The sequence below is a fragment of the Salmo salar genome, chromosome ssa15 (assembly GCF_905237065.1).
Source record: "Salmo salar chromosome ssa15, Ssal_v3.1, whole genome shotgun sequence".
Classification (NCBI taxonomy): domain Eukaryota; kingdom Metazoa; phylum Chordata; class Actinopteri; order Salmoniformes; family Salmonidae; genus Salmo; species Salmo salar.
This window is the reverse complement of record NC_059456.1, coordinates 99,146,753-99,218,841: the sequence shown is the minus strand read 5'-3', so window position 1 is coordinate 99,218,841 and position 72,089 is coordinate 99,146,753. Positions and strand designations below refer to the sequence as shown.

General features: G+C 42.0%; 2 protein-coding genes and 1 long non-coding RNA gene across 4 annotated transcripts; all 3 read right to left on the bottom strand.

Annotated features, from left to right (window-relative positions):
- Positions 1 to 20,275: 20,275 nt before the first annotated feature.
- LOC123723894 (tumor necrosis factor receptor superfamily member 14-like) lies at positions 20,276 to 31,484 on the bottom strand. Of its 2 annotated transcripts, none has more exons than XM_045696406.1 (9): positions 30,005 to 30,190; positions 29,493 to 29,622; positions 22,316 to 22,424; positions 21,942 to 22,223; positions 21,743 to 21,830; positions 21,425 to 21,612; positions 20,663 to 20,697; positions 20,465 to 20,513; positions 20,276 to 20,370 (listed from the first exon to the last, which is right to left on the bottom strand). In XM_045696406.1, exons 2-9 carry the CDS (start codon positions 29,520 to 29,522, stop codon positions 20,330 to 20,332), a joined length of 822 nt encoding a protein of 273 aa, XP_045552362.1. In that variant the 5' UTR covers positions 29,523 to 29,622; positions 30,005 to 30,190; the 3' UTR covers positions 20,276 to 20,329. The 2 variants fall into 2 exon arrangements, with proteins under 2 accessions (XP_045552362.1, XP_045552361.1); XM_045696405.1 differs by adding an exon at positions 31,443 to 31,484 and having other exon boundaries at positions 20,284 to 20,513; positions 30,005 to 30,055.
- A 2,992-nt stretch (positions 31,485 to 34,476) lies between these two features.
- Positions 34,477 to 35,710, bottom strand: LOC106578883 (uncharacterized). Its single transcript, XR_006759335.1, has 4 exons — positions 35,662 to 35,710; positions 35,471 to 35,562; positions 35,096 to 35,206; positions 34,477 to 34,813 (listed from the first exon to the last, which is right to left on the bottom strand). It is a non-coding gene; the product is annotated as an uncharacterized lncRNA (long non-coding RNA).
- Positions 35,711 to 49,122: 13,412 nt separating this feature from the next.
- LOC123727354 (tumor necrosis factor receptor superfamily member 14-like) lies at positions 49,123 to 53,728 on the bottom strand. The gene is made up of 9 exons (XM_045696407.1): positions 53,598 to 53,728; positions 53,207 to 53,306; positions 52,814 to 52,942; positions 51,809 to 51,964; positions 51,572 to 51,659; positions 51,287 to 51,474; positions 51,091 to 51,110; positions 50,807 to 50,855; positions 49,123 to 50,582 (listed from the first exon to the last, which is right to left on the bottom strand). Exons 1-8 carry the CDS (start codon positions 53,637 to 53,639, stop codon positions 50,811 to 50,813), a joined length of 768 nt encoding a protein of 255 aa, XP_045552363.1. The 5' UTR covers positions 53,640 to 53,728; the 3' UTR covers positions 49,123 to 50,582; positions 50,807 to 50,810.
- Positions 53,729 to 72,089: the final 18,361 nt, after the last annotated feature.

The following is a 72,089-nucleotide window of genomic DNA, read 5'->3' as shown; positions in this document are numbered from 1 at the left end:
TTACCTATAAGTACAAACATAGTTATGTTTTGGGGTTATTATACACAGCACATGACCAAAGGTATATGGACACCTCATCGAACATCTCATTCCAAAATCATGGGCATTAATATGGATACAAAGACATTCTAGACAATTCTGTGTTTCCAACTTCATAGCAACAGTTTGGGGAAGGCCCTTTCCTGTTTCAGCATGACAATGCCCCCAAGCAAGGTCTGTACAGAAATGGTTTGTCGAGTTCGGTGTGGAAGAACTTGACTGGCCTGCAGAGCCCTGACCTCAACCCCATCGGACACCTTTGGGATGAATTGGAACACCGACTGCGAGCCAGGCCTAATCGCCCAACCTCACTAATCCTCGTGGCCTAATGGAAGCAAGTCCCTGCAGCAATGTTCCAACATCTAGTGGAAAGCCTTCCCAGAAGAGTGGAGGCTGTCATAGCAGCAAAGGGGGGACCAATTCCATATTAACGCCCATGATTTTGGAATAAGTTGTTCGACGAGCAGTTGTCCACATAGATTACTTCACAGCGGTTTAAATGGTACAATGACTCTCTACAGCAGGGGTTCCCAAACTGTTTGACTCAGGCCCCTCTTCCAGCATTGGGGAACATCCCGCTCCCCCCACGTCTACTTCTATGGACACAAGCACTGTTCATGACACACACTGTTCACACCCCTCTTGTTGGTGGAGAGAATTTAGCAGGTTTAAACATATTTCCTGCAATTGTACACATTTTGTCATGGGGTGCAGAGAACAGTTTTGCTGTTTTAAAAAGGTAATGTTCTTGCAATTATATACACTTTGCCATGTCTAATGTGTATTCATGTGATCTTTGAGTGGATCAAACGTTACAACAACATCTATGGCTACAAAACCTAGCTAAAAAATGTATGCTGACATGGCTGGTTGATCTGGACATTTCTGACAAGTTGTAAATTGTTCTGTTATGCAATGCCTGAGAAGAGAAACTGAAAGACGCCCTACCCAATTTCGAAATTATCATCAGAGATAAGCAATAACTCAATGTAAAAGTGAGATGTCACCTTGCTTTGGGAGATCTGATGTGTATACTAATGCAAAGTCATTTGTTACATGTTGTTACGGTTATGCTACTTAATTTTACCCTTTAAACCCGTATCTAGCTAAAACAACGCTGACCAGCCTCCTTGTGTTTGCCTTTTACTGTCTTGGCTGGACAGATGACATTTTATGACTCTCCTTTTCACACAGTGTAAAAAAAGTTCCCAGTTTGCTTTGTCAATGCACCAATTTCAAACCAGTTCCCTTTTCTGAAAACATATGTTAAGATCTATTTAGCACATGACTGGGAAGTGATCACTGTCTATTGTGGATTATATCGTCACATCCCACTCACATATACCAGCAATGGAGGAGGAATCCAATGCAAGATATGACCATGACGATGTACCTCTATTCACATTTACCCGTGTCCCCCAACAATCATTTATACAAACTATTCCCCTCTGCTCCATAAACTCTTCAACCACTAAAACCATTGGCATCTGTGCTATTGCTGCCCACAAGCTGTTATGCGCATTAAGCTCCACACCATATCTCCTTATCACACCATATCACCTTTTGTTTGAGGGACTTCCATGGTACTGCTATCTGGAATCCTTGGGACTTTACTACCCTCAACCAAAACTTTCACTTTTGTTTGAGGGACGTTCCATGGTAATGCTATCTGGTATCCTTGGGACGTCCCTAGCCCCAACCTTACCAAACCTTAAAAGCTGCAATGTGTAACTTTTTGTGAGACCAGACCAAATTCGCATAGAAATTTGAGTTATAGCTCTGTCACTCTCATTTAAAGCAAGTCTGTAATACAGTATGTTCACTATTTCTATGCTTCCATTGCTTTAGTAAATATTTTGCGTCTTTTACTTTAGCTTTTATACATCCCCGTCTGTGCGCGCGACCGAGGTAAAAACAGTTTCAGGTTGGATATTCGACGGATATTCGACTGTAGTTTTCCTTCAGTGGACCAACCGCAGTTAGGGATGTCAACTTAGTGACAAATCTATTTTTTCAAATTTCAATAGCTCTTTAACCATTAATCCTAAAACGTTCAAAACTGGTTCTAGCTAACCTGATGGCATAGACACACATTGCACACACATTATTTGGTTGATTTACATCTCGCACTATTTTAAATTATTTATTTACATATTTGAATTCAAATAGCTCATTGGTCATATGACCTACTGACTTCAAATAAGGTTTAGAATGTACACTCAGTGGGCCTACACATTGCACACCCTTTAGTTTGTCCATTTTCATCTCACACATGTTTACATGAATTTTTCCAAATGTAAAATTTCAAACGCTCCTTGGTCATGTGACCTACTGACCTCAGACAAGGTTCAGAATGTCCACTGACTAAGTCTTCATATCGCACACTCTGTTTGTCTACTTTCATCTCATGCTATTAGACTTAAATCTATAAGCCTGAGACCCAGTGGGTGTGGACATTGCAGTACAGTGGACACCCACACTCAGAAGTCATTTGGAGAAAAAGAGAGTATCTGACTGATAGAGTAGTTAACAGTGATTACTATTATCTGTCTGACTCCCTTGTACCCTCAAACCCTTCCAGGACATTACAATCTCACAATGCAGGATATTCCATGGTCCCTAGACTCCTTTCTAACAGTCCTCAAGCTTCAATAGGATAGTCAATGACTGTGTAACTGTTGCAATTCAGAGTCAATGTTTTCATTTTAGTAAGTCTTATGGTCGGGCATAAAATGTTATTTCCAGTTTCTTGCTTTCTCAGGTCCTGCTGAGTGGACGGTATTGATGCCTTTTCAGTCTAGCTCCAGTTAGGTGTCATTATGTTATAAGCACCACGCCACCCCACTCCCGTTTCATAACACCCTCAAACCTTCTACCATTTGTCTACACTCCAAGAACCATGAGAGCCCCCAGATCCATGACAACCATATCCATAGCCTTCTTAGCTTGTAGGTCTAAAAGCGTTTTTGTCCTTACTATGTTGAAATATCAAAGACTAAGCTTTTTGTGTGACTCTGGCAAGTCATTTCAAGTCAAAGCCTTGTTTTCCCTGGTACATAAACATATACTACTAACTAGTTCTGTTTATTTTGACTTTGCAGCATAGAAATCTTGTTGTTGGGAGCTGTAAAACACTTCCACAGCTGTATGTTAATAAAGAAATAGTACAGCTCAGTGCCATGGTAAATGTTAAGTCAGCTGTGGGATATGGACAGTAGAGGGGGATGCTGTTGTAGTGACAGTTGAGTCATCACTATTTTCAGGGCTTTTCTTTTGATGAGGGTCACAGCACTGGAGAATAACCTGGTTCTGGTCCAGATGTACTGGACTCATTTGCCTGAGGGTGGCCTCTAAAATAGTAAATTAAGTTATGTTTGCTTGTACACTGGTCATCCTTATGCACTCCATGCAATACTTGCTGTTGTTTGTAATAGTTATTGTCATGTTTTTGTCCACATTTGTTTGGAAATATGTGTAACTGTTCTTTGTCGTTGGCATACAGCTGCATGGTACTGTGACATTAGTTGTCATGTTGCCCACTAAGCTGGTTGTTGTTAGTCTAAAGCATACTTTTGCAAGTTTGTTTCATATTTGCATTTGTCCCCCAGCTCTTTGCCTCAAGAGTCCAGTCTTCCTTTCACAGCCCTTATTGCAAAGACAACATTGTAAAATCCTTTTTCCAAAATTGATTTAGGTACATTTTTTGTGAAGGGGTATGAGGGTTGTGATATGGGTCATTTAATAGTAAAATCATTTAAGGGATCAATACATTTCTACATTGCTTCCCCAGTATCTGCATGAACAATCATGCCAAGTGTTTTTGGTTGACCCTGCTGGACAGAAAGAGAAGGAGGAATTGGAACACGCTGGTCTTAGATATTCCATTGTACTGGATCTAATACATATTAGCATTTTACATACATTCATAAGTGTAATAATTTTTTATGACATACTGTGAAAAACTCTCTTGGCTGCTGACTCTGTCACTTTCAGACATGCGCAGAGCAGACTGAAAGGGGAAGGGTAGCTCTTGACTTGAACCACAGGGGTTCTCTGTAAAGAGAGAGTAATCCAAAAGGCACAGACACACACCTTGACTTTCTATTGGCACCGTTGACCTGTATGTATTCTCTCCTGATTGGCTCTGTGGTGCGCAGTCTGGCAGTCTGACTAAAGTGCCAGAGGTATGAGGAGAGACATCCTCCTTTGTATTTATGGGAACAAATATTTCCTAACACTTTGGATCCCATTCTTGGACAGTTATGCATCAATGCAAAACAATAAAAATAAAAAATACAAGGTGGAGGTTACTGTCCATGTGTAACCTCAACCTTGTGGGTCTGTGGGTGTTTGGGCCAATAAAATGCCAACTCAATTCTACCACTGACTAGTCTCTCATGCCCCTATGAACGGGGACACAGGGCAATAGTTTTTCATCTAAACCAGCCCTTTTTTACTGGAGTACACTAACCCCTAATTGGGGCTATTTTCTTGACACACAGTAGCAGTTTACCAGATAAGAAGTCAAGAAGATCAAAAAGTAGATTGTTGTAAGGGTGTATTACGTCCTGTGCTGGCCCCATTGTCATATCCAATCTGGATTCTGAGTGGTGAAATCATAGCTGAAAAATACCTCTATGTATGTGTCTACTGTATGTGGGAATGTCGTATGTCCATCCTACATGTAGTGTTAGTACATGGAATATTCCTCAACTGCATATATCATAAATTGCTATTGCAAATAGAAGTATTATGTTCAACAACTGACATTTTCAGATATTATTTTGACAAACACTCTTTGGTGCTTACAATTCATTCTCTATTGTCATAGAGTTGGTGGACACTGTCATCTGTGATCTTTATGATATGACTTTCTTTAAGCACGTACTGATGAAACTGTCACTTAATGTTTTTCTTAAAGTCTACAAACACTCTACATTTATCACTCTGTGATAGGGTTGGATCCTATATGCTACTTTTATTATTGTCCTGTAAATGGTTCAGTGCCTATAATTTAGGCTGTGTAGAATGGGGCATAAAGGAAATTACTTCTACTAATAAATTACCTCTAGATTATAGTGATAAGGAAAACAGCATACAAATTTGGCTCGTGTATTCATTTGCCTATAACTAATCATAATTCCATTATTTTTACATAAAGAGAATACTTCAAAATGAGAAGATCCTGCCATGGAAAAGACGACTGGGTGGACATAAAGTGGAAAGGAGGGGAAATAACTCACACCATGCAGCAGGACACCTTCAGCTGCGGGGTTTTTGTAATGCAGGTTTGATAGTTATATTTTCAATAATGAATGGTTAGCTGTTATGTGACAATTAGGTAAAAAACTCTATTTTATTTTGTTGGTGTAGATGGCCAAGGAAGTTGCACAGAACTTCCAACATCCTTTCCCAAATTGATATGGAACTTTCAAAAACACATGGAGCAACTGCGAAAAGAAATGGCTGAGTATATACAAAAAATGTCTGGTATGTAATGACATTTAATTCATGTTCATTGTTCATAGATGAGAGCACCCCTCCAGCTAGGATGGAGTCTGTCACTCCTAAGCAGGCCAGGCTTGGTCCTGTTTGTGGGTGAGTCCCAGAAAGAGGGCCAATTATTTACAAATTCTATCTTTTGGGAGGGGCAGAAAACAGTTTTCAACCAGCAATTGAGTTGTGAGACACTGCTGTAGAAGCTCATCACTCCCCCTAACTGGGAGGGGGCCAGAGACAATTACTTGATGCCGACACATCTTTCTAGCTGATTTACACGCTGAAGCTATGTTGAGCTTGGTGACCTCTGACTGTTTCATCCTAACATCGTTGGTGCCGACGTGGATAACAATATCTCTCTACTCTCGTCAGTTTTAGCCTTAGCCAGCACCATCTTCAGATTAGCCTGAACGTTGGTAGCCCTGCCCCCATGTAAACAGTGTATGATCGCTGGATGATTTATTTTTAAGTCTACCACTACGGGTAATGGAGTCGCCAATGACTAGGGTGTTCAATTTGTCAGAGCTAATGGTGGGAGGCTTCGGCGTCTCAGACCCCGTAACGGGTGGAGGAGAAACCAGAGAAGACTCGGATTCTGACTCGTTGCTTAATACCGAGGAAGTTGGATATTCTACGGATATTCGCGCTTTCAAACCTCAATAGCTTACAAATCATTTGAGCCACGACTACAAATAAGTATCATTATGTTGGAGAAATTGCGCACAACATTGCACTGTTCTTATTTTCACGTTTGGACATTAATTCGCTTTCCAAAGCTAATAAACATGTGGAAATGTGAGCAGCATTTTGTATTCCTAGTTGAATTAGTTAGGGAGCATAAACAAAGTACAAACTTTTTTTACATTAGAATTTCAATAGCTCCTTGGTCATGTGGAGCCATCATCGACTCAGTGGGTTTTGTCCACCATGCCTCCGGACCTACTCACTCCCACAGTCATACTCTGAACCTGAACCTAGTTTTGTCTTGTGGAATAAATATTGTGGATCTTAATGTTTTTCCTCCTAATCCTGGACTATCGGACCACCATTTTTATTACATTTGCAATCGCAACAAATAATCTGCTCAGACCTCAACCAAGGATCATCAAAAGCCGTGCTATAAATTCTCGGACAACCCAAAGATTCCAAGATGCCGTTCCAGACTCCCTCCACCTACCCAAGGACGTCAGAGTACAAAAATCAGTTAACCACCTAACTGAGAAACTAAATTTAACCTTGCGTAATACCCTAGATGCAGCCGCACCCCTAAAAATAAAAATCATTTCTCATAAGAATCTAGCTCCCTGGTATACAGAAAATACCCGAGCCCTGAAGCAAGCTTCCAGAAAATTGGAATGGAAATGGCGCTACACCAAACTGGAAGTCTTGCGACTGGCTTGGAAAGACCGTACCATGCAGTATCAAAGAGCCCTCACTGCTGCTCGATCATCCTATTTTTCCAAGTTAATTGAGGAGATAAGAACAATCCAAAATGTATTTTTGATACTGTCGCAAAGCTAACTAAAAAGCAGCATTCCCCAAGAGAGGATGGCTTTCACTTCAGCAGTGATAAATTCATGCCATCCCTAGGAGGGGTGCGTCACTTGAGTGGGTTGAGTCACAGACGTCATCTTCCTGTCCGGGTTGATCTCCCCACGAAGATCGTTGGGGAGATCTTCGTGTCCTGTACTCGGGCTTGTCTCAGGGTAGTAGGTTGGTGGTTGAAGATATCCCTCTAGTGGTGTGGGGACTGTGCTTTGGCAAAGTGGGTGTGGTTATATCCTGCCTATTTGGCCCTGTCCGGGGGCATCGTCGGACAGGGCCACAGTGTCTCCCGACCCCTCTTGTCTCAGCCTCCAGTATTTATGCTGCAATAGTTTGTGTCGGGGGGTTAGGGTCAGTCTGTTATATCTGGAGTATTTCTCCTGTCTCATCCGGTGTCCTGTGTGAATTTAAGTATGCTCCCTCTAATTCTCTCTCTCTCTTTCTCTCTTTCTCTTCTCTCGGAGGACCTGAGCCCTAGGACCATGCCTCAGGACTACCTGGCCTGATGACTCCTTGCTGTACCCAGTCCACCTGGTCATGCTGCTGCTCCAGTTTGAACTGTTCTGCCTGCGGCTATGGAACCCTGACCTGTTCACTGGACATGCTACCTTGTCCCGGACCTGCTGTTTTGGACCCTCTCTCTACCGCACCTGCTGTCTCTAACTCTGAATGTTCAGCTATGAAAAGCCAACTGACATTTACTCCTGAGGTGCTGACCTGTTGCACCCTCTACAACCACTGTGATTATTATTATCTGACCCTGCAGGTCATCTATGAACATTTGAACATCTTGGCCATATTCTGTTATAATCTCCACCTGGCACAGCCAGAAGAGGACTAGCCACCCCTTAGAGCCTGGTTCCGCTCTAGGTTTCTTCCTAGGTTCTGGCCTTTCTAGGGAGTTTTTCCTAGACACCGTGCTTCTACATCTGCATTGCTTGCTGTTTGGGGTTTTAGGCTGGGTTTCTGTACAACACTTTGTGACATCGGCTGATGTAAAAAGGGCTTTATAAATACGATTGATTGATTGAGTGATTGCAGTAGTGTAGGGCCCTGGGCAAATTTTACATTCACTTTACGATCAGCGTAACACTAAAAAAGTAATTTCGGCAATTTTCGAAATAAAAGTTTCCAACCTAATAATAGAAACGTTTCAATAACCTTTTTTTATTCATGATATGAGAAATAATTGTGCTATTTTTTTCATATTTAAGTGACATTTGCAACAAATATGGATTTTAAAACATGTTTCAAGGTCAAATAAATGCCCCCAGTGCAAATCACTGTATTGAAATAGATATTGGCTTTTAAAGTAAAAACTATGCTAGGTGCCGAAGTAAAATTATTGTAGGAAATACTCAGTAGGGTCTGTAGAATGTATATTAAGTGATAATGCCCGAGAAGCCGGTGTTTGGAGGATGTATTGCATGGGTGTTGTAGTGATGCCTCTAGCACAGAGATGCAGTGCCTTAAACACGCTGACCAGGTCACCAGGTGTACGGTGTTTCCTCCAACACATTGGTGCGGCTGGCGTCCGGGTTGGATGTTCGGCTTGGTTGGGTTGTGTTTCAAAAGACGCATGGCTCTCGACCTTCGCCTCTCCCGAGTCCGTACGGGAGTTGCAGCGATGAGACAAGACTGGAAGTGAAGGACAGGTTTGCCTAGCTACAGATCATATCCAGGAAGGTAGTGAAGGACAGGTTGGTCCAGCGACAAACCATATCCAGGAAGGTAGTGAAGGACAGGTTTTCCCAGCTACAGGCCATGTCCAGGAAGGTATGAAGGACAGGTTTGCCCAGCTACAGGCCATGTCCAGGAAGGTAGTGAAGGACAGGTTTGCCCAGCTACAGGCCATGTCCAGGAAGGTATGAAGAACAGGTTTGCCCAGCTACAGGCCATGTCCAGGAAGGTAGTGAAGGACAGGTTTGCCCAGCTACAGGCCATGTCCAGGAAGGTAGTGAAGGACAGGTTTGCCCAGCTACAGGCCATGTCCAGGAAGGTAGTGAAGGATAGGTTTGCCCAGCTACAGGCCATGTCCATGAAGGTAGTGAAGGACAGGTTTGCCCAGCTACAGGCCATGTCCAGGAAGGTAGTGAAGGACAGGTTTGCCCAGCTACAGGCCATGTCCAGGAAGGTAGTGAAGGACAGGTTTGCCCAGCTACAGGCCATGTCCAGGAAGGTAGTGAAGGACAGGTTTGCCCAGCTACAGGCCATGTCCAGGAAGGTAGTGAAGGACAGGTTTGCCCAGCTACAGGCCATGTCCATGAAGGTACAGTATGAACAGTAGGATCATGCATTGAGGGGGTAGATTTGTAGATGAGGCTATATGTGTGAATCAAACCTAGGTCATATATCTTTAAATACTACAGCTGCTCATGATTTAGCTTAACCGGCAGGTAGAGTTTGCACTTTTGGGACTATTCAGTTGTTTCCATTGTGTCTAAATATAGTACACACACTTTATTTTCAGTTCACCTGTTTATATGACGGTATGAGGAACTAACTCATGTTGATGGAGGAGGAGAATGACACCCTGATGCAGGTTGCGACACACCTTTCCTGTTACTTCATCAGATAACTTTGTTTATACGCTACACTTCCTCTTAAAGAGACAAAGTTAGAAAGCCTGGCTCACGGTTAGGAAGCCTAAGTACTTGTGTATTTGTAATGTACACTAGAATAGAATACAGCATATCTACCATGTGTGCTGTTGGAAACTTGCTGTGTTTGTGACTTACAATAAGAGCAAGCTGAAAGTGAAAGTTGAAGTCAAACTTGAAAAACCATCCTCTTTTTAACCACAGTGTTCCAACCCCTGCATCTCCAGTCTGAAACATGGTTACACCTCTTTCTGCTTGAGCCAGGTTTTTTGTGGTTCTTAGTGAAAAGCCTTGCAAAACACTTAATGATACCAAAATACATTATAGTGTGATGTAACTTTTGCTCATGGATGTCTAAGAAAATAGACTAGGGAAAGTGCATTGATGTCAAATAATGCTTCAATGAGAAACCTCAAAGATTGGCAAGTAATGTAAAATAAAGGGTTTAGATAATGTATCTCCAGCAACACAGGGCTTACATCCGGTCACAAGATAGGTTGTACTGACCTCTAGTGTCAGTAGTATTAACAGACATGAACAAAGTCTAATGTCAAGCCAATATCAATATAAACCTATTTCTCATTGATCCATTGACTCTGCCACCTCCCAGGCTTTTTGTCTTTGTGAGAAGTCTTACACAGAAAGGGTGTAGATCGCAGGAGGTTGGTGGAACCTTAATTGGGGGAAATGGGCTCATGGTAACACCTGGAGTTGAATGAGTGGAATGGTATCAAATACAACACGTGGTTTCTATTTGTTTGATGCCATTCCATTTGCTCCGTTCCAGTCATTATTATGAGCCGTCCTCCCCTCAGCAGACTTCACTGGTGTAGATCATGTATCTCCAGCAACACAGGTCTGTCTGTAACTCTGAATCATTCAGTGATCATCATCAAAATGAAATATGATTTGATCGTTAGATCTTGTAGATGTTTGGAGGCTCAGAATCCCTGCTTCCACAGGAACAGTACCTACTGGGGATCATAATAAACGTATCTTCAATGAGAGATCCTGAAAGTGGTTGAGTCAAGTGAAGCGAGTCATAACAATCTTCCAACTGATCCTTTATTCTGACTGATGCCACAAAACGCTTGCTACAGCTCCAATCATATTATTTTCCAGAACCACAAGAGGATTGTCACAAATATAATCATATTATCAGTTGACTTTGTCCATGTCTTTATCACCATGTCATCATGTGCTGGAATATAATATATCTGTTTTGGTGAGTCTGCACGCTAGTGAGTCCATTGTAGCAAAGTACATGTTTATTATTTAGAAAAAGCAAACATCCGGTCACTGGCTAGGTTGTACTGACCTCTAGTGTCAGTAGCATTAACAGATATTAACTAAGACTAAACAGGAAGCAGCTGAGTTCAATGTAAAAGAAAGGGTTTAGATAATGTATCTCCAGCAACACAGGGCTTACATACGGTCACTGGATAGGTTGTACTGACCTCTAGTATCAGTAGCATTAACAGATATGAACTGTCTAATGTCAAGCCAATATCAATACAAATAAATTGTCATTGATCCACTGATTGTGATCCTCCAGGTTGTAGTCCAGCTGCCTGAGGAAGTGTCCCAGAGGAAACAGGAAGTAGCTGAGGTTAAAGGTCAGACTAGGCAGCTCAACCGGGCACTGAAGGTAGAGAGAGAAGCCCATGTCTGCCAGGAGACCATTGACTCTCTGAACCTGCAGAGCAACAGCAGCCTAGTGGCCCTGGAGTAGATACATACCAGGGTATGACTGACCTCTCTCCTCATTTATAGTAATCTGGAGTAGATACAGACCAGGGTATGACTGACCTCTCCTCATTCATAGTAATCTGGAGAAGATACAGACCAGGGTATGACTGACCTCTCTCCTCATTCATAGTAATCTGGAGTAGATACAGACCAGGGTATGACTGACCTCTCTCCTCATTCATAGTAATCTGGAGTAGATACAGACCAGGGTATGACTGACCTCTCTCCTCATTCATAGTAATCTGGAGTAGATACAGACCAGGGTATGACTGACCTCTCTCCTCATTCATAGTAATCTGGAGTAGATACAGACCAGGGTATGACTGACCTCTCTCCTCATTCATAGTAATCTGGAGTACAGACCAGGGTATGACTGACCTCTCTCCTCATTCATAGTAATCTGGAGTAGATACAGACCAGGGTATGACTGACCTCTCTCCTCATTCATAGTCCTCCTTATCATGCTGTCACCGTAAGCAATGATGTAGTAACCAATGATGTGGTCACCAATGATGTAGTCACCAATGATGTGGTCACCAATGATGTAGTAACCAGTGATGTGGTGGTCACCAGTGATGTGGTGGTCACCAGTGATGTGGTGGTCACCAGTGATGTGGTGGTCACCAGTGATGTAGTTATAAAAAGAACAGAAAGGCCTGGACACTGTATATGCTCCTTACTACCACCTTTAATGACAACGGTTCAATCCTTTTTCATCTATACTTTATTAGGCCAGCACCTACAGTACCAGTCCAAAGTTTGAACACACCTACTCATTCATGGGTTTTTCTTTATATTTACTATTTTCTACATTGTAGAATAATAGTGAAGACATCCAAACTATGAAATAACACATAAATCCAAATATATTTTATATTTGAGATTCTTCAAAGTAGGCACCCTTCGCCTTGATGACAGCTTTGCACACTCTTGGCATTCTATGATTCCAACTGAGGGAAGTGAGGTTCCTCTGCATTCTGAATCCAACAAAGGAGTTCCTGGATTAATTTTCTCCAGTCCCAAAGATTCACATCTATGTTAAAGACATAAATACAGGTATGTTTTCATAAAGGTCCAATGCAGCTGTTTTTGTCTCAATATCAAATCATTACTGAGTAACAAGTACCTTACTGTGATTGCTTTCAATTAAAATGGTAAAAAATAAAAAGAGCAGTTTTGCTAAGACTGTCTGGGAGTGGTTTTAATGGTGATGGGAAAACTGAAAACGAGCTGTTACTGGCAGAAAGGTTTGGAACTCTCTTTCTTATTGGACTATTGACTAATTTACCGCATGGTGATGTCACCATGGAAGGCCGAAATGTCAGGTGGTCTTTTCAAACAGCTCTTACACTAAAAGGGAATTATCATAATTTTCACAATTTCACATTATTATTTCAACCTCAGTTTGGAAATATATATACACACAACACAGGAAAATCTGTTGACTGCACTGGGCCTTTAATGACTGTATTTTTATATCTTCAGGGGAATAACCATTTGAACTAACTAATAATGTCCACACTTACTCTGTATGTGGTTGACAAGATGTTAATGATCCATCTGAATAAGTTTTACCAGGGCAGTCAGCACACACACTATCTGTAGATGTTGTTCCTGCATAAATAAATACATGTTGAAATATTAATGAAAAATTTATTTGTCACCCTGTTTATTTAATTTCAATAACTAATGATTATTCACACTGAAGTTACCAACTTGACTAAATTGAATTATGACAACATAATTAGCATTATGAGTGAGACAGAAGACCTGTGTGACTGATGTATTGACCAGGTTTACAGCTGCTGTGTCTCTGGGCTGCTCTACAACCATCCTTAGTTGGGTCTAGACAGTAGAACCCCTCCAGTGTCCCACAGACAGTGTCTGATAAAGGTCTACATGGCTGCTTTACCTTCAAACCCAAACCTATAGAGAACATGACACTTGTTATCTGAAGCTAAATGTAAAGCCTGTTGTATTTCATTAAAACAACAGCTGATATAGTAAAGTAGCTCAGTGTTTATGCCCAGAACACAGAATTCTCACCTGGATCACATGTGGTACAGTTGTTGCATGTTGTTTTACCACTGGGCTCATCAAGGAAGGTGGAGTCAATACAGGGCACACAGGAAGGTGTATGTTTAAATATAGTACAATGACTATGTACACGATATCCTGTTGAAAAGAAAACCAGAAAATAATTATGTTTTGGTATTATTATTATCATAATTATTATTGTTGTTATTATTATAATTAACCCTTCATAAAAATACACAAGGTCCTTACCAGGCCTACACATTATGCAATCTCTATCACCTATTTTATAGATGGCTGGATCATATGTGGAACAGTGATCAATGTTTAGAGGTATAAAGTTATATGTTGGTGTTGATGATGTATTAACATCTGGTGATTCATATGATGTAAAGAGAGGGTCCTTACCTGGTGAACACATGGGACAACATTCATCCCCTATTCTGTACTCAGCTCTACCACATGCAATACAGGATCCAACGCTTTCAAGCACCAATATAACAGGTATCTGGAAATAGAGAATAAATAAAACATCACCATCCCCATACATTACATTTAAAGATGTGACACCAAACCCAACATAACCTGTTATCTGAAAATTCAGTCAATAAATGTACTTCTCTCCTCCATGTTTTTTCTACGAGGTTTCAGTCAAATTGAAACTAAGACTATATAGTAGGCTAATAATAACTCTGATTCAAATGTCATAAAGGAAATATTTACATTGGTAATTTGTTTTTTAAACATGCCAAGCCACAAAATGTGGAAAATCAGAAATGTTTCACTTACAGTCCATATGAAGCTTTCAAACTGTGCCATAGTTCCTCAATCCTCTCCAACTCACTGGAAGACCCACACACTGGATTTGTGACATTCTTAGGAGTTTTGAAGTATTGAGATGAATTGACCTGTAGACTTAATGTATTTTAGTACGTGTACTGCATAGTAAGAATAGCTCAATTATATTCTTCTTAAATATTGCATACACTGCCCACCCCGCTGATCCTCAACACTGGGGTCCCACAAGGGTGCGTTCTCAGCCCTCTCCTGTACTCCCTGTTCACCCACGACTGCGTGGCCATGCACGCCTCCAACTCAATCATCAAGTTTGCAGACGACACTACAGTGGTAGGCTTGATTACCAACAACGACGAGACGGCCTACAGGGAGGAGGTGAGGGCCCTCGGAGTGTGGTGTCAGGAAAATAACCTCACACTCAATGTCAACAAAACAAAGGAGATGATCGTGGACTTCAGGAAACAGCAGAGGGAGCAGCCCCCTATCTACATTGACGGGACAGTAGTGGAGAGGGTGGAGAGTTTTAAGTTCCTCGGCGTACACATCACAGACAAACTGAAATTGTCCACCCATAGAGACAGCGTGGTGAAGAAGGCGCAGCAGCGCCTGTTCAACCTCAGGAGGCTGAAGAAATTCGGCTTGTCACCAAAAACACTCACAAACTTTTACAGATGCACAATCGAGAGCATCCTGTTGGGCTGTATCACCGCCTGGTACGGCAACTGCTCCGCCCATAACCAGAAGGCTCTCCAGAGGGTAGTGAGGTCTGCACAATGCATCACCGGGTGCAAACTACCTGCCCTCGAGGACACCTACACCACCCGATGTCACAGGAAGGCCAAAAAGATCATCAAGGACAACAACCACCCGAGCCACTGCCTGTTGACCCCGCTATCATCCAGAAGGCGAGGTCAATACAGGTGCATCAAAGTGGGGACCGAGAGACTGAAAAACAGCTTCTATCTCAAGGCCATCAGACTGTTAAACAGCCATCACTAACATTGAGTGGCTGCTGCCATCATAATGACTCAACTCCAGCCACTTTAATAATGGAACAATTTATGTAATCAATTTATCACTAGCCACTTTATATTATATAATAATGTTTACTTACCCTACATTACTCATCTCATATGTATATACTGTACACTATACCATCTACTGCATCTTGATGTAATTAAATGTATCACTAGCCACTTTAAACAATGCCACTTCATATAATGTTTTCATACCCTACACTACTCATCTCATATGTATATACTGTACTCTATACCATCTACTGCATCTTGCCATCCTGATGTAATGTATCACTAGTCACTTTAAACAATGCAGCTTTACATGTTTTCATACCCTACATTACTCATCTCATATGTATATACTGTACAATACCATTGTCATGACGTTGGCCTCTTTTGGTACAGGGAGGACAGTTGACCCCTCCCTTTTGCACACAATCCACCCTGTGTGTAAAGGGTCGTAAAAACTCTAAAATTCCAGGAGAGTCTCTGGCCACATGGCCCATAGAGAGACACAGGAAATTCTTCCAACTCATAGAATTGGAGAGCCAAGCGACATTTTGTGTGTGCTGGAGAAAGTATGGAAGATTGGTGAAGAATCCAGCTACGAACTGATCCACTTGGTACAATTTTGTGATACTCAGAAGAGACAATATAGCCATATTACCATAAAACTGTTTATATAATAGACTCAGCTTAAGACTTGCATCATATGGGTGCATGGAATGTATTAATAAGGATAAAGCTTTTGTAAGACATTGAGATGCTATTGTACTGATGTAATGTGATAGAATTGTATTTCTGTAACCAAATCTAACTCAGTCATAGGCACGCCCCAGGGACCCATACAGGACCAGGCGTCATTTGACCAGCCTGTTCGATGGGCACTATAAAACACTCCCTGATTTACATTTCTCCAGACCAGGCCTACACTCTATGGCCAGAGGTTCTACCATCTAATTCCTCTACTGAAAGTGAACCATACCACGTGGTTAACTTTTAGACTATTGATACTGACAGAATAAGAAGAAGTCTTTGATATTAATTATTAGTCTGCAGCTAAGTAAATTATATCATCGAACGCGAAGACCAACGAAACAACCATTCTATGACGACATTAATGAATGTCGCTCTGAAAGATCCATTCTAACCGAGAGAGAGAACGCGGACAAAACTCCCCAACAGAACTACTCTCCAACAAGAATCAGAACGACACACTGAGCGTAAATATATATTGATTGCAATTGTTCCCGAATGAGTGAGCCTTCAATTGTCTATTGTTAATATTAATGAACCCTGTGTAACTTCTCAGCCGACCATTTATGATCCATTGTTCAACAGGCCGACCTGCCTGTTTAGCCAGTAGGGCACATTCCGATACCAATCCTTTGTTGACGATAATGACTGTTTGTATGTTTTTCTGTTAATTACTTAGTGTCGTAAATAAATGATTTTAAGACAATTGATGTATGGATGATTTTAGTAAAGACTGGGTTCGTGCAGATACAACAATTTACGACGTTTGGTATGAGACTGGACTAGAGGTAAAATACACCAATTAAACTAGAAAATAATCTGCCTATACTATAATAGAATATAATATTATAGTACAGGAAAGTTATATTAGGAAAATTATAGCTTTGTAATCTGAATATTCTCCTTGGTGCCCCGATCTCCTAGTTAATTACAATTAAACGATTAATCAGTTTAATCGCGTGATAATAATTACAGGGAGCTAATTGATAAACATATCTTCCGTTTAATGGTACCCCAAAGACACAACACCATCTACTGCATCTTGCCTACGCCGTTCGGCCATCACTCATTTACATATTTTTATGTACATATTCGTATTCATTCCTTTACACTTGTGTGTATAAGGTAGTTGTTGTGAAATTGTTAGGTTATATTACTTGTTAGATATTACTGCATGGTCAGAACTAGAAGCAGAACTAGAACATAGAACTAGAAGCACAAGCACTTTGCTACACTTGCATTAACACCTGCTAACCATGTGTATGTGACAAATACATTTGATTTGAAATTTGATTTGATAAACATAATATAGTAATGTACGTTGGCTGGCCACCATTGAGTTCAGTCACAATCATCAATGTGAATAAAACCGAACTGAATCATAATAAAATATAACCTTTCAGTTTGTAAATGATGATATCTTGCTGAATTGAATGACTGAAAAATAACTGTAATAAGCTAATTATCAACTGAGAAATTGGTAAATAGTTAGAATGGTTCCCTCTTGTGTTGAAGTAGCCTTGTACATGGAGCAATGTCCTTTCTACCAAAGACAGTACAGAATGAAGACAGACTAAAACTGCTACGCCAATAGAAATCCTCGATCACACTTGTAGGTGACGTCATGGCGACTCATGCGTAGAAACACGTAATCGGATCTGTCGTCTCGAGACGATCGGTCTAACTGTCGATCTGCGCATGTGCAAGCTGTCAAATCAAAGACACTTTCGATATAAAGTCGTTTTTGAAAAAAATATAAACGTGTCAGTTTATCGCTTTCACTAGGTTGGAGTAATAACAACAAAAGTTTCAAGGTTTTACTTTCATTTTTGTTTCTTTTGAAATTGAGTCAACCATGAGTGTTTTAAGGCAGAGGGATAGATCCCACTGTTAAAGTTAGAGCACTACTGTGGTAATCAGTATATGTCTGTATACCCATTAAACTTTATCAAATGAACAAAGGTCACAACTTGTTGTTCAGTACACGTATGAGTACATGATTATTGTACACGCTCATAGCACTCAAATATACACCGAGTGTACAGAACAGCCTCAATTCGTCAGGGCATGGACGCTACAAGGTGTCGAAAGTATTCCACAGGGCTGCTGGCCCATGTTGACTCCATTACTTCCCACAGTTGTGTCAAGTTGGCTGGATGTCCTTTGGGTGATGGACCATTTTTTTATATACAGGGAAACTATTGTGTAAAAAACCCAGCAGCGTTGCAGTTCTTGACACAAAACGGCGCCTGACACCTACTACCATACCCCGTTCAAAGGCACTTAAACATGGTCATTCGGTTGAAAAACATTTCTTAAACAGCAGCTAACAGAACAAAACAGGGATAAACATTCTTGAATTTGTCCAATAGAAACTCGTTTGCAGTTGTTTGGACTATTGATTACACCCTATATCAGCTAGATGCAGACAAGAGTGTGGAAGGCCGTATTGAATGTGCACCTACTTTGTAAACTTTTAATCGTAGGCTAGATTGTAGCAATCTCATGATGGGTATAGGGATAATTAGAGTATTATGTAGTAGCCTAAACCTAGCCTAGCCTGTTACATTGAGCTGGGTGAATGGAATATGAATGACAGTCATCCAATCTGCTGTAATAGAAATAAGGACATGCTCATAAAAAGAAAGAAATCGTCCTCCCTAATCTTAAACGGCACTTACCGCCACTGCCTTCCATCCTTCCTTGAGGTATAAATGACAGGTGAAACCCATGTGGAGCAAATTCACCTGTCCAATCAGTGAGTTTCCAAGGAAGGATGCACTTTTTAAAGGAATGTCAACATAATCCTTCTCGTTTGGAATCTCTGAAGAAATGAAGAATTGTTTTGGAATTTAGTCAATAATACACGTCTGAAATATCAGGATGTTCATTATACAGATTAACTAAACAGACCTACTCACACCCTTGCAGTTTTCACATTTTGCTTTATTCAATAGCATTTTTACAATGTAGCTAATGTCATTGGGACACTTGAACATAAGAAAGTTAGCTGGCTTAATTGTATTGCAGATCCTCTATTTATTAATCCCAAGAGGGGACATTAGTCACCAGCAATACACTTACAGCAACAATAGGCTGAGCACTGATGGCTGGTGAAACAAGCATACAGAGAAGCAAATGGATTCAATAGAATAGACTGTAAACCCATGGAATCAAAAACATCAATACATTATTAATACAATGAATAATGGAATTGAATAATGTGCAACGTATAATACAATATCTACAAAATACACATAAAACGCAAAGCTACAATACAAATAACTGTAAAATCAAGGTGAAATCTGTCGATGTGTCCTTGAGCAAGGCACTTAACCCTAATTTACTCCAGGGGCAGAGTACTACTAGGAATGACCCTGTAAAACAACACATTTCACAGCACGTATCCCAGTGTGACAAAATATATATTTTAGGAGGATTGTAAGAATAGAACTGTATACAGAACATTTGTCCCATTCCTATGCATCAGGGCTCCCCAGTGGTGCAGGTCTAAGGCACTGCATCTCAGTGCAAGAGGAGTCACTACAGTCCCTGGTTCTAATCCAGGCTGTATCACATCCAGCTGTGAATGGGAGTCGCATAAGGCGGTGAACAATTGGCCCAGCATCGTCCAGGGTAGGCCGTCATTCTAAATAAGAATTTGTTCTTACCTGACTTGCCTAGTTAAATAAAAGTTTAACAAAATAAATGGGTCACACTGGACATAGCCTGCACCATTGCCTCTTGATGTTTACTCTGTGGGATTATACAAATCCATGGTCACTCAACAAGTGGAGTCCATTTTCCCCCATACCAGTCCAGGAAAACTCATTGATGTCCTTTGCACAGTTTGTGTCAACAGAATCTACAGTACATCATCACAAGTTCCATAAGGATATTGTGGGATCATCTGAAGATTTCTACAGTTCAAGGGCAATTGCTCAATATATCTGGCACCAGTATCCAAAGACCAGGTGGAGTGTCCTACAAAATCTCATTTGTGTTTTATTCCAATTACCGTCAACTGACTTGGACTGACCAATTGAAATCATGGACACACCTGACCTTTCCCAGAACACAACAGATCGGGCTCCTACTAAGGTTTCCTTCATCCCCAGTATTGGAAGACAGGCTGTCTATCAAGGTCATGGCCTTTTTAATCTGTACACCACAAAACAAATGTGCCAGCCTCCAACTTTTATTTAAAAACAGAGTCTAGATCACATTCACCATGTAGTGGACAGAAATTGGGCCCTACTGCCGAGTCTACTTTTCAAGCCAATGAACCACACATTAGACTGGATTGTTCTGATGAATGTCCTGGAGGCTTGAATCTGTATAATATTCATAAGACACATTTTAGCAAAAATCTGTCTGAAATCCATGAACAAGCATACTGTACCATTCTGATGTTATAGGCCACCTTACCTGTTCTTGTTCCCACAAACAGCATTGATGTTCCCTCTGTGTCTGAAACCTAGTAAAAGGAAACCTCAACTCAATAAAACAAAAAAGTGCTACCCTCGGGGTAATACAAATTCCTGTCAGCCATCTCCTTACCACATTGAGTATGATAGAAAATACTGCTGTATAAAGTGGGTATTGGGGGATTATTCATTAACATACCTCTGTACGGCTTTGTGTCTCTGGGAAAGTCCTCTCTGGAAAAGTACAAGAATCAACATTGAGACAAAAACTAATTTAGAACTCGATAACATACTGTCTGACAGGAGCATTGTCATGATTTTCAGAACATTATTGTGCATTTCATTTTCTTCATCTTGTACTGGTACTTCCTGTATGTAGCACTATTCTTGTGTGATCTGGTACTGGTACTTCCTGTATGTAGCGCTATTATTGTGTATTTAATTGTATTCATCTTGTACTGGTACTTCCTGTATGTAGCACTATTCTTGTGTGATCTGGTACTGGTACTTCCTGTATGTAGCTCTATTCTTGTGTATTTAATTGTACTCATCTTGTGTGCTTTAGTATTTATTTTAAGAATTTAGCAGACACTCTTTTCCAGAGCTACTTACACAGTACTGAGTGCCTACATTTTCCATACTGTTCCCCCATGGGAATTGAACCCACAACCCTAGCATTGCAAGCACCATGCTCTACCAACTGAGCAACACGGGAACTGTACTGGTACTCCCTGTATATAGCTACATTCTTGTGTATTTGATTTGAATCCTCTTGTTACTATTTTGTATTTATTTTTTAACTGCATCGTTTGGAAGGGCTCGTAAGCAAGCATTTCACGGTAAAGTCCGTTGTATTCGGTGCATGTGACAAATAAAATGTGATTTGATTCAGTGTTGGATGTTTCTCACTTGTTCATCTGGGCAATTAAAACAAGTGTACAATTCCCCCAAATAATCTCACCAGATATAGGACCTTTATTTTTTCTTCTAATAGCTACTGCCGTCACTGCTGATATCACAGCTAGTACCACCACCACCACCACCACAGCAGATATTATTACAGCCATGGAAAGGGAGGTCTGTGGTCCACATTCAGAGTCTGACTGATGAGTTCCAGGTTTAATTTGCTGAAGCTTCAAGGTATCACATCTATAATAAGAGAAATAGACCACTGGTAAATCAACAATTTAGTCATCTAACTTTCAGTTTTACATTATGAAAACTGTTCTCATATTGCAGTATTTGAAGGAAATAACCATTATACATGAGCCATACTTACTGTGTGTGTGTCTGGCAGGATGTAAATGATCCATCTGAATAGGTATCACCAGTACAGTCAGAACACACAGTATCTGTAGATGTTGTTCCTGCACCAACACAGGGTGAAACTCATTAAGGATCCTAACTTCAGATGTGCTTAACTCACGACTGCATAAATCATGTACTGATGTCAATGGAAGATTTGCATGAAGACATACCTGTGTGGCTGATGTATTGACCAGGTTTACAGCTGCTGTGTCTCTGGGCTGCTCTACAACCATCCTTAGTTGGGTCTAGACAGTAGAACCCCTCCAGTGTCCCACAGACAGTGTCTGATGAAGGTGTACATGACTGCTTTACCTTCAAACCAAATCCAGGGTCACAGTTTGTACACGGTACGCATGCCGTAAGACCATTGGGTTCATCAAGGAAAGTGGAGTCGGTACAGGGGACACAGGAAGTACTTGTAAATTCTGTACAGTGTTTATGTACCCGGTTTCCTGTGGGATAGAAGGTCAGTGTCATGGATTGATTGATATTGGAATTTATTTTCTTCATAATAATCCATATAGTATACAGAGCTGGTCCTTACCTGGAGAACACATAGGACAGCATTCAACACCTGTTCTGTACTCTGCTCTACCACATGCAATAGAGAGCTGAATGTTTAGAAGAAGTGTCAAAATGATAGCTAGGTTCATCTGTAAATAGAGAAAATGAACACATTACCACTGTTAAAAAATAGGGGGGGGGGGTCACAATTGATGAAGCAGGGTTGAAGAGAGTTTGGGGTTAAAGTAGAGATAAGACTGGAGGAGAGTTGCGATTGAGAGAAAGCATAGTTAAAGATTTCCATGTTTTGATTAATAAATGTTAGTGTAATTTACTTACTCAGATTATTATATTTCCTATTTGAAAAAATCAATTAGCCTTTGCAAGGCCATGTCCCCTGTTGGAAGATTTGACAATGTTCAAAGACCAAACAATTTTCAAAACAAGAATTTGACACAAATGTATAAACCCAGGATGACAATTGAGAACCAAGCAGCCATTTTGGTAAAGATTTAGGAAGTTATAGAAATGCATGTCTTAATGTCTACATTAGTTTTTGATAAGTAGCCTATATTCCATTAGACAAAATAATGAATAAGTATGCATTAATGTATGTGAATTAGCATGGACTTTTAACCTATGCGTTAAAGTCTTTTTTTGTTGTTGTACTAATTAGGGATGTGCGATATGTCGGCGAACATATTGGAATCGGCAGATATTAGCTGAAAATGCCAACATCGGTATTGGCTGATGTCTAGTTTAACGCCGATGTGCAAAACCGTCGTCAAAGCTGACGTGCATACCTATATAACGTAGGTACATGCCGTAATGACGCCACGTAACATTTTGCGCTACACGTGCAACACAGCATTCCTAACCTAGCCCACAATGTCTGCTGTGTAGATTGAGCAGTCAACAAGTCGTGCAGTCATTTGAAAGAGCAAGAATTTCAGCGAGACAACTCAAAAGGCGAATTCCATTAAAGCCAAGATAATGGAATTCATTGCACTTGGCAAGCAATCCGTTGTCTGTCGTGGGTGATGTTGGCTTTCGCCGACTGGTCGAGCACCGGTACACACTACCAAGTGCGCTATTTTTCAGATGTTGCCCTACCGGATTTAGACAGTAATAGCTTCGATACATACATACATACATACTATGGAATGCCTTTAGCACTGTCAACTCTGTACAAAAAAGTCTGCAAACAAGCAAACACCGGCCACGAACTATGTGTTTACAATACCGCGTAGGTAATAAAGCATCATTTGTTCGACTGCAACTTCTGGGGTAGCTAGCTTTAGCTTGGTACCTAGCTAGCACCAATACAACCAGGCTGAAAACAATGACCAGTAGAAACTGCAGTCATTTTCATTATTCTTAGCAATGATTTTCAGAATCTTTTTGAGTAAGTATTAGCTAGGTTGCCACTTGTTGTTCGACTATTGAATAGCTAGCCAGCTACTTAACCCTGTTGCCCAAAGCGAACGTTATAAGCAGCCAGCTAGCTTCATCTGGCTAGTGAGGCTCGACCGGACCAGGTTATGTGTTGTGTAGCTAGCCACAATAAGCATTAGGCACGATAGTGGAATTTGCGTTTTGCTTAAATAAAAGTATGTAATTGACAGTGATGAAAATGAATACAAATAGTAGAATTATGCCATACTTTTATTTTGAAGGCAAACCGCAAAGTCCACTATTGTGGCTAGCTTCACATGGATGGATCTGACCACCATTAATCAAATACAAACTGTGTTATAAATTAGGGTTATTTTAGATGACACCTAGCAGCTATATACACTGCTCAAAAAAATAAAGGGAACACTTAAACTACACAATGTAACTCCAAGTCAATCACACTTCTGTGAAATCAAACTGTCCACTTAGGAAGCAACACTGATTGACAATACATGTCACATGCTGTTGTGCAAATGGAATAGACAACAGGTGGAAATTATAGGCAATTAGCAAGACACCCCCAATAAAGGAGTGGTTCTGCAGGTGGTGACCACAGACCACTTCTCAGTTCCTATGCTTCCTGGCTGATGTTTTGGTCACTTTTGAATGCTGCCGGTGCTTTCACTCTACTGGTAGCATGAGACGGAGCCTTCAACCCACACAAGTGGCTCAGGTAGTGCAGCTCATCCAGGATGGCACATCAATGCGAGCTGTGGCAAGAAGGTTTGCTGTGTCTGTCAGTGTAGTGTCCAGAGCATGGAGGCGCTACCAGGAGACAGGCCAGTACATCAGGAGACGTGGAGGAGGCCGTAGGAGGGCAACAACCCAGCAGCAGGACCGCTACCTCCGCCTTTGTGCAAGGAGGAGCAGGAGGAGCACTGCCAGAGCCCTGCAAAATGACCTCCAGCAGGCCACAAATGTGCATGTGTCTGCTCAAACGGTCAGAAACAGACTCCATGAGGGTGGTATGAGGGCCCGACGTCCACAGGTGGGGGTTGTGCTTACAGCCCAACACCGTGCAGGACGTTTGGCATTTGCCAGAGAACACCAAGATTGGCAAATTCGCCACTGGCGCCCTGTGCTCTTCACAGATGAAAGCAGGTTCACACTGAGCACGTGACAGACGTGACAGAGTCTGGAGACGCCGTGGAGAATGTTCTGCTGCCTGCAACATCCTCCAGCATGACCGGTTTGGCAGTGGGTCAGTCATGGTGTGGGGTGGCATTTCTTTGGGGGGCCGCACAGCCCTCCATGTGCTCGCCAGATGTAGCCTGACTGCCATTAGGTACCGAGATGAGATCCTCAGACCCCTTGTGAGACCATATGCTGGTGCGGTTGGCCCTGGGTTCCTCCTAATGCAAGACAATGCTAGACCTCATGTGGCTGGAGTGTCAGCAGTTCCTGCAAGAGGAAGGCATTGATGCTATGGACTGGCCCGCCCGTTCCCCAGACCTGAATCCAATTGAGCACATCTGGGACATCATGTCTCGCTCCATCCACCAACGCCACGTTGCACCACAGACTGTCCAGGAGTTGGCGGATGCTTTAGTCCAGGTCTGGGAGGAGATCCCTCAGGAGACCATCCGCCACCTCATCAGGAGCATGCCCAGGCGTTGTAGGGAGGTTATACAGGCACGTGGAGGCCACACACACTACTGAGCCTCATTTTGACTTGTTTTAAGGACATTACATCAAAGTTGGATCAGCCTGTAGTGTGGTTTTCCACTTTAAGTTTGAGTGTGACTCCAAATCCAGACCTCCATGGGTTGATAAATTGGATTTCTATTGATTCATTTTGTGTGATTTTGTTGTCAGCACATTCAACTATGTAAAGAAAAAAGTATTTAATAAGATTATTTATTTCATTCAGATCTAGGATGTGTTATTTTAGTGTTCCCTTTATTTTTTTGAGCAGTGTAGTTAGCTAGCTATTGAAACAGATGTCGTTTTGCTATGTTTTTGGGGAAGAACATTGTTTGCTTCCTTGAGCTAGCTAGCTTTTATTTTTTTTGACCAGCACTTCTGGTGCGCGAAACAACTTCACCAGCATCATAGCATACGCATCTATGAATCGTTGTGACATGAAATACAAGTGATAGTGTAATCAAATCGTTATCTACTGGTCATTGTTTTATTTTTTGACACGCAAAGACCCAAACGGTGTTCCATAGAATTCCTGGTTGAGAATGAAACGACTGAACAAATGAACAACAAAACAGTACAGCAAGTAAGTGAAAGAAATAGGTTTTGATTATGTTTTACTGGTAATGGGGACATCGTAAACGCCAACAAAATAACCTTTTGGTCAGTCTGGTGTGTGTAACCTTTCTTCAACTAGGCAAGTCAGTTAAGAAGAAATTCTTATTTACAATGACTGTCTACCCCGGCCAACGCTGGGCCAATTGTGCGCCGCCTTATGGGACTCCCACTCACGGTTGAACCAGGGACTGTGGTGACGCCTCTTGCACTGAGATGCAGTGCCTGAGACCGCTGCGTCCGTGTGTGTTAACTATTTAACTGTATTAGAATGCTTATTAGGCCACAATTTATTTTTTTATAAATCGGTATCAGGTTATTTGGCAAGGAAAATATCGGATATCGGTCAAAAATGTCATATCGGTGCATCACTAGTACTGTCACTGTCCACACTTCAACAAAGAAATACTAAAATACAAGTCATTTCATACTTTGAAACATTTTATTGAATGTAAATATCCATTAATTCCTATGCAGGACTGCTTCCAATATACAGTGCATTCAGAAAGTATTCAAACCCCTTGACTTTTTCCTCATTTTGCTATGTTACAGCTAGTGATGCACCGATATGACATTTTTGGCTGATACTGATATCCAATATTTTTCTTGACAAAAAATAATACCGATAACTGCTATTTAACATTTTTGGGCCTTTTAAGCATTCTAGTACAGTTAAATTGTTACACATGGATGTAGCGGTCTGTGTTGTAAGGCACTGCATTTCAGTGCCAGAAGTGTCACTACAGTCCCTGGTTTGAATCCAGCATGCATCAAATCCGGCCGTGATTGGGAGTCCCATAGGGTGGAGCACAATTGGCCAAGCATCGTCCAGGCCGTCATAGTAAATAAGAATTTGTTCTTAACCGACTTACCTAGTTAAAGAAAGGTTACACACACCAGACTGACCAAAAAGTTATTTTGTTGGCGTTTACGATGTCCCCATTACCAGTAAAACATAATCAAAACGTATTTATTTCACTTACTTGCTGTACTGTTTTGTTGTTCATTTGTTCAGTCGTTTCATTCTCAACCAGGAATTCTATGGAACGCCGCTTGGGTTTTTGCGTGTCAAAAAAGAAACATGTCAAATAACACGACAATCTGTTTCTGTAGCTATAGTTAGCTAGGTGTCATTTAAAATAACCCTAATTTATAAGACAGTTCTTATTTGATTAATGGTCGGACCCATCTGTGAAGCTAGCCACAATAAGGATTAGCCACAATACTGGATGTTGCGGTTAGCCTTCAAAATAAAAGTATGGCATAATTCTACTATTTGTATTAATTTGCATCACTGTCAATTACATACTTTTATTTAAGGCAAAACTGCAAATTGCACTATTGTGCCTAATCCTTATTGTGGCTAGCTTCACAACACATAACCTGGTCCGGTCGAGCCTCACTAGCCAGATGAAGCTAGCTGGCTGCTTATAACATTAGCTTTGGGCAACAGGGTTAAGTAGCTGGCTAGCTATTTATTTTCATGAACTGAAGTTCAATTTCAATAATCGAACAACAAGTGGCAACCTAGCTAATACACACTTGGTAATGTATACCGGTGCTCGACCAGTCGGCGAAAGCCAACATCACCCACGACCGAGAACGGCTGATTGTCAAGGGCAATGAATTCCATTATCTTGGCTTCAATGGAATTCGCTTTTGAGTTGTCTCGCTGAAATTATCTTATGCTTTCAAAATGACTGTTCGACTTGTTGACTGCTCGATCCACACAGCAGACATTGTGGGCTAGGTTAGGAATGCTGTGTAAAATGTTGTGCAACGTGGCGTCATTACGTCATGTACCTACGTTATATAGGTATGCACGGTAGCTTTGATATCGGTTTTTAACGTCGGCGTTAAACTTGACATCAGGCTTATACCGATGTTGGCATTTTTAGCTAATATCGGTCGATTCCGATATGTTCACCGATATATCGTGCATCTCTAGTTACAGCCTTATTCCAAAAAATATTAAATAGTTTTTTTCACCACTCATCAATCTACACACACACAACACAACACCCCACAATGAGAAAGCAATAACAGGTTAGAATTTTTGCACATTTATAAAAAATAAAAATAATTATTACATTTACCTAAGTATTAAGACCCTTTACTCAGTTCTTTGTTGAAGCACCTTTGGCAGTGATTACAGCCTTGAGTCTTCTTGGGTATGATGCTGCAAGCTTGGCACACCTGCATTTGGGGAGGTTCTCCCATTCTTCTCTGCAGATCCTCTGAAGCTCTGTAAGGTTGGATGGGGAGCGTTGCTGCACAGCTATTTTCAGGTCTCTCCAGAGATGTTTGATCGGGTTCAAGTCCGGGCTCTGGCTGGGCCACTCAAGGATATTCAGAGACTTGTCCCAAAGCCACTCCTGCATTGTCTTAGCTGTGTGCTTAGGGTTGTTGTCCTGTTGGAAGGTGAACCTTCGCCCCAGTCTGAGGTCTTGAGTGCTCCGGAGCAGGTTTTCATCAAGGATCTCTCTATACTTTGCACTGTTCATCTCTGCCTCGATCCTGACAAGTCTCCCAGTCCCTGAAAAATATCCCCACAGCATGATGCTTGACATTCAGGCCAAAGAGTTCAATCTTGGTTACATCAGACCAGAGTCCTTCAGGTGCCTTTTGGCAAACTCCAAGCGGGCTGTCATGTGACTTTTACTGAGGCGTGGCTTCCGTCTGGCCACTCTACCATAAAGGCGTGATTGGTGGAGTCCTGCAGAGGTGGTTGTCCTTCTGGAAGGTTCTCCCATCTCCACAGAGGAACTCTGTCATCGGATTCTTGGTCACCTCCCTGACAAAGGCCCTTCTCCCCCGATGGCTCAGTTTGGCCGGGTGGCCAGCTCTAGGAAGAGTCTAGGTGTTTCCAAACTTCTTCCATTAAAGAATGATGGAGGCCACTGTGTTCTTGGGGATCTTCAATGCTGCAGACATTTTTGGGTACCCTTCCCCAGATCTGTGCCTTGACACAATCCTGTCTCTGAGCTCTACGGACAATTCCTTTGAACTCATGGCTTGGTTTTTGCACTGACATGCACTGTCAACTGTGGGAACTTATATACACAGGTGTGAGCCTTTCCAAATCGGGTCCAATCAATTGAATTTATCACAGGTGGACTCCAATCAAGTTGTATAAACATTTCAAGGATGATCAATGGAAACAGGATGCACCTAAGCTCAATTTTGAGTCTCATAGCAAAGGGTCTGAATACTTATGTAAATAAGATATTTCAGTTTTTATAAATGTGAAAACATTTATAAAAACCTGTTTTTGCTTTGTCATTATGGGGTATTGTGTGTAGATTGATGAGGAAAAACATTGATTTAATCAATTTTAGAATAAGGCTGTAACGTAACAAAATGTGGAAAAGGTGAAGGTCTGAACTTTCCGAATGCACTGTACATCATTGGTGTATACTCTGAGCATACTATCTGGTGCCATTTACTGCTGCAGTGTGAAATGATGCCAAGCTACTAAGCTTACAAAACCCAAACGTTTAACTTACTATCCATATCAAGCTTTGAAACTGCGCCATGGTTCTCCAATCCTCAACATCTCAGTGGAAGAAGGTCCACCACCCTGGAATCTTAGTTTTGAGCTAAGAACATCCCTGTTGTCCTCACCCTCATGTAGAACTTGAGTCACACACACACACACACACACACACACACACACACACACACACACACACACACACACACACACACACACAATTATTGGAAAAGTGTAATACCATACAATTTCAAAATATTTGCCATACAATATTTAACAAACATTAAATTAGAATGGATTATTTTTGGTTCAATGGAATTTTATAGTATATGGCAATTTTATTTTTCAGTGTTATGCGAACCAACATACTAAAACCTAAAGATGCTGTTCTCCAATTGCCAAGCAACCAAAATGCCTTCATCACACAGTGATTTGTAGTACAATGGGGGTGTCATGCTGGATGCTGATTACCGACTAAATGTATATTCTTCTGTTAAAGGGTAGGAAGCATGAGTTTTTACTCACCAATGTAACACAGTGTGGTCAAAGACTTAGTTGTAGTCACGATCTAGTTACCTATAAGTACAAACATAGTTATGTTTTGGGGTTATTATACACAGCACATGACCAAAGGTATATGGACACCTCATCGAACATCTCATTCCAAAATCATGGGCATTAATATGGATACAAAGACATTCTAGACAATTCTGTGTTTCCAACTTCATAGCAACAGTTTGGGGAAGGCGCTTTCCTGTTTCAGCATGACAATGCCCCCAAGCGAGGTCCGTACAGAAATGGTTTGTCGAGTTCGGTGTGGAAGAACTTGACTGGCCTGCAGATCCCTGACCTCAACCCCATCGGACACCTTTGGGATGAATTAGAACACCGACTGCGAGCCAGGCCTAATCGCCCAACCTCACTAATCCTCGTGGCTTAATGGAAGCAAGTCCCTGCAGCAATGTTCCAACATCTAGTGGAAAGCCTTCCCAGAAGAGTGGAGGCTGTTATAGCAGCAAAGGGGGGACCAACTCCATATTAATGCCCATGAGTTTGAAACAAGATGTTCGACAAACAGGTGTCCACATAATTTTGGTCATGTAGAGCATGTCACAGTGGTTTAAATGGTACAATGACTCTCAACAGCAGGGGTTCCCAAACTGTTTGACTCAGGCCCCCCTTCCAACATTGGGGAACATCCCGCGCCCCCCCATGTCTATTTCTATGGACACAAGCACTGTTCATGACACACACTGTTCACACCCCTCTTGTTGGTGGAGAGAATTTAGCAGGTTTAAAGCATATTTCCTGCAATTGTACAGATTTTGACACGGGGTGCAGAGAACAGTTTTGCTGTTTTTTAAAAAGGTAATGTTCTTGCAATTATATACACTTTGTCATGTCTAATGTGTATTCATGTGATCTTTGAGTGGATCAAACGTTACAACAACATCTATGGCTACAAAACCTAGCTAAAAAATGTATGCTGACATGGCTGGTTGATCTGGACATTTCTGACAAGTTGTAAATTGCTCTAAGTTAAGCAATGCCTGACAAGAGAAACTGAAGACGCCCCACCCAATTTCGAAATTGCACCTTCGGGATTATCATCGGATTTAAGTAATAACTCAATGTAAAAGTGAGATGTCACCTTGCTTTGGGAGATCTGATGTGTATACTAATGCAAAGTCATTTGTTACATGTTGTTACGGTTATGCTACTTAATGTTACCCTTTAAGCCCGTATCTAGCTAAAACATCGCTGACCAGCCTCCTTGTGTTTGCCTTTTCCTGTCTTGGCTGGACAGCGTCGTGTCCTTCAGGGCTAGCACTAACTAACGTAAAATAACACTTTAGCTAACAGTTCATTTTCGTGTTCGAAATTATATTTCAAAATACGATATTACACATATTTAATCGATAATGAATACACTTTTCCTACACATGTAACAGAGCAGTCTTACCTGTTAGATTAAGTCGGACTAGTTTATACTTTCCAGCGTTACTGCTATCTGGGATCCTTGGGACGTCCCTAACCCTTAAAGCTGCAGTATGAACCTTTTGGTCGACCAGAGCAAATGTGCATAGAAATTTGAGTTATAGATCTGTCATTCTCATTTAACTACTTTAGGGTCTCATCGGTTCTCTCCCCTTTAATATGTGATTCTTTCTGTTTTTATTCTTTATTTTGTTTAACAAGTGCCTGAAGCTGTTCTATATACGGTAGACCGATGTGGGCCAAAGACTACATTTTAGTATATGGACACCAAGTGGTATAGAATACAAGTATATAAACTTTATCCAAATGCAATGTAATAGACCAATTTATCTCCGGGCTTGACGTCTATCTTATTGAGAGATTCTTAAAGCTAGCATTATACACAAGCAAAGGTGCCCTACACTATGCTTTGACCTCTTTCTCCCCTCTCTCTCCAGATGAAATCTTGCGACTTGTGATGGCCGGCCGCCCAACAACCTGCCCGCTTGACCCTATCCCCTCCTCTCTTCTCCAGACCATTTCCGGAGACCTTCTCCCCTACCTCACCTCGCTCATCAACTCATCCTTGACCGCTGGCTACGTCCCTTCCGTCTTCAAGAGAGCGAGAGTTGCACCCCTTCTCAAAAAACCTACACTCGATCCCTCCGATGTCAACAACTACAGACCAGTATCCCTTCTTTCTTTTCTCTCCAAAACTCTTGAGCGTGCCGTCCTTGGCCATCTCTCTTGCTATCTCTCTCAGAATGACCTTCTTGATCCAAATCAGTCAGGTTTCAAGACTGGCCATTCAACTGAGACCGCTCTTCTCTGTGTCACGGAGGCTCTCCGCACTGCTAAAGCTAACTCTCTCTCCTCTGCTCTCATCCTTCTAGACCTATCTGCTGCCTTTGATACTGTGAACCATCAGATCCTCCTCTCCACCCTCTCCAAGTTGGGCATCTCCGGCGCGGCTCACTCTTGGATTGCGTCCTACCTGACAGGTCGCTCCTACCAGGTGGCGTGGCGAGAATCCGTCTCCGCACCACGTGCTCTCACCACTGGTGTCCCCCAGGGCTCAGTTCTAGGCCCTCTCCTATTCTCGCTATACACCAAGTCACTTGGCTCTGTCATATCCTCACATGGTCTCTCCTATCATTGTTACGCAGACAACACACAATTCATCTTCTCCTTTCCCCCTTCTGATAACCAGGTGGTGAATCGCATCTCTGCATGTCTGGCAGACATATCAGTGTGGATGACGGATCACCACCTCAAGCTGAACCTCGGCAAGACGGAGCTGCTCTTCCTCCGGGGAAGGACTGCCCGTTCCATGATCTCGCCATCACGGTTGACAACTCCATTGTGTCCTCCTCCCAGAGTGCTAAGAGCCTTGGCGTGACCCTGGACAACACCCTGTCGTTCTCAGCTAACATCAAGGCGGTGACCCGATCCTGTAGGTTCATACTCTACAACATTCGCAGAGTACGACCCTGCCTTACACAGGAAGCGGCGCAGGACCTAATCCAGGCACTTGTCATCTCCCGTCTGGATTACTGCAACTCGCTGCTGGCGGTGCTCCCTGCCTGTGCCATTAAACCCTTACAACTCATCCAGAACGCCGCAGCCCGTCTGGTGTTCAACCTTCCCAAGTTCTCTCACGTCACCCCGCTCCTCCGCACACTCCACTGGCTTCCAGTTGAAGCTCGCATCTGCTACAAGACCATGGTGCTTGCCTACGGAGCTGTGAGGGGAACAGCACCTCTGTACCTTCAGGCTCTGATCAGTCCCTACATCCAAAGAAGGGCACTGCGTTCATCCAGCTCTGGCCTGCTCGCCTCCCTACCTCTGCGGAAGCACAGTTCCCGCTCAGCCCAGTCAAAACTGTTCGCTGCTCTGGCACCCCAATGGTGGAACAAGCTCCCTCACGACGCCAGGACAGCGGAGTCAATCACCACCTTCCGGAGACACCTGAAACCCCACCTCTTTAAGGAATACCTGGGATAAGATAAAGTATTCCTTCTACCCACCCCACCCCCCTACCCCCACCCCCAAAATATATAGATGTACTATTGTAAAGTGGTTGTTCCACTGGATATCATAAGGTGAATGCACCAATTTGTAAGTCGCTCTGGATAAGAGCGTCTGCTAAATGACGTAAATGTAAATGTGCTAGGTCTGTCTTTATGTTATTAATTTGTAGTACTGTATCCTGTAACCACCAGAGTGTCTGCTTATTCAGTGGTCTCCAACTTCACCTCTGGAGCTCAGAAATGATGAAGATAACACTGAGACAGTGCTGCTCAGTTAGAGAGGAATTTGGTGCTGAAGTACAATAACACTTCACAAGTCCTAATGATTACCCAAGGTTCATTTGTATGCAGCGAGGGATGGAAGGTTTTATTAAAATGTAAATTTAAGGGATTTTTTTAGTTGCTCCTCCAGCTGTTCATTTGTATATTTTGACATGACAAAGTTGTGTATTTGTGGATCTACTGTATTGGTATTTACATAATTGTACTAACCACCGTTCACTGAGCTCTGTGTCACTGTAGCATTGTTATGTCACTGCTTGCTTTTGATTTTCATGTTAAGACACTGGATGTACCACTAACTGTAAAGGTGACAGCTCGATAAATGATATGGGGAGAGAAAGTCACCTCAGGAGCCACATGACACCTATGGATTCTTGGACTCTTCTGTAACTGGATAGTGTTTTATAGATCACTGCATTATTAGAACGTACTATAGATTCACCTCTGAACTTGGAACCTGTTTGCTGTATGACCAATGGTAGTGCCGTGAACATGTTACAATTATTCACGTGATTATTTTGACACTGTTATACTACTACATAATGTTGATTGTTACATGGTATTTATCAGTTTTATATGTTAAAATGGTGGGTTTGTTTTTAGAGAGAAGTGTTAATTAGAGCTGCTTTGTGGAAAATAAATACCATTGTTTTACAATAAGTTTAATTGTTAAAAAATGAAAATAAATTACATTTCATAAAAGCTCTTTTCAATGAATGTTTACATCATACCAGTTAAGAGGTGTTTTCTTTTCCAGCAAAAAAACCCCTCATTTTTTCGTTTATCAAGAGTGGCACTGGGGCTAAAACAATATCCTACATAGTGTGGGAGGACTGCATCTAAAAAGGCTGGAGACTCATAACTAATCGAAGAGCATGTATATGTCCTGACCAAAAGATGAGGAGTCAGTGGTATGGGTTCACTTGACGTTGCAGCCCAGAAAGATTCTCAGTAGACAGGGGGCATGGGATGTCTGGAACAATGACCCCATTATCAGTGTTTCCAGATAATCCTCCTGATAAAGCAAGTCCTCCACCTGCTGAATCTGGAATGCTCAAAATAAACAAATCTGTATTAGTGACGATACATTTAAAGGAAGATCTGTCAAGCCATTCACATCCCAGACTCACACCTCTCCATATTCTGGCTCAGACACAGGTGTTTGGAACATTCCAATATGCCACAGCTGATGAGGTGTCAGGTTCGCCTCAGTACTTAAAGGGTGATTATTCCAAGGTTTTTTAATTAATGCATGTGAGCCAGGTTCCATGTACAACAAGACAGGCAGAGAGGAAGAGAGAAAAATAATACAGAACAGTTTAATTACCTCTGGTTATGGACACTTTTGTCAGCAATAAAGCTTCCACGGCCTGTTCCTCGGACAGTGAACATACATCTGGCAATATCTACATTTTCATCCCCTTGATCAGCTCGCACTCTGAAAGTAAAGAAAATAGCTTATTTTTTGTAGATATGAAAACAATAACTGAGATATGACCGTTCAATCTAAAGCAGCAGATGTGATTTTCAGGATACGTCGATACAGCACAGAAAGCAATGTTCTGAGGTTTGAGGAGGAAGATGTCAAGGATTTTTATACAGAAAGTAACTCCTCACAAGATGTTACAATACATTAGTGGTTAAGGAGGAATATGCATTATACAAGTAATTATTTTGTTCATTCTCCTATATCAATATTTACCTTGAAGGGCATCCATTTCTGCCGACTCCATTCATAAAGTATCCAAAAGCAGTTGCTGCTTTGTTATTGGCCGCAGTGTCCAGATAGAACATCTATACAAGAGGTAGCCTACACTTAACACCAGACTGGTATTGTGGTTGTTCATTAGGGGATGGGAAATATGCAATATGCATACAAAATAATGTACTTACCTTCCTTGAAAATCCATCTATACCGCCAAAGATGACAATGTTGTATCTTGAAAAAAAAGCATTGGAATTAAAAGTGAAATGTTTAACCTATTAACCTGCTTTATGTATTACCAGTTGATGAAGAACAACTCCAATTTCATACATCATTGAACATTTGTCTACAAATAATTAAGAATAAAACAGTTTAACCAGTTATGGCTAGGGGGCAGTATTTTCACGGCCGGATAAAAAAACGTACCCGATTTAATCTGATTATTACTCCGGCCCAGAAACTAGAATATGCATATAATTATTAGCTTTGGATAGAAAACACTCCAAAGTTTCTAAAACTGTTTCAATGGTGTCTGTGAGTATAACAGAACTCATTTGGCAGGCCAAAACCTGAGAAGATTCTGTACAGGAAGTATCCTGTCTGACCATTTCTTGGCCTTCTTGATTATCTCTATCCAATACAGGGGATCTCTGCTGTTACGTGACACTTCCCACGGCTCCCATGGGCTCTCAGAAGGCGTCAAAAAGCTGAATCGTGGCTTTGCAGGCCCTGGTTGAAAAACAGTAGCGCGTTTGGATAGTGGCCGGTCACAGTACTATGAGACTGAGGCGCGTGCACGAGTCGACTCCATGTTTTTATTCTTTCGTCTTTGAACGAAAACCACCACTCCCGGTTTGAATATTATCGCTTTTTTACTAGAAAATGGCATAAAAATTGATTTTAAATAGCGGTTGACATGCTTCGAAGTACGGTAATGGAATATTTAGAATTTTTTTGTCACGAAATGCGTCGTGCGCGTGACCCTTATTTACACTTCGGATAGTGTCTTGAACGCACGAACAAAACGGCGCTATTTGGATATAACTATGGATTATATTGAACCAAACCAACATTTGTTATTGAAGTAGCAGTCCTGGGAGTGCATTCTGACGAAGAACACCAAAGGTAATCAAACTTTTCTAATAGTAAATCGGAGTTTGGTCAGGGCTAAACTTGGTGGGTGTCAAAATAGCTAGCCGTGATGGCTGGGCTATCTACTCAGAATATTGCAAAATGTGCTTTCACCGAAAAGCTATTTTAAAATCGGACACCTCGATTGCACAAAGGAGTGCTGTATCTATAATTCTTAAAATAATTGTTATGTTTTTTGTGAACGTTTATCGTGAGTAATTTAGTAAATTCACCAGAAGTGTTCGGTGGGAATGCTAGTTCTGAATGTCACATGCTAATGTAAAAAGCTGGTTTTTGATATAAATATGAACTTGATTTAACAAAACATGCATGTATTGTATAACATAATGTCCTAGGCGTGTCATCTGATGAAGATCATCAAAGGTTAGTGCTGCATTTAGCTGTGGTTTTGTTTTTTGTGACATTATATGCTAGCTTGAAAAATGGGTGTCTGATTATTTCTGGCTTGGTACTCTGCTGTCATAATCTAATGTTTTGCTTTCGCTGTAAAGCCTTTTTGAAATCGGACAGTGTGGTTAGATAAAGGAGAGTCTTGTCTTTAAAATGCTGTAAAATAGTCATATGTTTGAAAAATGGAAGTTTTTGTATTTTTGAGGAATTTGTAATTCGCGCCACGCCTATCATTGGATATTGGAGCAGGTGTTCCGCTAGCGGAACGTCTAGATGTAAGATTACATAACTTCTTAGATTTGATGGAGACATTATACATCTTAGTACCTTATCAATTTATGATTTGTATCAATTTGGACGAGAGACAGGGGAGCAGGAACAGAGTATCTTCGCCAAACAATGCAACAAAGCTGGATCATTCTGGCAATGATACCTGCACCATCTACACGCTGCAAAGACTCCCTAACTCTTCGCCATTGTACACGATGGCCCATTGCTTTGAGACTTCCTTTGACCATTCTAAAGCCCGCATGGGGTATCCTTGCCTTCATGGCCCTGACTTTCTGGTCTAACTCTTCATCTGACATATCAGAATAGCATTCCCTGACAGACATATTGTGTTCTTTCATCCTTCTGTAAATGGTCGACCTTGAAATGCCATGCATGTCAGCTAAGTTAGCCAGAGGAAAAGCAGTATCCAGCATACTTTGAAGGGTGTCACAAGTAATTTTTAGTTTTGACCGTCCTACATTCCCACTATAAGAATTTATAACAACTTCATTAAATAATGAAGGGACAACTTTATGTGTGAGATAGGTGCTGACAACTTCAATAAACTGTTGCAGACCATCTACCACCTCCGCGGGAACATCAATATAATTTACCCCAGCTCTAACAAACTGTAACTCGTGTGCACACAAACAGGAGATCAATCAATGGGTAATCTGCTGATGATAGATCTTAACCTATCCCTCAACCTGATCAATAGCTGTTGAGCCATTCTTCCCTGCAATGAAACAATATCCCAATTAGTTAATGTTATATGATTAACCTCTCTGGGCTAGGCGGGACGAATTCGTCCCACCTACGCAACAGCCAGTGTAATCCAGTGGCGCGATTTTCAAATACCTTAGAAATGCTATTACTTCAATTTCTCAAACATATGACTATTTTACAGCATTTTAAAGACAAGACTCTCGTTAATCTAACCGCACTGTCCGATTTCAAAAAGGCTTTACAACGAAAGCAAAACATTAGATTATGTCAGCAGAGTACCCAGCCAGAAATAATCAGACACCCATTTTTCAAGCTAGCATATAATGTCACAAAAACCCAGAAGACAGCTAAATGCAGCACTAACCTTTGATGATCTTCATCAGATGACACACCTAGGACATTATGTTATACAATACATGCATGTTTTGTTCAATCAAGTTCATATTTATATCAAAAACCAGCTTTTTACATTAGCATGTGACGTACAGAACTAGCATACCCCCGCAAACCTCCGGTGAATTTACTAAATTACTCACGATAAACGTTCACAAAAAACATAACAATTATTTTAAGAATTATAGATACAGCACTCCTTTGTGCAATCGAGGTGTCCGATTTTAAAATAGCTTTTCGGTGAAAGCACATTTTGCAATATTCTCAGTAGATAGCCCAGCCATCACGGCTAGCCATTTAAACACCGACCAAGTTTAGCCCTGACCAAACTCCGATTTACTATTACAAAAGTTTGATTACCTTTGTTGTCTTCGTCAGAATGCACTCCCAGGACTGCTACTTCAATAACAAATGTTGGTTTGGTCCAAAATAATCCATCGTTATATCCAAATAGCGGCGTTTTGTTCGTGCGTTCCAAGACACTATCCGAAGTGTAAATAAGGGTCACGAGCATGGCGCAATTCGTGACAAAAAAATTCTAAATATTCCATTACCGTACTTCGAAGCATGTCAACCGCTGTTTAAAATCCATTTTTATGCCATTTTTCTCGTAAAAAAGCGATAATATTCCGACCGGGAATCTGCGTTTAGGTAAACAGACAAAAGAAAACTAAGCATTTGGTCGACGCGGGCACGCGCCTGAGTCTCACAGTACTGTAACCAGCCACTACCCAAACGCACTACTTTTTTTCAGCCAGAGCCTGCAAAGCCACGATTCAGCTTTTTGCCGCCTTCTGAGAGCCCATGTGAGCCGTAGGAAGTGTCACGTAACAGCAGAGATCCTTTGTAATGGATAGAGATGACAAAGAAGGCCAAGAAATGGTCAGACAGGGTACTTACTTCCTGTACAGAATCTTCTCCGGTTTTGACCTGCCATTTGAGTTCTGTTATACTCAGAGACACCATTCAAACAGTTTTAGAAACTTTGGAGTGTTTTCTATCCGAAGCCAATAATTATATGCATATTCTAGTTACTGGGCAGGAGTAGTAACCAGATTAAATCGGGTACGTTTTTTATCCAGCCGTGTCAATACTGCGCCCTAGCCCTAACAGGTTAAAAACAATGCATATGATAACACTGAGTGAAAGTGTGTGTTTTAAAGTAGACCTATGTATCATTAGCTAATGGAAACGCAGTAATATTTTTCTGCAAAAAAAGTTAACCGTTACACTGTCATGAAATATGATAATATATCGACTATGAAACAAATATGACATGGCCTGCTTATGAGTTGCCCCAAAAAATGTTTAAACAAAACTCCAATTTAATTTCACTACCCTCCATTTTGGCTAGACTGCCCGCTTTGCTTGCAGTGGCTTTTTTTTGCTTTTGAAACTTTCTTGTTGTTAACCAAAAGCATTTAGCTACGATTGCCTGTTCTCACCAGAAACTAAAACAGGAAGCGCTCATGCTCAGGTCTATCCAATGCTGGTCTGACCAATCGGATTCCACGCTTCAAGATTGCTTTGATCACGTGGACTGGGATATGTTCCGGGCAGCCTCAGACAATAACATTGACGTATACGCTGACTCGGTGAGCGAGTTTATTTGCAAGTGCATCGGAGACGTTGTACCCACTGTGACTATTAAAACCTTCCCTAACCAGAAACCGTGGATTGATGGCAGCATTCACGCAAAACTTAAAGCGCGAACCACCGCTTTTAATCATGGAAAGGCGACGAAACATAACCGAATACAAACAGTGTAGTAATTCCCTCTGCAAGGCGATCAAACAAGCAAAGCGTCTGTTTAGAGACAAAGTAGAGACGCAATTCAACGGCTCAAACATGAGACGTATGTAGCAGGGTCTACAGACAATCACGGATTACAAAAAGAAAACCAGCCCCATCGCGGACATTGACGTCTTGCTCCCAGACAAATTAAACAACTTCGTTGCTCGCTTTGAGGACTACTGACACGGCCTACTACCAAAGCCTGTGGGCTCTCCTTCTCCGTGGCCAACATGAGTAAAACATTTAAACGTGTTAACCCTCGCAAAGCTGCTGGCCCAGACGGCATCCCTAGTTGCGTCCTCAGAGCATCCGCAGACCAGCTGGCTGGTGTGTTTACGGACAAATTCAATCAATCCCTGTCCCAGTCTGCTGTCCCCACATGCTTCAAGATGGCCACCATTGTTCCTGTTCCCAAGAAAGCTAAGGTAACTGAACGAAATTACTTTTGCCCCATTGCACTCACTTCTGTCATCATGAAGTGCTTTGAGAGACTAGTCAACGATCATATCAACTCCACCCTACCTGATACCCTAGACCCACTCCAATCTGCTTACCGCCCCAATAGGTCCACAGACGATGCAATCGCCATCACACTGCACACTGCCCTATCCCATCTAGACAAGAGGAATACCTATGTAAGAATACTGTTCATTGACTACAGCTCAGCATTTAACATCATAGTACCCTCCAAACTCGTCATTAAGCTTGAGACCCTGGGTCTCGACCCCGCTCTGTGCAACTGAGTCCTGGACTTTCTAACGGGCCGCCCCCAGGTGGTGAAGGTAGGAAACAAAATCTCCACCCCGCTGATCCTCAACAATGGGGCCCTGCAAAGGTGCGTTCTCAGCCCTCTCCTGTACTCCCTGTTCACCCATGACTGCGTGGCCATGCACGCCTCCAACTCAATCATCAAGTTTGCAGACGACGCTACAGGGATAGGCTCGATTACCAACAACGATGAGACAGCGTACAGGGAGAAGGTGAGGGCCCTCGGAGTGTGGTGTCAGGAAAATAACCTCTCACTCAAGGTCAACAAAACAAAGGAGATGATTGTGGACTTCAGGAAACAGCAGAGGGAGCACCCCCCCATCCACACCGACAGGACAGTAGTGGAGAAGGTGGAAAGTTTTAAGTTCCTTGGTGTACACATCACTGACAAACTGAAATGGTCCACCCACACAGACAGCGTGGTGAAGAAGGCGCAACATCGCCTCTTCAACCTCAGGAGGCTGAAGAAATTTGGCTTGTCACCTAAAACACTCACAAACTTTTACAGATGCATAATCGAGAGCATCCTGTCGGGCTGTATCACCACCTGGTACGGCAACTGCACCGCCCTCAACCGCAAGGCTCTCCAGAGGGTAGTGCAGTCTGCACAACACATCGCCGGAGGCAAACTCCAGGACACCTACAGCACCCGATGTCACAGGAAGGCCAAAAAGATAATCAAGGACAACAACCACCTGAGCCACTGCCTGTTCACCCCGCTATCATCCAGAAGGCAAGGTCAGTAGAGGTGCATCAAAGCTGGGACCGAAAAACTGAAAAACAGCTTCTATCTCACGGCCATCATCCTGTTAAACAGCCATCACGAACATAGAGAGGCAGCTGTCAACATACAGACTCAAATCTCTTGCCACTTTAATAAATGGATTTAATAAAGGTATCACTAGTCACTTGAAATAACGGCACTTTAATAATGTTTACATGTCCTACATTACTCATCTCATATGTATATATTGTATTCAATAAGAACTACTGCATCTTGCCTATGCCGCACGGCCATCGCTCATCCATATATTTATATGTACATACAGTGCCTTGCAAAAGTATTCAACCCCCTTGGTGTATTTCCAATTTTGTTGCATTACAACCTGCAATTTAAATGGAATGGACATATACAAAATATTCCAAATTGGTGAAGTGAAATGAAACAAATAACTTGCTTCAAAAAATTCTACAAAATTAAAAACTGAAAAGTAGTGCGTGCCTATGTATTCACCCCCTTTGCTATGAAGCCTCTATATAAGATCTGGTGCAACCAAATACCTTCAGAAGTCACATAATTAAATAAAGTACACCTGTGTGCAATCTAAGTGTCACATGATCTCATTACATATGCACCTGTTCTGAGAGGCCCCAGAGTCTGCAACACCACTAAGCAAGGGGCACCACCAAACAAGCGGCACCATGAAGACCAAGGAGCTCTCCAAATAGGTCAGGGACAAAGTTCTGGAGAAGTACAGATCAGGGTTGAGTTATAAAAAAATATCCCAAACTTTGAATATCTCATGGAGCACCATTAAATCCATTATTAAAAAATGGAAAGAATATGGTACCACAACAAACCTGCCAAGAGAGGGCTGCCACCAAAACTCACCAACCAGGCAAGGAGGGCATTAATCAAAGAGGAAACAAAGAGACCAATGATAACCCTGAAGGAGCTGCAAAGCTCCACAGCGGAGATTGGAGTATCTGTCCATAGGACCACTTTAAGCTGTACACTCCACAGAGCTGGGCTTTACTGAAGAGTGGTCAGAGAAAAGCCATTGCTTAAAGAAAAAAATAAGCAAACACATTTGGTGTTCGCCAAAAGGCATGTGGGAGACTCCCCAAACATTTCGAAGAAGGTACCCTGGTCATACGAGACAAAAATTTAGCTTTTTGTCCATCAAGGAAAACGCTATGTCTGGCGCAAACCCAACACCTCTCATCACCCCGAGAACACTATCCCCACAATAAAGCATGGTGGTGGCAGCATCATGCTGTGGGGATGTTTTTTGTCGGCAGGGACTAGGAAACTGGTCAGAATTGAAGGAATAATGGATGGCACTAAATACAGGGAAATTCTTGAGGGAAACCTGTTTCAGTCTTCCAGAGATTTGAGACTGGGACAGAGGTTCACTTTCCAGCAGGACAATGACACTAAGCATACTGTTAATGCAACACTCGAGTGGTTTCAGGGGAAACATTTAAATGTCTTGGAATGGCCGAGTCAAAGCCCAGACCCCAATCCAATTGAGAATCTGTGGTATGACTTAAAGATTGCTGTACATCAGCGGAACCCATCCAACTTGAAGGAGCTGGAGCAGTTTTGCCTTGAAGAATGGGCAAAATCCCTGTGGCTAGATGTGCCAAGCTTATAGAAACATACCCCAAGAGACTTGCAGCTGTAATTGCTGCAAAATAGGTGGCTCTACAAAGTATTGACTTTGGCGGGTGAATAGTTATGCACACTCAAGTTCTGTTTTTTGTCTTATTTCTTGTATTCTTCACAATAAAAAATATTTTGCATCTTCAAAGTGGTAGGCATGTTGCGTAAATCAGACGTTACAAACCCCCCCAAAATCTATTTTAATTCCAGGTTGTAAGGCAACAAAATAGGAAAAATACCAAGGGGGTGAATACTTCGCAAGACACTGCATTCTTATTCATCCCTTTACATTTGTGTGTATAAGGCAGTCGTTGTGAATTTGTGAATTTGCTAGATTACTTGTTAGATATTACTGCACTGTCAGAACTAGAAGCACAAGCATTTCGCTACACTCGCATTAACATATGTATGTGACCAATAACATTTGATTTGATCATGTACTGAACAGAAAATTGTGACCTTTGTCCAGTTGATAAGGTTTAATGGGTATACAGCCATATACTGATTACCACAGCAGTGCTATAACTTTAACAGTGGCATCTATCCCTCTGCCCTCATGGTTGACTAAAATTGAATCTAAAACTAAACTTGAATAGAAACAAAAAAGAAAGTAAAAACTTAACTTCAGGTTACAAGACTCTTCAAACTAAAACTGATACCAGATCAAACAGAGCACAACACACATCTATCATTACATATAAAACCTGTCAAACTAAAAGAAAACCAATGAAAAGCCAAAATAGTATAGAAAACAAATAGTTAAAATGAGGAGCTGAAGTAACCTTAGTCACCTCACATACTTTTCTGTGTGTTTCTTTGTATTGAAGGTGGACTTGATGGTGTGTCTGTCAGAGGAGGTCAGGAATTTGACGGAGTTGGAAAAGGAGGTGCAGGAGAAGAACCAGCAGATAGACCGGATAGAAGAGGAGCTCCACAGGCTGAGAGGCTAGCCCTGAGTGGGGTCCTGAACATGGAGGGTTCCTAGCCCTGTTGGACAGGGAAGCAACTCAATCTGAGACAGACACCAAGCCACACAGCATGAGGTTAACCCTTAGTTAACTTGGTCAGAGTTAAGAATTAATCATTTGTTAACATTTGAATAATATAGGTTGCATGTAATGTTATCGTCTGGTATAAGACCTAAAATGGATCTAATCTTGCATGGGGGCCTTGTCTGAGTCTTGGAACATGGCCACAAACACAGCGCTTCAGATATATAGAGAATGCTGTGGACAGTGAGGAGGAAGACAGAGTATCACTTACTGAACAGATGAGAAGTGGAGAGAACCAACCAACCACTGATGAGGGAGTTAGAGGAGGCCAGGAAGAATCATGTGATCTCTTCTGGTGTATTCACATGGAGATACAGTATCAAACACAGCTTAGAGCCTAAACTGTGGGAGGATGAGCCCCCAATCCTAAATCAACCCTTAGTCCCTTTCCCCTACCCCCTCATGCACTTGTGGAGATCTGAGAGGATTGAATAGCTGTGACAAACACTTTGAACAGGTGACACTCTTATTGTTTGTTATCCCAATCAATACTGTACTCTGCAGGTACAGTGAGTTCATTGTGTAGAACTCTGTCCATAAAGGAAGGAGAGCTGATCACTGCTAAAGGCCAGCAGAATGAGTTGAGACAGCAGCTGAGGACAGGTTAGTCCAGCTACAGACCATGTCCAGGAAGGTAGTGAAGGACAGGTTAGACCAGCTACAGACCATGTCCAGGAAGGTAGGGAAGGACAGGTTAGTCCAGCTACAGACCATGTCCAGGAAGATAGTGAAGCTCAGGTTAGTCCAGCTACAGACCATGTACAGGAAGGTAGTGAAGTACAGGTTTACCCAGCTACAGGCCATGTCCAGGAAGGTAGTGAAGGACAGGTTGGCCCAGCTGCAGGCCATGTCCAGGAAGGTAGTGAAGGACAGGTTTGCCCAGCTACAGGCCATGTCCAGGAAGGTAGTGAAGGACAGGTTTGCCCTGCTACAGGCCATGTCCATGAAGGTACAGTATGAACAGTAGGATCATGCATTGAGGGGGTAGATTTGTAGATGAGGCTATATGTGTGAATCAGACCTGGGTCATATATCTTTAAAAACTACAGCTGCTCATAAGTTAGCTTAACTGGCAGGTAGAGTTTGCACTTTTGGGACTATTCAGTTGTTTCCATTGTGTCTAAATAGAGCAGACACACTTTATTTTCAGTTCACCTGTTTACATGACGGTATGAGGAACTAACTCATGTTGTATGGAGGAGGAGAATGACACCCTGATGCAGGTTGCGACACACCTTTCCTGTTACTTCATCAGATAACTTTGTTTATACGCTACACTTCCTCTTAAAGAGACAAAGTTAGAAAGCCTGGCTCACGGTTAGGAAGCCTAAGTACTTGTGTCTGTGTAATGTACACTAGAATAGAATACAGCATATCTACCATGTGTGCTGTTGGAAACTTGCTGTGTTTGTGACTTACAATAAGAGCAAGAAGAAAGTGAAAGTTGAAGTCAAACTTGAAAAACCATCCTCTTTCTAACCACAGTGTTCCAACCCCTGCATCTCCAGTCTGAAACATGGTTACACCTCTTTCTGCTTGAGTCAGGTTTTTTGTGGTTCTTAGTGAGAAGCCTTGCAAAACACTTAATGATACCAAAATACATTATAGTGTGATGTAACTTTTGCTCATGGATGTCTAAGAAAATAGACTAGGGAAAGTGCATTGATGATGTCAAATAATGCTTCAATGAGAAACCTCAAAGATTGGCAAGTAATGTAAAATAAAGGGTTTAGATAATGTATCTCTAGCAACACAGGGCTTACATCTGGTCACGGGATAGGTTGTACTGCCCTCTAGTGTCATGTAGTTTTAACAGACATGAACTAAGTCTGTCAAGCCAATATCAATATAAACGTATTTCTCATTGATCCATTGACTCTGCCACCTCCCAGGCTTTTTGTCTTTGTGAGAAGTCTTACACAGAAAGGGTGTAGATCACCCCCTTAATTGGGGGAAATGGGCTCATGGTAACACCTGGAGTTGAATGTGTGGAATGGTATCAAATACAACACGTGGTTTCCATTTGTTTGATGCCATTCCATTTGCTCCGTTGCAGTCATTATTATGAACCGTCCTCCCCTCAGCAGCCTCCACTGGTGTAGATCATGTATCTCCAGCAACACAGGTCTGTATGTTACTCTGAACTGTGAAGGGAATCATTCAGTGATCATCATCAAAATGAAATATGATTTGATCGTTAGATCTTGTAGATGTTTGGAGGCTCAGAATCCCTGCTTCCATAGGAACAGTAGCTACTGGGGATCATAATAAACGTGTCTTCAATGAGAGATCCTGAAAGTGGTTGAGTCAAGTGAAGCGAGTCATAACAATCTTCCAACTGATCCTTTATTCTGACTGATGCCATAGAACGCTTGCTACAGCTCCAATCATATTATTTTCCAGAACCACAAGAGGATTGTCACAAATATAATCATATTATCAGTTGACTCTGTCCATTCTGTACAGCACTTTGAGATATCAGCTGATGTAAGAAGGGCTATATAAATACAATTTGATTTGATGTTCATATCACCATGTCAGCATGTGCTGGAATATAATATATCTGTTTTGGTGAGTCTGCACACTAGTGAGTCCATTGTAACAAAATAAGTTTATTATTTAGAAAGAGCAACATAGAAGGTAGAGCATAACAGATATTAACTAAGGCTAAACGGAAGAAAACCACATCTTACATCCGGTCACTGGATAGGTTGTACTGACCTCTAGTGTCAGTAGCATTAACAGATATTAACTAATGTCAATCCAATATAAATACAAGGTATTTGATCTACTGATTCTGTGATCCTCCAGATTGTAGTCCAGCTGCTGGAGGAAGTATCCCAAAGGAAAGAGGAAGCAGCTGAGGTTAAAGGTCAGACAAAGCAGCTCAGCCGGACACTGAAAGTGGGGAGAAGCCCAGGTTCTGAGGAGAGGCCCAAGTCTGCCAGGAGACCATTGACTCTCTGAACCTGCAGAGCAACAGCAGCCTAGTGGCCCTGGAGAAGATACAGACCAGGGTATGACTGACCTCTCTCCTCATTCATAGTCGTCTGGAGTAGATACAGACCAGGGTATGACTGACCTCTCTCCTCATTCATAGTAATCTGGAGTAGATACAGACCAGGGTATGACTGACCTCTCTCCTCATTCATAGTCGTCTGGAGTAGATACAGACCAGGGTATGACTGACCTCTCTCCTCATTCATAGTCATCCTTATCATGCTGTCACCGTAAGCAGTGATGTGGTCACCAGTGATGATGTGGTGGTCACCAGTGATGTGGTGGTCACCAGTGATGTGGTTATAAAAAGAACAGAAAGGCCTGGACACTGTATATGCTCCTTACTACCACATTTAATGACAATGTTTCAATCCTTTTTCATCTCGACATTATTAGGCCAGCACCTACAGTACCAGTCCAAAGTTTGGACACACCTACTCATTCATGACTTTTTCTTTATATTTACTATTTTCTACATTGTACAATAATAGTGAAGACATCCAAACTATGAAATAACACATATGGAATCACATAGTAACCAAAAAAGTGTTCAACAAATCTAAATCTAGTTTATATTTGAGATTCTTCAAAGTAGTCACCCTTTGCCTTGATGACAGCTTTGCACACTCTTAGCATTCGCTCAACCAGCTTCATGAGGTAGTCAACTGGAGTGTGCCTTGTTAAAAGTTAATTTGTGGAATTTATTTCCTTCTTAATGCGTTTGAGCCAATCAGTTGTGTTGTGACAAGGTATGGGGTGGTATACAGAAGATAGCCCTATTTGGTAAAATACCATGTCCATATTATGGCAAGAACAGCTCAAATAAGCAAAGAGAAACGACAGTCCATCATTACTTTAAAACATGAAGGTCAGTCAATACGGAACATGTTGAAAGTTTGCTGAAAGTGCAGTCGTGAAAACCATAGAGCGCTATGATGAAGCTGGCTCTCATGAGGACCGACACAGGAAAGGAAGATCCGGAGTTAACTCTGCTGCAGAGGATAAGTTCATTACAGTTACCAGCCTCAGAAATTGCAGCCCAAATAAATGCTTCAGAGTTCAAGTAACAGAAATCTCAACATCAACTGGTCAGAGGAGACTATGTGAATCAGGCCTCATGGCCTGAATTGCTGCAAAGAATCCACTACTAAAGGACACCAATAAGAAGAAGAGACTTGCTTGGGCCAAGAAACACAAGCAATGGACATTAGAATTCAAGGTACACTTAACCAGTATGGCTACCACAGCATTCTACAGCAATACACTTAGTGGAACTATCATTTGTTTTTCAACAGGACAATGACCCAATACACCTCCAGGCTGTGTAAGGGCTATTTGACCAAGAAGGAGAGTGATGAAGTGCTGCATCAGATGATCTGGCCTCCACAATCATCTGAACTGAACCCAATTGAGATGGTTTGAGATGAGTTGGACCGCAGAGTGAAGGAAATGCAGCCAACAAGGCTGTTGGAATAGCATTCCAGGTGAAGCTGGTTGAAAGAATGCCAAGAGTTTGCAAAGCTGTCAAGGCAAAGGGTGGCTACTTTGAAGAATCTAAAATAGATTTACATTTGGTTAACACTTTTTTTGGTTACTACATGATTCCATATGTGTTATTGCATAGATTTGATGTTATTTCATATATTTGATTATTCTACAATTTAGAAAATAGTAAAAATAAAGAAAAACCCATGAATGAGTAGGTGTGTTAACTTTTGACTGGTACTGTAAGTTTTAAAGGATGTGCATATGACCACAAACATTTCTATAGCAATCATGTAAGGCATTAATAGTAAGGCATACTTAATGAAGGATTTAAAGAGTTTAAGTCATGTCTTCCAGCATAAGAGGCTGAGATTGAAGATCATCCAGGCTGTATTCTCTTCTCCTGGAGCCAAACAACCCCAGACTGCCCCCTGGAGGACAGCTTGTTACATGTTTTTGAATGTTGAACTTTAATTAACCAAGCCTGTACTTTGAGGGATTTGGGAACATTTTCTGATGTAGACATGCATGTCATCTGCAAAAATATGGAAGAGGACCCAAAGTCATCTGACTACATGGCCAAGTGGAAGTAGGCAGAGGATGAACAGGGTGGGGGAGGGGGACACCACAGGTGACTGAGTGGACCTGCACTCTTCTACAATACTTATTCTGACCTTTAATGTGAGATAGGAGTGGAAGCCATTCAGGATAGTTCCTGAAATATTGTCTTTTCCACACTTCTGTGATCCATACAGTCTATAGTGAAGTTGTATCGGTTTGTTGATGTCCTTGTCTGCTTCTATGAGCGTGATCTTGATTTTCTTGTAGTGTAAAGTTATCCATTTAACCATGTTTGTAGATGTTTTTAATTTCTGGGGCACCTTCCCCAAGCGAACACTGCATCCTGCACCAGTATCCAGTAATCTGTGTGTCAAGATATTTTCAAGTCCCATTTGGAGTTCCATAGTCTGGGCTGACATAGATGTTGTGGTCCTGAAGTTATGAAAACATTTGACTTTCCCCTGGGCAGAGCAGAGAGTTCTCACCTCCCGAAGCTGTTACCTAGCAAGGTGAAGCTACTTCATACTCATCACATGGTCCTTTTCATTTTATACCAGTCTGTTGTCTGTAGGCAGAGCAGAGGGTTCTCACCTACCGATGCTGGTTCCTAATAATCATCACATGGTCCTTTTCATTTTAGACCAGTCTGTTGTCTGTAGGCAGAGCAGAGGGTTCTCACCTACCGATGCTGGTTCCTAATAATCATCACATGGTCCTTTTCATTTTAGACCAGTCTGTTGTCTGTAGGCAGAAGCTGATATGTGACCACCCTTCCGAAGCATCTTACCAGTGGCGCCCATATGAAAAGCTATCTATGCGGTGATCCAAGTGGGGACAGTTCAGGCTGAGGAGTACGTTTCAAACATCCCCATGTGATACAAAGATACAGTGGTCCTCTGTCAACAGGTATTTAGAAGTCATATTGTTCTTACTGGAGGTTGGGTTTCAAAGTGTTTTCATTTCTTTACACTACAATTGAATGTGCTGTAGAATCCTGTTTTTATATCAACCAGATTCTACAATATCACATTTAACATGTAGTGTTTCGATATACTATAGATGGCTGGACCAGCCAGCCAGTAGACCACAGGTTACAGAATGTGGACTCCCTGACTGTGGAGGAGGCTTGAATCTGGGGAGAGAAGTAATTTGTAATTTATCAGTAATTAATTTACATTCTGGACAATGTTTTGTAGTACAATAGCTTGTCCTATATTCTTGTATCATATCATTGGTCTTAGCATTGATGACTTGATGAAGTTATATAACATATACATTTACTTATAAATATGTTTGAAATTCTTTTAACTCAAACTATTGTACAAATATTTTGAAAACCTTGAAGGTGTGCCTTACCGTTTCAAGTTCCCCCAGACAGCATTGGTATTTCCTGATCTGGGGATGCCTATCAAATGGAATCAGTAATTAGTCAAACACATTGGGCCAGTTTCCCAGACAGATATTACACTCAGTCCTGGACTAAGAAGCACATTCAATGGAGATTTTCCATATAAAGTGCTTTACATTCCAAAACAAGGCATAATCTGTGGGAAACTGGCCCAATAAATTCAAATTTCAGTCAGAAGAATGTACAAAGTAGTACAATGTGATGAAATATATCCATAGATTTCCAAACATACCTGTGTAGGTATTTGAGAGTCTATAAAAAAGACAGATGTACAATATTGCAATAAACATACCATGTAACCATGGCGATAACAAACAGTAGTAATCTACACCATATGAGAAGTAGAACATGTAGAATTCACAGAGTAAACTGAATATCACAGGCAATGAAAACAATGAATGGAACAGATAACATTCCAGTCATCTTACCCAAGTTTTGTCTTGTTCTTACTATTTTTCTTCTCACCATTCCTCTTTTTCTCATTATAAATAAACAAACGGCCATGGCTATCAGAAAAAATAGAACACCAGCTATGATTCCAGCTGTGGGAAGTGAAGCAACTCCACATTCTGAATCTGACCAAGGAGTTCCTGGTTCAATTTCCAAGAATTCACATCTGTTAAAGACATAAATAGAGTTGTGTTTTTTTTTTTTATAATTGTATATCTTCAGGGAAATAAGCATTTGAACTAACTAATAATGTCCACACTTACTCTGTATGTGGTTGACAAGATGTTAATGATCCATCTGAATAAGTTTTACCAGGGCAGTCAGCACACATAGTATCTGTAGATGTTGTTCCTGCACAAATACATGATGAAAAATTAATCAATCATTTATTTGTCACCCCATTTATTTAATTTCAATAACTAATGATTGTTCACACTGAAGTTAACAACTTGACTAAATTGACAGCATAATTAGCATTATGAGTGAGACAGAAGACCAACCTGTGTGGCTGATGTATTGACCAGGTTTACAGCTGCTGTGTCTCTGGGCTGCTCTACAACCATCCTTAGTTGGGTCTAGACAGTAGAACCCCTCCAGTGTCCCACAGACAGTGTCTGATGAAGGTCTACATGGCTGCTTTACCTTCAAACCCAAACCTATAGAGAAAACATGTCACTTGTTATCTGAAGCTAAATGTAAAGCCTGTTGTATTTCATTAAAACAACAGCTGATATAGTAAAGCTGTCACATCTGCTCCCACTACGCCTGCTGGTGATCATCTGGTGTCGTCCTAACCTGCAGTTCTCCCCCTGTATGTATGTGTGTGTATATATTGTATTCTCTATGTGTGTGTGTGTGTGTGTGTGTGTGGAGACAGCTGTACTGCAGTCAGAGCAAATCCCTACCAGCTGCAAATCTTCCCATAAATCAAGACCTCTACATATACTCATTCCTGCCACCTCCACTCTGCCAGATGGTAATCTCTGCTCAGTCAGTTGTTATCCTAGCCTTTTGTCAGTTCTCAAGATCCCTGCTGTGCTTGTTTCCCTGCCTTTCACAGTTTTGTCCTCTCGTTGCAGTACCGCTCTGTCTCTGGCTCCTGTACCACATCTCACCACCAACCACCTTGCTCTGGACTTCACTCACCACCACTGCCTTGGATTCCCCTCAGGACCTGTTTACCCTGTTCAACTCAGTCAACTCCAACCTCACTCTACACTTCAGGTTTTTCTGCAACTCATCTGAGCTACCCCGGATCTGCACTCCATATCTCTCTGTGTACAATAAACATTTTTGTTCATTCATCCCTGCTTCCGCATCTGAGTCCGCTCTTGGGTTCCCCTGTGTTCGCTCCGTGTAACAAAAGCAGCTCAGTGTTTATGCCCAGAACACAGAATTCTCACCTGGTATCTGAAGCTAAATGTAAAGCCTGTTGTATTTCATTAAAACAACAGCTGATATAGTAAAGTAGCTCAGTGTTTATGCCCAGAACACATAATTCTCACCTGGATCACATGTGGTACAGTTGTTGCATGTTGTTTTACCACTGGGCTCATCAAGGAAGGTGGAGTCAATACAGGCCACACAGGAAGGTGTATGTTTAGATTTAGTACAATGACTATGTACACGATATCCTGTTGAAAAGAGAACCAGAAAATAATGCAGTTTTGGTATTATTATTATAATTATTATTGTTGTTATTATTATAATTAACCCTTCATAAAAATACACAAGGTCCTTACCAGGCCTACACATTATGCAATCTCTATCACCTATTTTATAGATGGCTGGATCATATGTGGAACAGTGATCAATGTTTAGAGGTATAAAGTTATATGTTAGTGTTGATGATGTATTAACATCTGGTGATTCATATGATGTAAAGAGAGGGTCCTTACCTGGCCAACACATGCGACAACATTCATCCCCTATTCTGTACTCGACTCCACCACATGTGATACAGGATCCAATGCTTTCAAGCACCAATATAACAGGTATCTGGAAATAGAGAAGAAATAAACATCACCATCCCCATACATTACATTTAAAGATGTGACACCAAACCCAAGATAACCTGTTATCTGCAAATTGAGTCATTAAATGTTACTTAAATGTACTTTTCTCCACCAGATTTTTCTACGAGGTTTCAGTCAAATTGAAACTAAGACTATATAGTAGGCTAATAATAACTCTGATTCAAATGTCATGAAGGAAATATTTACATTGATCATTTGTTTTTTTTAAACAAGACAAGCCACAAAATGTGCTAATCAGAAATGTTTCACTTACAATCCAAAATGTACAGTCCAGACAGTTTTCAAACTGTCTCATGGTTCCTCATCAACTCACTGGAAGACCCACACATCGGATTTGTGAAGTTCTTAGCAGTTTTGAAGTATCGAGATGAACTGACCTGTAGAATTAATGTATTTTAGTACATGTACTGTATATTAAGAATAGCTCAATTATATTCTGTCTAAATATTGCACACACTGCGCAGTTAATAAATATAATTGGCTGGCCACCCCTGAGTTATCAGTCACCACCATCAATGTGAATCAAAATCATAAAATATAATAACCTTTCAATTTGTAAATTATGATATCGTGCTGGATTTAAATCACTGAAAAAAACTGTAATAAGCTAATTATCATCTTTGAGAAAAATGAATCTGAAATTGGTAAATTATTAGTAGGATGAACCCTTTCCTCTGGGGTAAAACAATATCACAATGCCCCAGGGCAGTGATTGGGGATATCTCCCCGTGTAGGGTGCCGTCTTTCGGATGGGACGTTAAAATGGCTGTCCTGACCTTTGTGGTCACTAAAGATCCCATGGCACTTATCGTTAGAGTAGGGTTGTTAACCCCAGAGTCCTGGCTAAATTCCCAAGCTGTCCCTCATCACGGTCACCTAATCATCCCCAGCTTACAGTTGGCTCATTCATCCCCCCTCCTCTCCCCTGTAACTATTCCCCAGATCATTGCTGTAAATGAGAATGTGTTCTGTCAATTTACCTGGTAAAATAACGGTAAAATAAATAAATACATGTATTAGAGAGTGCTGCCCTCTGGTGGTGAAGTAGCCTTCTACGTGGAGGAATGTCCGTTCTACCAAAGACAGCACAGTATGAAAACAGACAAACTGCTTCACCAATAGGAATCCTCGATCAACCTTGTAGGTGATGTCATGGCGACGTTGGTTTGCTAAACTCATGCGTAGAAACACGTCATCGGGTCTAACGGTCTCTCGGGCCGAACTGCGCATGTGCAAGCCGTCAAATCAAAGGCACTCCTTCAATTTAAAGTTGTTTTTGACGAAAATGAAAACGTGTCATTTCGTCACTTTCACGAGGTTGGAGTAATAACATGTTCACTTAAGACATTGGCTCGAATCTAGGTTGTGCCTTTAGATTTCGAGAAAATGTACAAATAAGGAGGAATGTTTAGACCATGCCTACACAACGTTTCTAGTTGGTGAAGTATAGCATTGAAAACGGCAAGTAGACTAGTATTTTGTACAAATGGGGGATATGAGCAATCATTCGCCGTTAGTGAAAAGAGAGGAAATCTATTTTATTAATCTTTGCATTTTAAAATAATTACAAATAGGCATCTATTTCCTAGGCTATTATTTATAAATGTTGTGTTTTGCATGGATTGCTGTCTTGTTTTACATTGTATCTCAGTTGCTTGAGGATCTGTTCTCGCTCTCCACCCCTTTCATCTGCACAGACGGGTCAATACTTGACTGTTGAAATCAATATGGTTGCTGAAATCATCATTAGGTAGATTGTTTGCTTTTCATGTATTGTGTAATTGATGTGTATATAGATATGTTTAGTGTAATTGTTGTTTATTGATGTTCATGAAGGGCTCATCAACGAAAGAGACCATGGTCTCAGCATGACCCCCTGCTTAAATAAAGGTTAAAGACGATTCCATGATCATTGCATAATAAATTCCTCATCTTTTCTGTGATATTTTAATACTCACGAGGTAGCATAGACCTACAACAAGGAAGCCATTCATCCAATGCCTGCATGTCTATATGGTGTAGTTTCAAGAGATCCTGAATAATAGTGTTGCTGGCCTTTAACTCCGCCCATTACATTCACCACAAATAAACTCACTGAATATGGAATATGTTATGTTTGTTTCTTATATAATGACAACCCGGGGCGTAGGTTTAACTACTTTTAATGAACATATACTCCAGCTAGAAAACCATATGTTTAGCCATGCAAGGCATTCTTCAACCCTCTGCCCCCGCATAGCCTGCTGGGTAACGTAGTCTAAATGTTAACACAACAACACAGAATACATATTGGCTTTTAGAGCAAAAACTATTCTAGGTGCTGCAGTAAAAGTATGCATGTTTTGGGGTCTATTTTTTTTTTTTACAGTTTATAAATGAGGCCCCAGGTCGGGTGGGTATAATTTGTGGAACGTTCCAACAGGAATCGTTCCAAAAGCTCCGCAAATGTCAAGGTTGCCAACCAACAACGCATACAAAGTCGTATAACGGTAGAATGAGATACCGGGTAGGGAGTGAGCAATGTAATAACGTTTTTCACTCACCACGTTTATCCCGAAAAATGTCTCTTCGTTCCTGTAGCCTCCACCATTCCTCGTTCGTTGGTTTAGTTATTATTTCCGGTGTTCCTGCATTCGCAGGTGAACTCTGTTGCGCCTCAATTAGGGAATCGCTATGGTTGAACTGTAACTAATGTCTGCCAGCCCCAGTATTTTATTAGCTAGGTGGATTGTACACAATTGTTACCGATGATACTGTATATACCAGCCTACTCGTATTACAGAAACATACATTGTATTTTGCCATGTTCTCTCTGTGTTAATCCTGGTTCCCAAATATCAGCTAACTTGTGTCTGTGTCGATGTTGTTTAGTTCAACTTGCCAAGTTAAATAAAGATTAAATAAAATAGAACGTATACAATATGCTTTGACCAATTTCAGGTAACCTAAAGATGCTTGATTCACTATAGTTGCTTTTGAAGAACTTTCCAGTCGTTTGTGCTTTACATTACGATTTTTCAACGTCTGTTTATTGGACATATATATTAGTGTCTTATAAAAAAGGGCAACGAATGTAAAGCATCCCATCTGTTTTAAGGTTATAGTGTGTATGTGTGTGGTGTAGTTCCTCTTGATGTCCAGTAGGTGTCATCACAGCTTCAATAATGTCACACCAGGGTCACAACATGTTTTCATGTGTAACCTTACAGTGAAATGCTGACTGACAAGACCTTAACCAACTATTTCGTTTTAATTAAGAAAAATATGTGTTAAGTAAAAAATAAGAAATAAAATTAACTAATAATTAAAGAGCAGTAGTAAAATCAAAATAGCGAGGCTTTATACATAGGTACCGGTTTGTCGAGGTAATTGAGGTGTTCCTTTCAATTCCAGTGGTGTAAATTACTTAACAAAAAATGTTTTTAAACTACTCCACTACATTCCGTTTATATATCTGTTGATTTTGTATCTGTACTTTTACTATTTCTGTTTCTTTACAACTTGAAATTTTACTTCACTACATTTCTAAATAAAAAAAAATATTTTTTACTCTATACAGTTTCCCTGGCACACAAAAGTACTTGTTCATTTCAAATGCTGAGCCGGACAGGAAAATGGTCCAATTCACACACTTATCAAGACAACATCCTTGGTCATCCCTACTGCCTCAGATCTAGCGGACTCACTAAACACATGCTTCATTTGTAAATTATGTCTGATTGTTGGAGTGTTCCCCTGGTTATTTTTTATATAAAATAACAGAATCGTGCTGTCTGGTTTGCTTAATATATGGAAGGTCAAATAATTGATACTTTTACCACTGATACTTAAGTATATTTTAGCAATGACGTTTAATTAGTATTTTACTGGGTGAATTTCACTTTTACTTGAGACATTTTCTATAAACGTCATCTTAATATTGTAACTTTTTCCCTTCATTTGCCTACTACTGTCTATAAGCTATCATACCATGTGGGTTTTTTCTTGGGGACCAGGTATCGGAACGCCTTTGAAGGGTCTACAAAGCATGCCCCCAGGTAAAAGTTGCCTTTTGCAGACGAGGATTGTATTGTTACTCCACGACATAATATGTTATCACAACTCTATTAAAAGGACATTCTACACAAAGTGTCACTTCATTCCTTCTATTTCATGGGAACGAGCCCCTACACACCTCAAGTTTGCTCTTTCATGCCAACAAAAGGCAACATAAAAAAATGGGTCACTGTTAATTGTTCCTCGGGGATTTGTACTCACACGCTCTTGTTTGGGGAGCAAGTACCATAACCACTACTCTACCAGACAGACAGAGGCAGAGTGTTGAGGGGAACTAGAAAATGCACACATTCAACACAACATTTCAGAGGTTGGAAAACGGTGTGGGGGCTTGTACTTCTTGGACCTATCAACCGTTCCTCAATCTTCTTCTGATGACTACAATCAGAGATTATGAATCTTCAAATCCTGCACTATAGGATGGATGTGTTTAGGAATGGGGGACGAAATTCCAAAGGGACCTGTTTCCAATTACCAGCAAATAGACCCTAGAAATGTTATACCCTCATCTTAATATTGTAACTTTTTCCCTTCATTTGCCTACTACTGTCTATAAGCTATCATACCATGTGGGTTTTTTCTTGGGGACCAGGTATCGGAACGCCTTTGAAGGGTCTACAAAGCATGCCCCCCAGGTAAAAGTTGCCTTTTGCAGAGATATTTTGTATCAAATCCATCTTAAAGGTTGTTACTCTATGACATAATCTGATATCACAACACTATTGAAATGACATACTTTACAATGTGACTGGAGTCTTAGACCATTTTTTTTGCCCTTCCTCTGACACCGCCTAGTATATACAGTAGATCCTGGATGGCAGTAAGCTTCTAGTCAATGATGTACTCGGCCGTACGCAATCAAATTTTATTCATTAAGTCCTTTCAACATCAGCCGATGTCACAAAGTGCTGTACAGAAACCCAGCCTAAAACCCCAAACAGCAAGCAATACAGATGCACGGTGGCTAGGAAAAACTCCCTAGAAAGGCAGGAACCTAGGAAGAAACCTAGAGAGGAACCAGGCTCTGAGGGGTATCCAGTCCTCTTCTGGCTGTGCTGGGTGGAGATTATAACAGAACATGGGCAAACATTCATAGATGACCAGCAGGCTCAAATAATTATAATCACAGTGGTTCAAGAGGGTGCAACAGGTCAGCATCTCAGGAGTAAATGTCAGGTCTGGGACAAGGTAGCACGTCCGGTGAACAGGTCAGGGTTCCGTAGCCGCAGGCAGAACAGTTGAAACTGGAGCAGCAGCATGACCAGGTGGACTGGGGACAGCAAGGAGTGATCAGGCCAGGTAGTCCTGAGACATGGTCCCAGGGCTCAGGTCCTCCAGGATAGAAGGGAGAAGGAGAGAGTGAATTAGAGGGAGCATACTTAAATTGACACGGGACAAGTAAGGATAAATAATCCAGGTATATCTGACTGACCCTAACCCCCCTACACAAACTATTGCAACGTAAATAATGGGGGCTGAGACAGGAGTGGTCGGGAGACACTGTGGCCCCTTACAACGATACACCCTCAGTAGCGCCTTACGGTCAGATGCCGAGCAGTTGCCATACCAGGAGGTGATGCAACCTGTCAGGATGCTCTCGACGGTACAGCTGTAAATCCCTTTGAGGATCTGAGGATCCATTCCAAATCTTTTCTGTCTCCTGAGTGGGAATATGTTTTGTCGCACCCTCTTCACAACTGTCTTGGTGTGCTTGGACCATGTTCGTTTGTTGGCGATGTGGACACCAAGGAACTTGAAGCTCTCAACCTGCTCCACTACAGCCCCATCGATGAGAATGGGGGCATGTTCGGTCATCCTCTTCCTGTAGACAACAATCACCTCCTTTGTGTTGGTCACGTTGAGGGAGAGGTTGTTGTCTTCGCCCCACACGGTCAGGTCTCTGACCTCCTCCCTATAGGCTGTCTCATCGTTGTCGGTGATTAGGCCTACCACTGTTGTCATCAGCAAACATAATGATGGTGTTGGAGTCGTGCCTGGCTGTGCAGAATTGAGTGAACAGAGTACAGGTGGGGACTGAGCACGCACCCTTGAGGGGCCCCCGTGTTGAGGATAAGCGTGCCGGATGTGTTAACTATCCTTACCAGCTGGGGGCGGCCCGTCAGGAAGAATCCAGTTCCAGAGGGAGGTGTTTAGTACCAGGGTCCTTTGCTTAGTGATCAGCTTTGTTGGCACTATGGTGTTGAACGCTGAGTTGTAGTCAATGAGCAGCATTCTCACAGAGGGGATCCTTTTGTACAGGTGAGAGGGTAGTGTGGAGCGCAATAGAGATTGCATCATCTGTGGATCTGTTGGGCCAGTATGCCAATTGGAGTGGGTCTAGGGTTTCCGGCATGATTGCTTGATGTCAGCCACTACCAGCCTTTCAAAGGACTTCATGGCTACCAATGTGAGTGCTACGGGGCGCTAATCATTTAGGCAGGTTACCTTTGCTTTCTTGGGCACAGGGACTATGGTGGTCTGTTTGAAAGATGTAGGTATTACAGACTCGGTCAGGGAGAGGTTCAAAATGTCAGTGAAGACACTTGCCTGGTAATCAGTCTGGGCCCGCGGCTGTGGGAATGTTTACCTGTTTAAAAGTCTTGCGCACATCGGCTATGGAGAGCGTGATCCCACATTCATCCAGAACAGCTGGTGCTCTCGTGCATGCTTCAGTGTTGCGTTGCTCGAAGTGAGCATAAAAGGCTTTTAGCTCATTTGGTAGGTTCTTGTCACCGGCCAGCTCGTGGCTGGGTTTCCCTTTGTAGTCATGAATATTTTCCAAGCCCTTTCACATCCAACAAGCATCAGAGGCAGTGTAGTAGGATTCAATCTTAGTCCTGTATTGACACTTCAGGACAAGTCTCTGAATTTCCTTGAGTGGGCCAGCCAGAACTGTGACTTGAACCCAATCGAACATCTCTGGAGAGACCTGAAAATAGCAGTGCAGCAACGCTCTCCATCGAACTTGACAGAGCTTGAGAGGATCTACAGAGAAGAATGGGAGAACCTCCCCAAATACAAGTGTGGCAAGCTTGTAGCATCAGACCCAAGGCTGTAATCGCTGTCAAAGGTGGTTCAACAAAGTACTGATTAAAGGGTCTGTATACCTATGTAAATTTGATCAAATTTTGATTTAATAAATTGGAAATAATTTCTAAAAGTCACACCCTGATCTGTTTCACCTTTCCTGTGATGGTCTCCACCCCCTCCAGGTGTTGCTTATTATCCCTAGCCTCTGTGCCAGTTCGTCTTGTATGCTTTTAAAGGCAACCAGCGTTTCCCTTACTCCTGCTCCTATTCTCTTTTGCTAGTCCTCACGTTTTTTTTTACCCTTGCCTGTTTTCTGGACTCCATACCTGCCTGCCTGACCATTCTGCTTGCCCTGACCTCAAGCCTGCCTGCCACTCTGTACCTCCTGGACTCTGAACTGGTTGACATTTTGCCTTTCCACGACCACTCTTGCCTAGCCCTTTAGGATTGTTTAATAAATATCAAGACTCAAACCATCTGCCTCCCGTGTCTGCATCTGGGTCTCGCTTTGTGCTCTTATACTAAACCTGCTTTCGCTTTGACATTGTTCGCTATTGTGTGTAGATTGATGAGAGAACCAATGTAATCAATTGTAGAAGGCTGTAACGTAACAAAATGTCAAACAAGTCAAGGGGTCTGAATACTTTCCGAAGCACTGTAAATATTGATAAGTCACCTTGTACTGTTGGGTTATATTTTCTTAAACTTAATGTGATGCATAGGTTATGAGTAAATTAATGTTAAACATAACAGCTTTGTATTGTACTAACATGGATTGAGCTACATATAATAATGTGTGACTAACTAGAGGGTTACTGGAGTGTAGGCTGAGTAGACTCGTGACACACACACACACACAATGCCTGGTTGTGGGGCCGCTCAAGGACAGGTGTATGTGAGGAACTGATAGAGGGGAAAATGGCTGTGGCATAAGAACAGGCACTGTCCTTGGGTGTCTGACTCTCGGGTACACACACGAAGATAAGCTAGAAGACAACTATGCTTGGCAACAAAGATGTGTCTACAGGCTGCACGCCAACGATAGGCTGGAGTAAGTCTAAACCACACCCAAGCCTCTACTATGACAGGCCCTCAGGGAGAGGGAACTAAGTCTGTCAAGAAGTATTTCAAGAAAAACTTGTGATGTCATTCCAGTTCTCTGTCTACCCTGCGTGGTGTCACAGTGAGCCCGTATATACGAACATCATATTTACCATTCAAGTGTTTGCATTAATTAAAGTACAAAGAAATCAGAAATGACTCTGTGCTGACTATTTTTGTTCTGATACCAGATTCGAATTGACACGAACCCAACAGTACCAAATATGTTTTAAACCATATAGTTACATTCAGAAATGGTAGGTTGAGACTAATACAGTCAGGATAGTATAACTTATCCCATCATACCCAGGACATTTAGTACAGTCTTCCAATACATTAGATTAATCAAGAGTCAATATCTTAATACCATTATGATAATTAAGGCTTTTTAATGCCACTGATGGTAAACACAAAATTCCTTTTTCATCAATATAATGGTTAACGTTCTTTGTAGAAGTTGCAGAAAGGAAAATACCTACTGTAGCTATGTAGGCTTCCTGCTGGCTGCCAATTGTCACTCAAAAAACCATAAGAATAGGTTGTTTTTTAAATTACAAATTAAACTAGCATGTGCATTTCTCTAAGAAGCTAGAGGTAAATTTCAGTCAGATAACTCAAAACAAAACCAAAAAAACAAGTTCACTGAAATCCACTATCATTCGCTTATGCCAGCTTAACCATAACCCATCTATACAGTTCAGTATAGCAATATTATGGCATTATCGGGGTACTGTTACTTTAATTACATTTAACTATAAAAAAAATTACCGGGGGGAAATCACGTGACCCTTGATCGAGATGGCTGCATGAACTAAGAGCTCCGCACAAGTAGTTTCCAATTCCTAATCTTACCTCCACTTCAAGTTAAAACTCCTTTAGCTTTAGTCAGAAAGTCATGGCGCCTACAAAAGGCGATGTTACAAGTGACTTTTTTACCCTGACTCGAGCATTAGCGGCGGAAAAAGACTCCAAGAAGCAGCTAGCTTTAGAAAAAGCTAGCGCAATTAGCCAGGAGCAAGAGGACCCGTTCCCCCACAAGGCCCAACCTCGCACTCTGTCGAAGACATCCTTTCTGAACTGAGATCCCAACGTACAGAACTCAACATTAAATTAGATGCCATTAACGCTCAGCTCAGTGCGATAGGGTGCAACGTGACAATCCTGGAAAATGCTTGGCCTGACATCAACAACAAGAACCATCAACGCGGGGCGCCTGGGCGAGACAGAGGGGCGAATCCTATCCATGGAAAACTTACTGACAGACGCCATGGAAACAATAGCATATGCTAAAAACAAAATAGAGCATCTGGAAGAGAAAACAGAGGACCTGGAAAACAGCGGGCGAAGGAATAACAGGGCTCTATTAAACCAGGCTGAAAAAGAAGAGAAACATGCCAATGATCCGCTACCTACAAGACAAACTCCCCGAGTGGCTCCACCTGTCCACTGACAGGCCCATAGAACGAGAGAGCTCACCAAGCACTGAGGCCCCCACCAGCAGCCAGACAACCACCGCTCCCAATCACCATACGTTTCCTGAGATTCACCGACAAGGAACGAATCCTACAGGCGGCGAGAATCAACACCATGACAGTGGGAAACGCCAAACTCACTTTACACCAGGACCTGTCAGCTGGAATACGCCGAGAGTTTGACGGGGTGAAGAAATACTCCATTGACCGAGGCATCTTTAGGGGATTCAAATACCCGAACGAGCTCAGGATTCTTCACCAAGGAGCCCTGCGACACTTCAAAACTCTAGGAGGCAAAACGTTTTTAGAAAGACAATCCTGGTCAATGAGAAATGGACCAATGACTAAATGCGATTACTGTTATTACTAAAGGAGGGAAGACAACATATAGCCGACATCCAAAGACCCACGCGCCCCGCTAAATGTCATTATAGCCGTCTAATCTATATTTATTTTCCTTTAGCTGAGAGGGATAGGCTCTATAGCCTGACCTAGGCCTAGTAACGTTTCAGCCTACTTTTATTTCCCTTTTTTGGTGCTATTATTACTATGTCCCTTGGGGGTGGTATATGTAGGCTAGGCTATAGATATTATTTTCTCCCTCTTTTAATGTGGTCTGGATGGGGGCTACGTTGTAATTTACTCAATGCGGGGCGGAGAGGAGAGGATGAGGCATTTCTTTGGTGGGTGGGGGAGACGTTGTGCGTTGCTAACTGTTCCCTTTTTTTGGGGAACAGAATTGAGACTGAGCGGGGGGAGTAATAGATCCAACGGGATATGTCGAGTTGTTTGGGAACTCGGCTGGGGTGTTCAGAGATTGTTATTTTATGTGAACGCAGCTGTAACTATTATCCACCTTTACCCAGAGATGACTTGCACTAATGTTCGATGATGATGACTAGTACCTTAAATCTCTTGACATGGAACTGCCATGGTCTAGGTCATGCAATATAACGGAAAAAGATACTATTTGCTCTAAAAAATGAAAAAAGCAGACATTGCGCTATTACAAGAGACACACCTCTGTGATGCCGAACATGCCAAACTCCGCAGAGCCTGGGTGGGACTGGTGTATTTCCCATCTTTCAAATCAAACAGTAGAGGTACAGACATACTTATCCATAAGCATGTTCCATTCATAATTGACAAAAACATATCTGATCCGGAGGGGAGATTTATTTAGAAAACTGGGTCACTTTATTGGCAACCAATTACTATCTTAAACATATACGCCCCTAATACAGATACTCCTGCTTTCATGTCAAAAATGATAACCCTGCTCAATGAGCATTGTGCTTCCTTTGGAGGGCTGGCCGGAGATCTTAATTGTACCCTCAACCCAACCCTGGACAAATCATCTCAAGTCCCCACCACAAATCCTAGATCTGCAAAGATCTCCGGCAGCCTCTGGAACTGCCGGTCTGAAGCCAACAAGGCAGAGTTCATCTCAACCTATGCTACCCTCCAGTCCCTCGACTTCTTGGCACTGACGGAAACATGGATTACCACAGATAACACTGCTACTCCTACTGCTCTCTCCTCGTCTGCCCACGTGTTCTCGCATACCCCGAGAGCATCTGGCCAGCGGGATGGTGGCACTGGAATCCTCATCTCTCCCAAGTGGACATTCTCTCTTTCTCCCCTGACCCATCTGTCTATCGCCTCCTTTGAATTCCATGCTGTCACAGTTACCAGCCCTTTCAAGCTTAACATCCTTATCATTTATCGCCCTCCAGGTTCCCTTGGAGAGTTCATCAATGAGCTTGACGCCTTGATAAGTTCCTTTCCTGAGGATGGCTCACCTCTCACAGTTCTGGGTGACTTTAACCTCCCCACGTCTACCTTTGACTCATTCCTCTCTGCCTCCTTCTTTCCACTCCTCTCCTCTTTTGACCTCACCCTCTCACCTTCCCCCCCTACTCACAAGGCAGGCAATACGCTTGACCTCATCTTTACTAGATGCTGTTCTTCCACTAATCTCATTGCAAATCCCCTCCAAGTCTCCGACCACTACCTTGTATCCTTTTCCCTCTCGCTATCATCCAACACTACTCACTCTGCCCCTACTCGGATGGTATTGCGCCGTCCCAACCTTCGCTCTCTCTCTCCCGCTACTCTCTCCTCTTCCATCCTATCATCTCTTCCCTCTGCTCAAACCTTCTCCAACCTATGTCCTGATTCTGCCTCCTCAACCCTCCTCTCCTCCCTTTCTGCATCCTTTGACTCTCTATGTCCCCTATCCTCCAGGCCGGCTCGGTCCTCCCCTCCTGCTCCGTGGCTCGACGACTCATTGCGAGCTCACAGAACAGGGCTCCGGGCTGCCGAGCGGGAATGGAGGAAAACTCGCCTCCCTGCGCACCTGGCATCCTTTCACTCCCTCCTCTCTACATTTTCCTCTTCTGTCTCTGCTGCTAAAGCCACTTTCTACCACTCTAAATTCCAAGCATCTGCCTCTTGCCACCTTCTCCTCCCTCCTGAATCCTCCTCCCCCCCCTCCTCCCTCTCTGCGGATGACTTTGTCAACCATTTTGAAAAGAAGGTTGACGACATCCGATCCTCGTTTGCTAAGTCAAACGACACCGCTGGTCCTGCTCACACTGCCCTACCCTGTGCTTTGACCTCTTTCTCCCCTCTTTCTTCAGATGAAATCTCCCGTCTTGTGACGGCCGGCCGCCCAACAACCTGCCCGCTTGACCCTATCCCCTCCTCTCTTCTCCAGACCATTTCCGGAGACCTTCTCCCTTACCTCACCTCGCTCATCAACTCATCCTTGACCGCTGGCTACGTCCCTTCCGTCTTCAAGAGAGCGAGAGTTGCACCCCTTCTGAAAAAACCTACATTCGATCCCTCCAATGTCAACAACTACAGACCAGTATCCCTTCTTTCTTTTCTCTCCAAAACTCTTGAACGTGCCGTCCTTGGCCAGCTCTCCTGCTATCTCTCTCAGAATGACCTTCTTGATCCAAATCAGTCAGGTTTCAAGACTGGTCATTCAACTGAGACTGCTCTTCTCTGTGTCACGGAGGCTCTCCGCACTGCTAAAGCTAACTCTCTCTCCTCTGCTCTCATCCTTCTAGAACTATCTGCTGCCTTTGATACTGTGAACCATCAGATCCTCGACTCCACCCTCTCCGAGTTGGGCATCTCCGGCACGGCCCACTCTTGGATTGCGTCCTACCTGACAGGTCGCTCCTACCCGGTGGCGTGGCGAGAATCTGTCTCCGCACCACTTGCTCTCACCACTGGTGTCCTCCAGGGCTCTGTTCTAGGCCCTCTCCTATTCTCGCTATACACCAAGTCACTTGGCTCTGTCATATCCTCACATGGTCTCTCCTATCATTGCTATGCAGATGACACACAATTAACCTTCTCCTTTCCCCCTTCTGATAACCAGGTGGCGAATCGCATCTCTGCATGTCTGGCAGACATATCAGTGTGGATGACGGATCACCACCTCAAGCTGAACCTCGGCAAGACGGAGCTGCTCTTCCTCCCGGGGAAGGACTGCCTGTTCCATGATCTCACCATCACGGTTGACAACTCCATTGTGTCCTCCTCCCAGAGTGCTAAGAACCTTGGCGTGACCCTGGACAACACCCTGTCATTCTCCACTAACATCAAGGCGGTGACCCGATCCTGTAGGTTCATGCTCTACAACATTCGCAGAGTACGACCCTGCCTCACACAGGAAGCGGCGCAGGTCCTAATCCAGGCACTTGTCATCTCCCGTCTGGATTACTGCAACTCGCTGTTGGCTGGGCTCCCTGCCTGTGCCATTAACCTGTTGGGTCTAGGGGGCAGCATTTGCACGTCTGGATAAAAAAAATGTACCCGATTTAATCTGGTTACTAATCCTACCCAGTAACTAGAATATGCATATACTTATTATATATGGATAGAAAACACTCTAAAGTTTCCAAAACTGTTTGAATGGTGTCTGTGAGTATAACAGAACTCATTTGGCAGGCAAAACCCTGAGACATTTTCTGACAGGAAGTGGATACCTGATGTGTTGTATTGACTTTAAACCTATCCCATTGAAAAACACAGGGGTTTAGGAATATTTTGGCACTTCCTATTGCTTCCACTAGATGTCACCAGCCTTTACAAAGTGTTTTGAGTCTTCTGGAGGGAGATCTGACCGAACAAGAGCCATGGAACGATGATGTCCCATTAGACACCTGGCGCGCGAGTTCATGTTGGGTACCCTCGTTCCAATACGTTATAAAAGAGTATGCATTCGTCCACCTTGAATATTATTCATGTTCTGGTTAAAAAAGGCCCTAATGATTTATGCTATACAACGTTTGACATGTTTGAACGAACGGAAATATATTTTTTCCCCTCGTTCATGACGAGAAGTCCGGCTGGCTTACATCATGTGCTAACGAGACGGAGATTTTTGGACATAAATGAGGAGCTTTTTTGAACAAAACTACATTCCTTATGGACCTGTGATACCTGGAAGTGACATCTGATGAAGAGAATCAAAGGTAATGGATTATTTACATAGTATTTTCGATTTTAGATCTCCCCAACATGACGTCTAGTCTGTATCGCAACGCGTATTTTTCTGGGCGCAGTGCTCAGATTATTGCAAAGTGTGATTTCCCAGTAAGGTTATTTTTAAATCTGGCAAGTTGATTGCGTTCAAGAGATGTAAATCTATAATTCTTTAAATGACAATATAATATTTTACCAATGTTTTCTAATTTTAATTATTTCATTTGTTACGCTGACTTGACTGCCGGTTATTGGAGGGAAACGATTTCCTCAACATCAATGCCATAGTAAAACGCTGTTTTTGGATATAAATATGAACTTGATAGAACTAAAAATGCATGCATTGTCTAACATAATGTCCTAGGAGTGTCATCTGATGGAGATTGTAAAAGGTTAGTGCATCATTTTAGCTGGTTTTATGGTTTTGGTGACCCTGTCTTTGACTTGACAAAACATTACACACAACTCTTGTAAATGTACTGTCCTAACACACTCTAAATTTATGCTTTCGCCGTAAAACCTTTTTGAAATCGTAAAACGTGGTTAGATTAAGGAGATGTTTATCTTTCAAATGGTGTAAAATAGTTGTATTTTTGAAAAATTGGAATTTTGACATTTATTTGGATTCAAATTTGCCGCTCTTGAAATGCACCTGCTGTTGATGGAGTGCACCACGGGTGGCACGCTAGCGTCCCACCTAGCCCCAAGAGGTTAAACCCCTACAACTCATCCAGAACACCGCAGCCCGTCTGGTGTTCAACCTTCCCAAGTTCTCTCACGTCACCCCGCTCCTCCGCTCTCTCCACTGGCTTCCAGTTGAAGCTCGCATCCGCTACAAGACCATGGTGCTTGCCTACGGAGCTGTGAGGGGAACGGCACCTCCGTACCTTCAGGCTCTGATCAGGTCCTACACCCAAACAAGGGCACTGCGTTCATCCACCTCTGGCCTGCTCGCCTCCCTACCTCTGAGGAAGCACAGTTCCCGCTCAGCCCAGTCAAAACTGTTCGCTGCTCTGGCACCCCAATGGTGGAACAAGCTCCCTCACGACGACAGGACAGCGGAGTCAATCACCACCTTCCGGACACACCTGAAACCCCACCTCTTTAAGGAATACCTAGGATAGGATAAAGTAATCCTTCTAACCCCCCTCCTTAAAAGATCTAGATGCACTATTGTAAAGTGGTTGTTCCACTGGATATCATAAGGTGAATGCACCAATGTGTAAGTCGCTCTGGATAAGAGCGTCTGCTAAATGACTTAAATGTAAAGATGTTGAAGTCTCTTACTAAAGAGATGGGACTGATAGATATCTGGAGAGAGACTAATAGCTCATCTATGGACTATACATACTACTGTAATGTCCATAACACCTACTCCCGTATAGATTACATGTATATCATCCCAAAGAGTTTAATAAATTCAGCCACGTGTACAGTCGGACCCATAGCACTTTCAGATCACGCTTTTGTCCACCTCTGCAACAACATTCCAAGGTCAAAGAGCTGGAAATTCAACACCTCCATGTTATCAAACGAAGCGTTCCATACATTGGTAACTACATGGATAGACAACTACACACAAGACAACAAACATTCTTCTGTTTCTCCGGCCACAATGTGGGACACTGCCAAAGCCACACTAAGAGGTCATCTAATTGTATATGCTTCCTCTAAGAAAAAAGCAATGGAAGCACACAGGCTAGATCTTGAGAGGGAGCTGGAACACTATGAAAAAGTACATAAACAATCCCGACAGCACCTCCTGGAGTCACCTTAAAGCAGCCAAAGCTGAATTTGGACTATACTCGGGAGATAAAAAAAAGTTTCACTAAACAGAAATACCATGAGTATAGCAATAGGCCAAGTAGATTGCTTGCCAATTAAAAAAAAGAGCAGTCAGAGTGTACAATCATGGCTATCCGAACAGCAGAGGACCAGGTCACATATGACCCAAAAAAGATAAATGTAACTTTTCATGATTTTTACAGTAAACTATATACCTCTGAGAGAAAACATACGGAGGCAGAACTCCACTCCTTCCTAGAGGGAATCTCGCTACCTAAACTATCAGAGACCGACCGAGAAGATCTCATCTCCCCCTTCACTCCTGAGATGTTGGAGGCAATTACCTCCATGCCGCCTAATAAGTCCCCAGGCCCAGATGGATTCCCCAGAGAGTTCTACAAAGCTTTTTGGCCCCAGCTTAGCCCGATTTTCATGCCAATGCTGGATGATTTTTACAAAAACTGACCCTCTATCCTGCTCGTCCTTCCGGCCCATAAGCTTGTTGGATTACAGAATAATTACCAAATTGCTCGCCAAAAGACTAAACACTCTTCTTCCCAAAATAATACAAGCAGACCAAACTGGATTTATTAGAGACAGATACTCTTCTGATAACAGTCGCAGTCTTTTTGATATTATTGATCAAGTAAACGCACAGAAGACCCCTGTCCTGCTGGCTTCAGTGGATGCTGAGAAGGCGTTCGACAGGATGGAGTGGAGCTTTCTGTTCTCAGTCTTAGAAAAGTTCAATATGGGCTCAAACAGATTCCCTTTGGGACGGGGCACAAGACAAGGATGCTCTCTGTCCCCCCTGCTCTATTTGTTGGGGGCGGAGCCTCTGGCAGAGTTGATAAGGAGCAATCCAAGTATTATGGGTGTTTCTGCAGGCGGCCTGCTGCACAAGATTTCGCTTTACGTGGATGTTATCTTGCTCTACATATCCAACCCTGAGAAATCCCTGCCTCCCATTTTATACACAATTGCTCAGTATGGCAAGTTTTCAGGTTATAAGATACATTTTAGCAAATCCACTGTCTGCCCTCTCAATCTTACACTCACCAGCTCTATGAAGACACTATGTCAATTTCAATGGAAGACAGGGGTTTCAATACCTTGGGATCTTCATAACACCAGGTCTGAATAGCCTTTAAGGAAAATTATCTTCCACTCCTAGATCGAATCAAGAACGATCTCCCTCCCAATTAGCCTAGTCGTAATAATTAATGTCATCCGTATGAACATCCTCCGTAGACTGAACTATTTATTTCACATGCTCCCATGCTATCACCCAGTTTCCTTTTTCAAAACAACTAACCAAAGCTTCACCAAATTTATATGGGGCAATTAAAAAAAAACTAGGATCAACTGCTCCACTCTATCGAAACCTGAATCTAAGGGTGGTCTTGCCCTTCCCTCCCTTCAATTGTACTACTGGTCTACCCAAATCCACAACATGCTAACATGGATCACAAACTGATAAGAGTCAACGTGGATTCAGATAGAAGCCCAATCCTGTGGTTCATTGCCCCTAAGCTCAATTATATTCATTAATAACTTTAGTGAAGTGGGCAACATAGCCAAAACCTTTGTGATTTACAGCACCCTACTAGCGTGGAGGGATTAAGAAATACCTGGGCATTTCCTCCAAAATATGTTCTCACTCGCCTATAGTAGGCAACCCAGACTTGCCAAAAGCCCAGAGTGATGCCAACTTTGATCTTTGGCATACTGTTGGAATCAAGACCTTTTCAGACCTATTTCATCAGAAAATCACTACACTGAAATCCTTTCAAGAGTTCTGCAGTGAATTCAATGTGCCAAAAAAAATTAAAAAAATAATCTAATTAGACATGTCATTCACTCATTTACTTCCAAGAGGAGGTTTAGAGCTCAGCTGAATGAGGTTGAAACACTTCTTGTCACAGCACAATCCATTAAAGGCAAAATATCTTATATCTATAGACTCCTTTCTGAGAAAGGAGGCTCCTCCTTTACTCCTTTGAAAATAATCTGGGAAAGGGACCTTGGTCTGACTATCAGTGATGAGTTATGGACGGAGGTTTGCGACAGGGTATACTGCTCCTCTACTAATGTAAAAATGAAAGAATCTAATTACAAATTGTATTACATTCCAATGAGACTCCACAGAATGAAAACAGACATTTTTCCTAACCGTAGAAGATGTACCTCTGAAAATGGAACCTATATGCATTTCTTTTGGAGCTGTAGAGAGATTGCCAGATTTTGGTAATCTATACATACTGCTGCACACAAAATACTAGATGTACAGTTTGATATGATCCCGTGTATCTATCTTCTTAATGCCCAGCAGGACTTTGTTCTTGATCCTGACAAAGAAAATGAGCTCATGACTCTTACATACTTTGCTAAGAAATGCATTCTTCTATTGTGGGCCTCTAATACTTCTCCTACATTTAAAATGTGGATTGACCAGAGTGTTGACTTTCTCCCTCTTGAAAAGCTCACTTATGACCTCAGCAAGAGACAGCCCAAGTTTGATAGACTCCGGTCTCCACTACTCAACTATATTTCAAATTGGACACAGTGAATGGGCTGATTAGGAAAATGAGCAGAAACATGTTGTGTAAGGTGCTGTAAAAACTAAAGATTTGCTCGTCGTCTCAGCTTAGGCTGGAAATAGCTAATAAGAACCTTGATAGTGCTGCTGCAAGTCTTATATATATATAATTTCTATTTGAATAATTAATATTTATATCAAAAATATTTGTCTTTTTTATTATTGTTAGTTTTTATAAATAATATATGTTTTAAGTCTG

Bases quoted from the DNA above. Each gene is read 5' to 3' on its own strand.
- LOC123723894 (XM_045696405.1), bottom strand. From the start codon at position 29,522: ATGGCGCAGTTTCAAAGCTTGATATGGATA. The intron at 21,831-21,941 runs GTATGTCTTCAT...GTGTTGGTGCAG, and splicing joins TCAATACATCAGCCACACAG to GAACAACATCTACAGATACT. The intron at 21,613-21,742 runs GTAAGTATGGCT...CTCTTATTATAG, and splicing joins TCCTGCCAGACACACACACA to ATGTGATACCTTGAAGCTTC.
- LOC123727354 (XM_045696407.1), bottom strand. From the start codon at position 53,639: ATGAGACAGTTTGAAAACTGTCTGGACTGTACATTTTGGATT. The intron at 53,307-53,597 runs GTAAGTGAAACA...CTCTATTTCCAG, and splicing joins TGGACTGTACATTTTGGATT to ATACCTGTTATATTGGTGCT. The intron at 51,111-51,286 runs GTAAGATGACTG...TCTTTTTTATAG, and splicing joins AAGAACAAGACAAAACTTGG to ACTCTCAAATACCTACACAG.